The sequence below is a fragment of the Phaenicophaeus curvirostris genome, chromosome 17 (assembly GCF_032191515.1).
Source record: "Phaenicophaeus curvirostris isolate KB17595 chromosome 17, BPBGC_Pcur_1.0, whole genome shotgun sequence".
Classification (NCBI taxonomy): Eukaryota; Metazoa; Chordata; class Aves; order Cuculiformes; family Cuculidae; genus Phaenicophaeus; species Phaenicophaeus curvirostris.
In genome coordinates this window covers 11,959,741-12,031,829 of record NC_091408.1, presented here as the reverse complement: position 1 = coordinate 12,031,829, position 72,089 = coordinate 11,959,741, and the positions used below count along the sequence as shown (strand labels likewise).

The 72,089-nt window shown below is 37.7% G+C and overlaps 1 protein-coding gene across 7 annotated transcripts; it reads left to right on the top strand.

The window, feature by feature from the left end:
* The first annotated feature begins 22,367 nt into the window (after nt 1-22,367).
* Nucleotides 22,368-71,636, top strand: SFSWAP (splicing factor SWAP). Of its 7 annotated transcripts, none has more exons than XM_069871178.1 (19): nt 22,372-22,801; nt 25,296-25,465; nt 25,987-26,124; nt 29,210-29,295; nt 33,364-33,589; nt 34,031-34,146; nt 35,012-35,147; nt 37,726-37,963; nt 38,198-38,329; nt 38,682-38,775; nt 41,054-41,231; nt 43,773-44,006; nt 45,495-45,685; nt 56,615-56,880; nt 63,120-63,262; nt 64,604-64,729; nt 68,356-68,526; nt 69,104-69,176; nt 71,222-71,636. In XM_069871178.1, the coding sequence occupies exons 1-19, from the start codon at nt 22,539-22,541 to the stop codon at nt 71,238-71,240; spliced, it is 3,000 nt and encodes a 999-aa protein (XP_069727279.1). In that variant the 5' UTR covers nt 22,372-22,538; the 3' UTR covers nt 71,241-71,636. The 7 variants fall into 7 exon arrangements, with proteins under 7 accessions (XP_069727285.1, XP_069727279.1, XP_069727278.1 ...); XM_069871177.1 differs by having other exon boundaries at nt 22,374-22,801; nt 63,120-63,275; XM_069871182.1 differs by having other exon boundaries at nt 22,677-22,801; nt 24,782-25,418; nt 63,120-63,275.
* The last annotated feature ends 453 nt before the right edge of the window (nt 71,637-72,089 follow it).

The following is a 72,089-nucleotide window of genomic DNA, read 5'->3' as shown; positions in this document are numbered from 1 at the left end:
GTAGATGCAGGGTATGCCTTTAGATGGAATCCAGTGGAAAAGCATTCCAGTGCAGTAGGGTAGGACAGTGTTTATACTCCAATTCACCTCTCAGCCTACTTCACGATAGCTTCTCTCTGTAAGGTAAAGCTTATAAAGTCTTTTGAATATATAACTGCTAAGTATCACAATAACATTTTTAGTGGACCTAATCTATTTTCCTCACCACAGCAAAGAAAAAACAGAGTGTCTCAGCTGCTATATTCTCCCTTCCATGTTTTCACAAGCCCATTACATTTTTTTTCATTTTTAGAAGCATCATCTGGCATAGGGCACAAAGAGTGAGCCATCAAAACTGAACCATAGCGATTATAACACAAATGCTTCTCCGAAGCTGAAAGCATTAATCACTCCTGCAAATAAAGGACTATTTTCTAACACTTTTATCTGAGCTCAGACAAAACACTTGTAAAATAGCCCTTTGTTTGCACCTCAAACTGAAGGGCAAAATGTTATTGTGGGCGTGCATGCTGTCATCTAGAAACATGTAATGAACCTCTACGGGGACAGGCACCTTCCTGATTCTGCTGTTTTTCACAAGGCACTCTGCAATATCAACCAGCTCACCTGTTTTCTCAACTGCTCTTACTTTTTAAATTGTGGCTTTTAAGGCTACAGTCCTAGGAGGAGACAGAAGGCAACATTGCTGGGCTGCAGCATAGTCATGTCACAGTTCATTACAGTACAAAACAGGCAAGTGAGAAGGACATTACAAATACAGCCTAACCAAGAGCAGATGAAGGTATAAATCCAACCCATCTCTTTCATATATCAAAGATCCAAGAAACAAACAGAGGTTTAGGGGGAATAAGGACTCCAGATATAGGGATCCTAATATTTATTTGTTGATCTTGCTATTTTTGTTCAGTTATTCAAGGGATGTCATTCAAGAGGGTTGGGGGTTGTTTTTTGACTTGGAGAAATTCATTTATGCTGCACTCAAATATTATGTCCTCCCTTTTGCTGTTGAAAATCCTCTGCACTTTGCCCAAGAATAAGCTATGAAGCCAAAGGGTGGCAAAATAGGACATTTACAGAAACAAAGCTACAAAAGCTAATGCTGCAAAACTTACATGTTTTTTTTTTATGCCGATCTTTTTTATTTGAGGATTGTATACAGATGGGAACACCTCAGATGAGAATTCCTCTGTATATAAGACAGGCACCTAAAATTAGAGCAGGTCTACCACAGAAAAGTTTAAATGCCTAAAGAAATTTCAATTTTGTACGTATTTTTGTAAGCCTGTGTCTGTTCAACAGCTCTCCCCTCTGCAGCTAGCAACAGGCTTGGCACAAATCTAGCTAAATGAAGTTACTATAAGGCAGGGAAATAAATATTTTTAAAATTCACTTAATTTCTGTATATATTTTAAGATTTCACTGTCAGGTCTCAACAGACTTGTTTCCAGAATGCTGACAAGCAAAACAACTTGTATTGATTTGCAGTGTTCACCTTCCATATGACATCACTGACAGCTTCATTACATGGGATGCTGATTTTTTTTCCATGTAGTCACACTTAATGAGATTAAATATATTTTGCGTTTTCAAACCATTTATTTGGAAGGAATTGTGATTGGATTGTCATCACACCAAGGTTATCTAACCTAATATACAGTAGATAAAATACCCTAAGCACTTTTGAAAGAGAGGTCATCAGCTGATGTTATTTATAAAGTGAATTACTCAAGTAATTTTTGTGAGATATTAAAGAAGCATTTTATTTGCAGTCCTATGCCATGTGAGTTATCCAGAGGTACTTTGTGTATTTATAGTACACACACTTAAGACAACTCATTTCCTATTTGGAATCAGAATTCAGATCCCACTTAAGTCAATGGGAATTTTGCCATCAACTTTAATGAAATCAGGATGTGGTTCTTACTATGTATTAAGTCAGCTTCAAACTACTCAAAAATACGGGCATGAATTGCTACTGACTTCTGCCCCTGTTGGAGAACTGGTAATACAATCATCAGACTGGAAGTGTAAAAGCAGCAACAGAGACTACAATTGTGAAAGAGGGTTAGAGAAGCACCATAGAAATACTGTGATATCCATGTAATGGTGTTAATGTGCATGTGTTTCCAGATTAATCCATCTTCTCTAATTTAAACCATTTAATATGTAACCCACAGGCACAGAATAATATTTTCTTGTACATAAACACGTTGCTATAATCAGCATGTTTTCAGGCAATTCATACATAAGAAATGTCACTGTTACATGAATGTATAATGCCTACAGAGAAACAGATTACTTCTATTGCAAAAGCTTTTCTTTAAAATGATATAGAATTCTGTACCTCAACTGTACTTCAAGTAACAACATCTTTTCCTGATCCACCACATAAAAAAATTATGCAGATTTCTACAAGTCCTCTGTTTCTGTAATGCTTATGATCAAGAGTTCAATGTGATCATAATTGGCTGACTGGCAGACCATAAAAGAAGCACAAATAAAGCATCATGCCAAAGAAAAAATCCATAGCTAGTAAGCAACACAATGTTTGTTAACAGTTGCCTCCTCCAAAAGGACTCCCACCCACCGGCAGGTGCTTTAATTTCCAAGAAGTTGTGTATAGTTGATGCAGACTCAGACTAACTTTCTCATTTCATTCTGTTTCACGTAACTCAAGCATTTCAATGATGCTTACTTGCTAGATAGTCTCCTTCAGCTCATCCTCCTACAGGCACGTAATATTGACCAAACAAGTGTTTATCGTGCATCTGTAACAAACTTTATTTAAGCAAACTTAATAGATGTTGTTGGCCTAAGCAGGAGAGGACACTGCAGTCACATGCTGTAAATTCCACCCACATTGATCACATCTACAGACGGGACTGGCCTCATTCCTCTGAAAATTTAATAGTGTCACTGTGAGAACTTCTTTATACAAGCGTCTAATGAAAGAAAGACTTTCCTTAGTTGAGGAAACTCTATCTTAACAATAATGTGTTTTTTACTGTCCAGCTGTCAATAATTCTAAAGAATCATCTGCTTCCAGTCTCTTCCAGTACTATTGGCTTGAAGGCTTGCATTTCATTTTCCATCTAGTGTTTATTGAGGACAAGAGGTGATAATGGATGCAAAACTCACGCTTCAAAGGGCTTCCTTTTTAGGGATCAAAAAATGGGAAGATACCGATTTATACAATGACTCTTTCTGAACTTCTGTGTGCACCTCTCTCCTCTTCCTATAAAAGGGCTGCTGTTGTGTGGCACAAGGACATCAAAGTCATCTCTACCACCAGCCAATTTTGTCATACAATAAAAGTGGGATAGATAAGGACCACAGCACCAATAAATAAAGCCATAGCAATGGTTGGAAGGGATTATAATCTATTAAAGTACACTTGAGTATCAAGGAATTACAAGCACTTCTAGGGAGCTAAGGTCCCTCCTCTGCCTTGTCCAGGTGGATCAGTGCAGAAAGAAATTTGGCCAAAGAGCTTTGCACAGTACAGGCAGTGCTCAATAACTTCCATTATTTTATCTTGTAATCAGCCCAATTTGAAATCTCCAGTTAGCACAGATACTTTTAAAAAAAAAAAACCTATGCCATCAGAGTTTTCTATCTTTACTGTCTGCTTCTTCACAAGCACCTATTGGCAATTAAAGCAGTACAATTACAGAAAATTAATGGCCTATTTTTCACCATAATCTATTTAGCAGAATAGAATACAAATTCATACTATTACTGGGAGAAGTCTCAGACTGCCTACGAAGTCAGGGCTGTTCAGGTACTAGAACTGAACTGAAAGAAGAAGTAGGAGAGAGGAAAGGACTTCACTAGTGACGTGCTGAAACCCCCAAACTGGAAAATGTTTTAGATGATAGATAAATAAAACTACAGATGTGAGTACACTGCAAAAAAAGCCTCTGCTGAAACCTTGGAAAGCCAGAGATATTCCTCAAGAAAGCCTATAAAGCTATCCTTCAGCCACGTGTACCTCCAGAAGCCACCATGTCGCACTGATCGGTTCCAAATAGGTTCCAAATTGGTTCCAAATAGCAGCGATGGCGCAAGTAGCTGAAGTGATCAGACTTCAGACCTCTGGTCCTGTGATTTAGTCACAGATTATGCTATCTTTGTAGTTGCAATACGGAAGCATCTGTACGGCTCCGTAGCAGTATAGTCTAATGTTCTATTTCTGCAGAAGAAGAACTCTCTTCACTTGCCGAGTCACTAATAGCAAGCAGGTAGGACTTAGCCAAGATAACATATTTGCATTTTTGTACTTTCAGGGTACAATCAGAATTCTCTGTACAAAGCAAGGCTTAATCCCCACAAGTTGTGCAGTATCAATGAAACAAACCTTAAAAGAAAATTAGACTAGACATAAGGAGGAATTTCTTCACCATGAGGGTGGTGAGGCCCTGGCCCAGGTTGCCCAGGGAAGCTGTGGCTGCCCCATCCCTGGAGGGGTTCAAGGCCTGGTTGGATGGGCCTCGGGCAGCCTGATCCAGTGGGAGGTGTCCCTGCCCATGGCAGGGGTGGAACTGGATGATCTTTAAGGTCCCTGCTGGCCCAAACTATGATTCTATGATGATACACTTCCACTGTTGGGAAATTAGGATTGTACAGCAGATTGCAACACGTTCATTTGTGGCCCAAACCATTTGTTTTTCCTATATGAAGAACAAAACAGCACACAACCAAAGACACATCTGGCCATGCAGTAAGGCTGCTACTATCTATCACTTAAACAGATGAGAAAAGTTGCCAGTAAGCACTGCCAACTGCTGCTCTAACAAATGATATTTCTCTCAACAGAAAGCCAGCACCATGTGCTGATTTCTAGTAAATGTGCCATTCTTTCCCTGTGCTATCAGCACTGAAGACAATAACAAGTAGCTCAGAGCACAAGGACGCATTTTTATGAAAACAGAACAATGGGTGTTGGCACAGCACCTTATCTGCTGTGTGGGAGCATAGACACATTTTAATTGTCCCAGCGGACACCCTAAGACTCTTTATATTTATACTGTTGTTTCTTGAGCACAGCTCTGAGAATGAAGACCAATGAATTGTCAGTGAATAGTGCAGCAATATATTTGACACATCTGGATCTATGCCCATGTAATCAAAGACTGTGAAGAGGTAGCAGAGGTTAAGCACTGTTGCAGAGGTGAGTCGTATGTATATGCTGAATCAATCCGAACACAGAATCAGCAGGAGTTAAGAGTTGAGCAAATGCTCTGGTTCACAGATAAATCTGTAAAAATTCCTTATGCATCCTCTGAATGCCTGCCGTTCAATTACTAGCACGTGTAAAGGGAAAAGGACTCTCTAGGACAGTAGGATCCCTCTTCATCATTAACGGCTGATGGGGAAATCCTGTTTTGGAGACTGCATTAGCTTACACAAGTGTGAAGCTGCAATGTTCCCATCTCCCATCATGTTCAAGATGTTTTCACAGCAGGTTATTAGCCTGGTAGCTGTACTAACACCATTTCTGCATGATGTGCAATACGTACATTGCTCAGCCTCCTCAAAATGCTCTTCAATTAGCATTTTCCACATGCACAATACTATCCTGGGGCCCATCATGACTTTCCATTCACATGTTACGGAAGTCTTATGCAATTCTTCATTCAGAATGAATGTCTGCCTAACACCACAAGTCCTTAACTCCACTCCCAGCCCCCTTGGAGGCAGTTGCATGCTGTCCTGACCAGCTACTCAGAAGCTCTAATCAAATGGCTTTATGGAAAAGTATCACTCTTAGACCTAGTGCAATTATTTACATTCAGCTAAAGCTTAATCCATATTTTGCTAAAGTTAATCTTCCAAAAAGATATTTAAACTTAGTTCAAAGGCATTTCAGGGCAGAGAACTATGGATTTATTGCAGTATTTGTGAGGCATGTCTAATCTTTTTTAATTGGCATATGTCTGGCTTCAGCTTCCACGTGCTGATTCTTACAAAAATGTGATTTAGCATCCAACACGTCTTTTCCTATGAAAGTACTACTTCATTGTAATTGAAACCTCTCTCAATCTCTTTAATAACTACATGCATTAAAAAGTGAAAAGCCCAGCCCGCTTCCAGTTACACTCGTAACCTTGGCTATGCACATTTCCAAACCATCCTCCTGCCCCAAATTTGGATCATACAAGTACATTTTGTTTTGCTTTAATTGTGTCAAACAACAAGGTTTCAGCTGGTGCTCAGAAGCATTCACTCCAATCTTCCTACAGTTAGTGATAGGAGATAAAAGGGATAAAACTAACTGAGGAGTGTCTTATCGACTGGATCCTGCCTAGAGCAATAGTTATCTTTACAGATCATGACAGGGCTGGTGCTGTTGGGCAGCATTTACCACGCTGGCAGGCATGGATAGAAATTTCAGGGAAACTTTCAGTTCTTTTTGTATATTTAAGAGTGCCTGGAGACAAAGACAGAGCAGTGTCAAAATAGCTACTGATTACTTTACTCGTTTTTGTTGACAAATATCTGGGGTGAATAAGAGCTCATTAAATCTATTTTGAAGAGGGATTTTTTTGTGCTACAAATTCCCATGCAGAGAGGGGGACAGAACACTACTGACCACCTGCCAGTCAAGTCACAAGCAGCAGTTCCCAGTGTCAGCACACATAAATCCATTTAAGTCTCCAAGCTCTTTATTGTGGGCTTGTGTTGAATCTTTGCCTCACGACCAATGCCTCTGTAGCCAGCTGACACTAAAAAGGAGACATTTAGAAAGACAAGGAAGAATAATTTTCAGATACTGCATTGAAAAGGGAATATTCCTCAAAATCAGGAGCTTTTTACATCACATTGTCAAGAAATTCTGCCTTTTTAGTTAAAGCTTTTCTATTGCTCAAATACAAACAAGCATTTAATTACAGGACAGTTCTAAAATAACACATAAAGAAGAAACTTTGATGAAATTCAGTTCTATTCATCCAAAATCAGAAGAGGTGATGACCACCTAGTAAAGTACTGCTTCTTAGTTGAGAACTCGTACATAGCGTTTTAAGATTCCCTGAGCAGAAAAGTGTATGTGCAATATGAAAGTATCATCATGAAAATATTTGCTATAAAAATGTAAATTTGTTTGAAAACACAGTTGATTTACATTTAATAGAAAAGTCATTAAAAAAATGAAGTAACTAATTAGAGGGACATGTTTTGTTTGGGACCTACCCAAATAGCTAACAGATCTGGGCAGAGAAACACAGGATTCTTTAAGTGAACAGTAAAATGCTGGAAATTAAGTTACTTTCTGGTATTTTTTGTGCATTTCTTGGGCTGATTTTGGAGGGGGGTTTTTCGTTGTTTTTTTTTTCCTTTGAGGGGTGGGGTTTTGTCTGGTTTGGGGGGTTTTGGGACTTTAAAAAAATAAAACCTTTTGGTGCAATCCTGACCAACTTTGTCCATTACCTTACAGAGCTGATTGCACAAAATGCGATGCTTTTAAAACCAAAGCATGGTCCAGGGAAGCTTGATCAAAGAGGTGCGTTTCCAGCCCTCTCCAACATCAATGATTAGCCAACAGTCAAGGCAAACTAATTCAACCACCTAAGTTAGCAGCTTTCTCCACATCTGGAAAAGGAGTAGGTGATTTCAGAAGAATAAGGTTTCAGACAATTCTAGATATCTAAGGACTGAAGAAGAGGCTATGAAGTGCCTCCATAGCCCAGAAATCAAGAAGGAAAAGGACAGAAAACTCTTATTTACTTAGCCTTGTGACACAGAGAAAATGTTTATTTAATAGCTTTCCTCCTTCAACAGTAAAAGCTACAATCACATTCTAGAAAAGTGAATGGGTGCTACTTAAGAGCTTTTTTAAAATAAATAAAAATAATTTCATTGCTAATAATTCAATTATTAATTTAAATAATTTAACAATTCAGTTAAAAAATAACTAATAATAAATTAAAAGTATTTTTTAACAGTTAGAAAGAAATCTAAATAGTAACCAATTCCTTGATACAGAGAAAACCCTCTACTAACAGTATTTTCATTGTAGTGAAGACTAGAATAATGTTACCCTTTGTCAAACAGAAGCTGCAGCTCTTATAAAAGCTGAGGAACTTTCACCTGGGAAACAAATGAAGAAGGGGAGGAGGGGACTTTAATCTTTAATTTTGTCTAGGGCTGTTGCTTTTCTTTTGACAGTGTTTGAGAAACGCATTTGGAGTCTTCTCCAATTGAAAGTGGCCAAATAATTTTCAGACTAGGCTTTTAGCAAAGGCAGCTGAAGAGAAGGACTTTGGTGATCAGATGTAACATGGAAAGTTATCAAAAAAGGACAATAGGTTGAATACTACTTTTAAATAGGTGAGCTTAGTAAACAATTTTGGCCTCTTTTTTTAATCTCTAATTTTAAGTTGAAAACAAAGAATATCTTTTTAATTGCCTTTTTGACAAACGTTAAAATGAAACATACTGTCTTCTTTGGTAAATAATCCCACATAAAGTACCACTAAACTACAGCAACATTTATCTTTAAGGGAAAAAAAAAAATCTGTTAACAGCTGGCAGCTACTGTACACGGCACTTCTATTTCTCTGGAAATTCAGCCAAGTTTTCCTCCTCTCCACACAGGGGATTAAAGCCATCCTGCTAGAAAGCCTGTATTGCCAAACACTTCAGAAGAAACAAACATACTTAGGATTTCTATGCTAAACAGAATATTTACTAAAAGTGAGTATTTGTTTCACATGGGGCATGTAGATAATCAATATGAAAGTTTAAACATTTTTTTCTTATTTAGTTAATTACTGAGCAGTTTCCCAGTGAACTCCAAAAAGGAAGAGGTATCGCATTGCACTAAATACAGTGAAATTTTGAGAAGCATCCTAAAGATTCAAACTTACAGGCTAGTTGTCAGATTCCCTATGTGTTTTCCTCTTCCAAAACAGCTAAATTCTGCCCTTCTTGGGAAAGGGGAGTGAAAATCCCACAGAACAACATGCAACATACATATGAGTATTAATTTAGTTTGGCTGCTAAGAGGCACAAAGGCATAAATAAAGTCTCGTGAATACTGCAACCTGCTGTCTGGAGCAACAGAACTTATGTGCACATTGTACGTGAAAAACAGAGTAGCAGAACTAAACTATGTTTTTTAACACATAGGAAACTATGATAGAGGGTATAGTTTTCTATAGACAGATTTTTCCTTCTGCCATCACTACACTGAACATGAAAACATCAGTGCCACCAATTTTCTGTGTAGTTTGTGCTGTTAGCCACAAACACTGCCCAGCATCAAATTATTCATATGATCCAAGGGCTGGAGCACCTCCCATATGAGGTCAGGCTGAGAGAGTTGGGGTTATTCATCCTGGAGAAGGGAAGGCTCCAAGGAGACCTTATAGCGACCTTCCAGTACCTGAAAGGGCTACAGGAAAGCTGTGGAGGGACCGTTCACAAAGATTTGTGATAGGACTAGGGGCAATGGGTATAAACTGGAGAGGGGCAGATTTAGACTAGACATAAGGAGGAATTTCTTCACCATGAGGGTGATGAGGCCCTGGCCCAGGTTGCCCAGGGAAGCTGTGGCTGCCCCATCCCTGGAGGTGTTCAAGGCCAGGTTGGATGGGCCTTGGGCAGCCTGATCCAGTGGGAGGTGTCCCTGCCCGTGGCAGGGGGTGGGACTGGATGGTCTTTAAGGTCCCTTCCAACCCAAAGTATTCTATGATTCTGTAGGAGATGTAAATGTGCAATATATCCCAATCACGGGACTGCTTTGAGCTGTTCTGTTCTGAAATCACTGAACTCCACTGCCCTTTTCTTAAAGTCAGCCAAAAGGAGTATCATGTAGTTTATCTTCCCTTTACGCAGGAGTGGGGCACTGGCACACAGTAAAGGCTCACAGGAAACTCAAGAGATTTTGCCAATAGGTGCTCTTGGAAACCTTCCAACAGCAAGAATGTATCATACTGCCAGCAAACCATCTTACCATTTTCAGACACCAGATTATAAACTGTGCTTCCTCCCAAACCTAGAGGTATTACAAACTTAAAAACTTTAATGTACAAAAAGTTGCCAGAACATTTCCCATAGTCTGATCTAAACAACTTTTCTGGTAACAAAGATTCAGGCTGAAAACTTATACAGGAGTGGAAAATTCCAGGCTCGATAGTGTTACAGTTTTTGAAGCTGGAAATTGTTTCTCATGATATTTTTTTAGGTAGCTTTAAAAGGAGAACTACCAAGGCCAATTTAATACCTTTTTATTTTCCTAGAATTTTGGCCAGATCTGAAGTTATTTATACTCAGTTATTTGTACTCAGGCTTCTCTCAGCAATACCTCAGTGACACCACAGTCTTTTGCCTAGGGAAGATACCAGGTAAAAATGCCAGATTAATTTTGTAGAAAATAATTAAAGTCCACTCTACAGTCTCACCTTTGCTGGTTCAATACACTGAATCATTTTGGAATATTCTTTTTATTTATTCCAAGTGAGCTTCATAAAAGATACACTTTTATGGGAGCGAGTAGCTTGTACTGGATTTATAGTAAAACACAAATACCAACAACGGAAAGATGTATTTTAAGACTTGTGTTTGTTTGGATTGGTTTTAATAAACTGCTTACAAAGAAAGAGTGTGATTAGATGTAATGTGGAATAGATGTTGGAGAGGAAATGAAAAGATTATAATTTTCTGTGTCTTGTGAAATGATCAGGTCTCAAAGAAAGAATGAATTTGCCAGTCTTCAAAAAGGTGTTTAGAGCAGATTATCACACAGGAGAAAGGCACAGAGTGGAGACATTTCTAGCATTACATTTCTGGCAGCCTGAATTTTAAGTCTCATAACAGAAAAAAGTCTTCCTTTGGGATGACAAAACCTATTTTTTTGCTGAGCATAAACCTTTGAAAAACACTAATAAAATTACCAATAAAAACAACAAAGAAGTGAAATTTGGGGAAGTTACATCAGGAACAGGTTGTTGTGGGGAGAAAGGAAAGTGCTTCTTTGCTAGCCTGCCATGACAGAAGCATCCCAGGAGAAAGTCAGCCTTAAATAATCCTGCTCAGAGTACACATTTGGGAGAATTTCGTGTGGTCGGATCCTGTCTAATGGCAAAACTCTGTGCAGTGGTTTCTCAGATAAAGTATTTTTACAGACAGCTATCCACTCGAGAACACAATGGTATTTGCTTCTTGCAGTTTTGAAACGCTGCATTAGGGCTTCTCAAGCTTCTTACTGCAGTAACAGTGCCCACAGAAAACAAGAACACCACTGACCTGCTCCAAGTGAGTATTTCTGATATGGCTGAAAGTCTGAGTGTCTTTTATAAGTATTTTTTCTTCTTCCAAACAACTCAGCATTAACGAGGAAGGAACAAGACAGTCACCTACAGATTTTCTGTAGCTGCAGGGAAGAACATTGCAAACAAAGCACTCCATTCCTAGAACACATTCCAACACCACACTGACATTTTGCATATATGGATAGGCCAGTAACTAATTAATGTAGTATGATCCAGAAACAAAGACAGCAGGTTGTCAGGAGTCTCCCAGAAAATAAAAAAAAACAAAAAACAAGAAGCATCTGTGCCCTGCTGCAGTACAAACATGATCCCATTCCATCTCTGTTAAATCATGTAGCTTTTCTGAGCACAGTACATTTGGGTTCCTTCAGCTTTGTTAGGAAGATGCTAGGTCTGACAGCATTAAGGCCTTTTTCCAGTGTGAGTTCACTGATGTCTGAGTACAAAATGCAGAGTTTACCTTTGGAGTTGTTCTAAGATTTCTCTAATCCTGATGTCCAGTTTACACAATTTGATATAAACTTACATCTGAGACATCTATTCCACTGTCAAAGTTCTACCACAAAGGCTTTCAAAGCTTTTTAGTCAGTCTTTATGTTTTAAAAGAAAATATTTTCTAAGTCTTTAGCTTAATGTTTGCATCGTGCTTGAAGTTTGCATCTAGTAGTCGTGTGTGATAAATTTTCACAAGTCAATTGCAGGCGATTATTAATACATTGGAATCCCTGGCAGCCTTCCTCTAGCACTCCTTGTCAAGGCCCTTTAAATCTGGTTTCAGATTATGAGGCAAGACCAGAAATTCAAGGAGGTAAACGTGCTTTTCATTCTCCTGTTGCTACCAAGGCAGTCACACCCTCGCATACCTGCAAGGCGCACACTCATACCTGCAATTTACAATTAGAAGCTTTTCACTGATCTACTTGATGGCAGAAGAGTACAAATGTGCCTCATATAGCTATATCATTGTCTGTCTTGCTTAATGAAATACTACTAGTCTTCTGAAGATTGTCATCTCATCTACTGATAAGCATGAGTTCACAGGGAACACAGCAGGGAAAGAGTAACAAACTGCACTGAAAAGATGGGAAAAAATGAGGACCCTTCAGCAATGGCAGCTTCCTGCATGACCGCAATTTAAGAAGTTTTGATAACAAAGAGCAATGCAACCCAAGCCAAAATACTGGAGAACAAATGGAACAGTGGCTACAGAGGAAATCTTAAAAATGAACAAAATCCCCATTTTAGTTTCCCAGCAGCATAGTCCCCACCATCTACCCATTACCACCTGCATCCCTAAAGGGCAGACAGACCCTCCTGAAATTATTGGGATCATGTAATCCTCACACAGAGTATGTGGCAGCTGAAGATATATATGGATCTACAGGATCATTCAAATTGGAAGAGACCTCAGGAGGCCATCAGTCAACCGTACTGTTTGAAGCAGAGCTGCTATGAAGCCTGACCAGGTTACTCAAGGCTTATGCCAAATGCTTGGGCTGGGCATTGTATGTCTTTCAGATTTTTTTATTTGAAGATACTCCCCAAAAAACTGAATTTATGAAAACTGCATGAAGCGCAGCTTGAAGAAATCAACTTGTCTGTAAAGTGCCCTGGAAAATAAGTTTGCTATGAAACACCAACCCGAAGCTTCACAGAGGAGCTCATAACTCCAGATTTTAGGCATCATTGTGTATGGCTGATTCTATTTTTCCTTGCTTTCATCATTTGGACAAAGATATCAAGTAGTTTCACAATATAGTGTGTTATGTGCATAATTAACATTCTCATTTATGTTCACATGTTATTGTTGTCCATTCCTGTATCAAAATATTGGTACTTATTTCATAAATAAGATCTATAAGACATTAATTCTATTTCCCAAGACACATCAAACACCTAAGTGATGTTATTGCTTTATTTTCCTTTGAAACATGAACCAGCTGTCTGATCTAATATTTCAAATCCTTAAGTTCTTAAACAGAAGCCACCGAGGTATTGAGCATAAATTGCTTTTACTGGAAGGAACTTGAGGAATGACTGACTGCTGAGCAGTAGTTATTTCCTTTCCATGTTAACATATTTTGGTGTGCTCTCCTTCAGTGTGAGACCTGTTTAACACAAGATACAACCAAGATTGTGCAGATCAGCACAGAATCAATACAATGATAATTACCTAGCTTTTCTGGCTCTGTTTCATAGCAGTAGAAACCCTTGGACTTACTGAAGAAGTTAACACAAAATGATCTTTAACACATCTATTGCTTCTAAAGTTTTGCTTTGACCCATCAGACTATTCACAAACCACAATGCCAGTATAATCAAGTTATTCTGAGATATGATTTAATGTCTTCAGCATGAGTGTACTATTATGCATGAATGCATAAAGATTTAGGATTGCAAACAGTAGCAAGCCAAGAAGGAATTGTTACTCTAAGTCTCATCCTACAACTGGATCAGGACAGGCACACAGACATGCCTGAGTAGCTGTACTGATACACAGATATTTTAGCTGCGAAGAGGTGGATACGAAGTTCCTTGTATTTGAAGTTTTCCTATATTATAAAGCCTACAGCAATAGGAAAAACATCACAGGTCTTGGATTGCTTGCATGCTGAGATTCCACCTTATCACACTGATCAATATTGTCTCCCTACTGTGTGTGTTTTCCTCTTCTGTCAAAACTGCACACAGCACAGAAATGGCAAATAAATCTCGTCTATGTGTCTTTACTAATCATAGCAGATTTTATTAACTTACTCAGCACTATGAAGCATTTGTTTTGGCTTCTCCTGTACAGGCAAGTCATGTTAACTGAAATGCTTTATGCAGTTCAGACATTCAACCTAAGAAAACTATAACCATTGCATTAGGCAGAGAGGTATCATGAAGGATCAAGAGATCTTAAAGCAGTTTGCTTCCAGACTTGGTAGCTCAAGTTTTTCCCCTCAGAACAATAAAGCTCTGAGCACACAGAACTATATATTACAAGAAGCAGCATCAAAAACAAAGAAGCTGTGGGAACTGACTTCAATAGAGGAAGGCACAACTCTGAAAAAAAAAATCAATATATTTTAGAATAATAAATTATAATAGAAGATGTCTCTTTCATGACTTAATTAGCGCTTTCTACTCAGATGTGTCTCAGATTGAAGTATTTCAAATAAAGCACCGGATTCAAGTACAAGCCTTTAGAGGTATATTTTCCAACCTCATCCACCTTCAGAAATGGATGTTATCTCAATCACGTCTAACAGACGCAAAGGTATTCAAGCACACTTCAATGAACAGTGGCACTGAGGGGCTGTTTTCATTTTAGATTCAAGCCTTAGATACTGCCACCGTGGGAACACTAACCATTTATACCCAGCAGGTCAATCATGAAGGTAAAACAACTCCACTCTCTTCCCATATTCCTCACTTGATCCCAGCCAAAGTGTGAATGAGAAAGACAACAGTTTTGCAAGGGATGCTGCTGAGGTGCACTGGAGTAAAAACACATGAAGGAAGCAGCAAATTACATATGACTCTACACTGCCTGATTGGAAGACACAGTGTGTAGCACCCTCCAAAAGCACCAACTTTTGAGTATGAAACACTTGACATTGCTGAGACATTTGTAAGTCAAACATCAAAAACTGAAAAAGGAACTTAAGGACCTCTCATCCAAGAAAATATGAAGCCTTAGTGTCAAGAATTAACTTGATTTGATTACTCAAACTGGCAATATCAATATGAAGGCACTTCAGCCTTCTTATCTGGCATTTCTCTGAATTGTGCAGCCCTACAAAAGACAGTGTTGCTGGAAGTCTTTTCACAATAGTCAGTTTCTCGATGCACAGAGCCATAAGCAACAGCATGCAGTCTATTGTCCTACTGTGCCACCCGGCACTGGGTTGATGTGTCTATCAGTGACTGCTTTCACACTCCTGACAAGCTATTACTCAGCAACCTAACTGACGGATTAACTGTAGCCTGCTTTGATTTGTAGGCTGTCGACCCAAAAGTTACCATTTTTTTAAAGTTATGTTCTAACTCAAAGAAGTATTTATTTCAGGAAGCATTTTTCAAATGTTTTGGACCTACAAATTTTGCTGCAGTAATATCTAATTAAAAAAAGCATGCATGAAATATCACAATTCCAGCAACCACTTATTAAGGACCTCACAAAAGCAAACTTTTACTCCTAAATCCATAGATTACATCATTTCATGTACACTATCAAGGGCTTGACAGCAACATTTCCACCTACACACTTGTCCATGTACCAGTTGTTCTTGCAGCCCAGGCAGACTCCATCACCAATTCTGAATGTAAACCTTTCAGAAGACAAGTTTTCACCTCTTCAGCCACAAAGGTTCAAGTATGTTGTTTTCTATTTCACAACAATCAACATTACAGCTCAATCTAGTAAAACTTTATTTTCCATCAAACCTGAGAAAATCATAATTGTATTCACAGCTCACATCCTACAATATGGACTGCACATTCTACTTTCCATTGTGGATCAACAAAAGCCCCAGTGATGTGAAAGGCAGTCTAGCTAGCAGATGACACACTGCACAAATGGATTAATAGAACTAAGAAACTGCTATTTGTGAACATTCACAGGAATTGGAAAGTAATTGTGAAGCAAACAAAAACTAAAAATCAAAACTAAAAGACAGTAAAGCATACTCCATCTGTTCACAAACAGTATGCCAACAAAGGGGCTGAAAACATTTTGGTGGTTTATTTTACCTTTTTACACATTCTCACACCTGTTCTTATGGATTAGAAGAACCAATGAACTAAGTTTATTGACATTCAACTACCAGTATTAAAAACAAAACAAGATCGCCACTTTGAAACTTTCCAACATGTTCTCTTGAATGCCTAAACTTTGATAAAAATTTTAAAAATTGCACATAAAATGAAAATCTGCAATCAACACTCTGTAGAACAGAAGATCATACAACATTAAAGAAGCTAATAAACAATACAGATTGCTGCTGCTTCACCTTTTTTCCTCTAGGAATGAGTACCAGTCTACCCAGCCCAGACCTTTAGACATCATTTCCACACAGGAGTGAAGTATTGATTTCTCTAAAGCACACAGAAGGCCAGGAGTGCTTCAGCATCATTTGAGAAAAGTCTCAAAAAAGTAGAGGCTGCTGAACAATGTTCACTTAATTTGCAAAATAACCCCAGCTGTCAGAGCCATGAAGACTCTGAGCCTTTCCCTAGCTTTTATGTTCATGTTATCATCTAAAATGACATTAATAATCCATATTTCCTTGTTGTTGTTAGTAGTAAATATGGCATCGCAATCCATTAAAGCTAATGAATCTGTCTTGGTTTGCTTTAACACGCTACTATCATAAATAAATAACAGTGGCTGTAATACAGGGTTACACAAGGACAGACTTTGACCTTTTGATATCTGTATATTCCCAATGATGTATTGTACAAAAAAAACCCAGAAAGTATTTGATTTTTTTGTGTATCAAATAGGGCTCTCTTCAAGCAGCAGATCAATGATCATAAAGGTTTAGTTTGCAGTGCTGTCATACTGTTAGACAAACGGTACCACTCATAGGAAAAATAAATCTATTTTCTCTGTGCAGTAAGCCTGTTCAGCTACGACCTCCACTTCTTTTACAGAGAGGATTCCCCTTAATAAAGAGGAGATTAAATAAAATTAGCCAGACTGCAACACAGGGTTGGCTGCTTTGTTGCGGAAAGAATTTGATATAAAATCTTGCTGCCATAAGATAGATCCACTATCAGCTCTGAGAGTTGCCTTTAAAACACTTCATCGCTGTCTACAAAGTTGCAGTTCACTTTGATTACTTTTATCTGGACCACAAAATAGTACTTAAAAAACAAAACCAAAACAATGTAATCTACTATGCAGTGATGTTATGCTTGGCAAACAAAACCACAGCACACTCCTTATGGAACTTGTGTCATGGGTTTCCGCAGTAACAGCAAATCTACGATAAAAGCTGAATGTAATGAACTGGTTAATTATAAACCAATTATACTTTAAGATTATTTCATTTTCTCTATGAATCTTCTGTACAGTAACAGAAATTACTGAAATGTTAACTGAAATGTTTCACAAACACTTCAAAAAATGAATTGTAAGAAAATAAATGTACTGCTATAAGAGAATTCAAGAGCAAACTCAACATACATTGTTAGTGCTACAAGCTTTAATTCACCCTTCTCAAGAACAAAGCAATAAAATGTCTTCTAATATATAGCAGTGAAGATGGTTTTGAATAAAGAAAAGAGAAAGCAAAAGGAAGGGAAAGGGGAGAAGTTTTGTGTATTGTTTTCTGTTTATACTGAAGTGCATCTTTGCTTCTTACAACCACCCTCAAGAAAGAAGTTTTCTGGACTAAAGACAGTAACCAAATACATTAGTCATAGCAATTGGCAGTCTGTGAAATACACACATGCACAAAACCTCAAAATGAAGGGGAAAAAAACCCTAGCAAAGGATACACGGCGGCTGTGTAACTTGCCAGAATAAGAAAGGTACTCAATAGATAAAAACAGAGTAGTAAAAAGAAGAGGGGGGGGCGGGTTTGCATGATTTTTCTAGAGGTAAATGGAATTTTTATACGATTCATACAACAGATAACTCACTCTCTGGATATAAAGTGAGCAACTAAGCTTTGAATTATAGCAAGCTTATAATTAAAAAGAGCTGGAACTCCTTAACCACTACTCTGCACCCTGTCATTAATGCAGCCAGTTACACACTACGGTCATTAACATACACATAAGTTGTTTACCTACCTACTGGTATACAGCAATTCAGTATTTAAAATGTGATTCCAATTCAATTGGGTTGGAATTACTGTATGTTTTATATGTGGATGCTAGAGTAATGGCAGAAGTAACAATAAAACCTGCTCAGAAAGTCATGATAATTCAGAGAATTTCTTCTTCAAGAGAACAATTGTGTACCATTTTAGTGTTCATGGAAACCTCACAGGTTCTGAGCATCCTTCCCTACAGAACACAGCAGCTCTTTTGTTACAAGATACCACTGAGAGAGAGTAAAGCAGTGTGACAGCAGCACGGGTTCATGCCAAGTGCCATAATGAACAAATGATGACCAGGAAAAACAACTTACATCTTGGCTCCAGCCTGACTAAGCAGAGCATTTTCTACAAAAATAACAAATTTACTTCAATAATTTGAGAGTGCCAATGTCCAGATTAATATAGTGATAGCTTTGTATTTTTACTATAAAAACATCACGCTTGTGTTGATAAAGAAAATCCTTTTTGGTAGCTCTCCCATATACAGTCTTATACCCTTATAACCAATATAGAAGATCACAAGCCTGTTCTTTGAATTTATACCAAATACCATTCTCAAATTATAACTTCTTAAATACTGAAAGAATGCATGTGTTTCTGTACAGAACTGCTTATCCATCCTGAGCTTTGTTTTCTGCAGTCTCTAACTCCAGAGCTTCAGACTTTTTATCTCCCGTGTGCTTGGAATAACTTTTGATGCATTCATTAGGTACACTGAAAATTACTTGATATTGCCGATATGTGATATAAATAGTATTTTTCTTTAACATCAGCACAACATACTTCTCTTTCAAAGCTACTTCAGAACTAAAAAGTAACGTTATTATACACTGTTAGCTAAAGATATACTGCAAAACAGTACTATATGACTATGCTTCCATTAAGGTAGAGAGAAAAAAAAAACCAGACTGGTACCAGCCTAGGAAAAAAACCCTTGGTTTTACTTGCTTTATTCTTGTTTTCTTAACTATAGCAAAATGGAAATAGAAAATTTGAGAGGGAGAGAGATTAATTCTGTAAATTTTTCCTGTTACAGGCAGCCTCGCTTCACCACAATCAGGAAAGAGAGACTAATCAAGGGTCTGAATGAGATAACATGGGCATCCTACCATATAAATCCTTTAAACCAGAAGCCTATAATAATTTCAGAGTATTTTTTCTTATTAGTGATATAAAAGTTGGATGTGTCTTTAAATGGGGTAAAAAAATCACACATATTATGATTAGCACAAAGTTTCCTTCCAAGTGATGACATGCTATAAAAAGCACCAAAAAAAAAGGAAATAAGGTTCACTTTTCTGCACTTACTGAGAAAAAAAGGAAGGAATGGGTAGTTTTTTATTGCAATGCAAATTCATAATGCACTATGGCATGCTTTGTTAAATAATTCAAAGATACTTGTATGTAGCCTGTTCACATTTCTTCTTTTCCTCAATTACTCAATAGTCTGAAAGTAACCGTCGTGCTGTAGCCCTGTTCTTTCAGAAATCTTTCTCAACCTCTCCCCTGTTTGTAGACTAAATGCACAAATAGCCTAGAACTTTACACACTGTAATAAACAGCAACATGCTGCCCAAGGCCTCGGGTTTCATTTTGTCCTTTCTCAAAAATAGACACATTTTTCCCCCTTTTCTGTTTCTTTACATTATTTTCAAACCACCAAACCAACACAAAGTAGTTTTTAAAGCCTTATCCCTTCCTGTTCTTAATAATTCAGTAGCAACATTATCAACACCTGGTGCTTTATTGTTCCTGGGTGTTCTGATCACCTCCTGGTTCTTCTACAAACAGCTCAGCTGGAAAATTGCTGTTTGTTTGCCATTTCCATTTCAGTATTAAAAAGATCATTAAAATATTCCCTCCATATTTTTATAATTGCATTCTTTGTAACTAAGTTTTCCAATTTTGTCCTTTATCTGGGTTATGTATCCTTCAAATCCTCATCTCCAATGCTGATATGCCAGTAAAATGGTCTGAAGCTTTCTTATTACACCATCACTTCAACTGCACATTTTTGTGCTATACTGCCTTTTTGCTAAATCATCCACATCACCAAAGAGTTATAGAAAGCACAAAAATCCTTGCCATATACCGATGTTCAATTGCTTTCTTATACTTACCATGAAAAACTTGTTTTTTTTCTTGGAGTTCTGTTGTTTTCTCCTGCTCTTTACTCCAAATTTTCCCCAGCTGGTAGAAAATTGTTGCACAACATTCACACGTGTTTCTACCCATCTCCTTGGTGTTCAGGTCTGTATTTTGTTTCTCAAAGGTGAGTTTACACTTAGAACTTCTTCCTTCATCAAAACAACTCAGTCATTGTTTGTATAAGACAGTAAGATAGGTCTGAAGTCTGTACTTTCCACAGATTTGTTCACTGATAGCTTTGAAGGGCACCTCCCATACGAAGACAGGCTGAGAGAGTTGGGATTGTTCAGCCTGGAGAAGAGAAGGCTCCAAGGAGATCTTATAATGACCTTCGAGCACCTGAAGGGGCTACAAGAAAGCTACAAGTGATAGGATGAGGGGCAATGGGTATAAACTGGAGAGGGGCAGATTTAGACTAGACATAAGGAGGAATTTATTCACTATGAGGGTGGGGAGGCTCTGGCCCAGGTTGCCCAGGGAAGCTGTGGCTGCCTCATCCCTGGAGGTGTTCAAGGCCAGGTTGGATGGGCCTTGGGCAGCTTGATCTGGTGGGAGGTGTCCCTGCCCATGGCAGGGGTGGAACTAGATGATCTTTAAGGTCTCTTCCAACCCAAACTATTCCATGATTCTGTGATTCTAAGTATCAGATAATTACTGGCAACTTCCACATATTCATTGTGAAGGATACTGATGTTATTGTTAATTGATTTCTAACGGTCTTTTCCAAGACATAGAATGGCACGTGGTACCACACATGCATCAGATCTACCTAGAAGCAGCATTACACGGTTTACTCAGATTATGCAGTTCACTTTGAAAGACATAGTGGAAACCCCACATATCGCTGTTTTCAGTTTCACGACTCAAGATGAGCAAAGAAGCTTCTAAGGGCGTTTCTAGATTTCTCCTTCATTAAGTTGACACAGTGGCAGCTATTTAACACCAACCCAACCCATTCACCTCTTCCCCAGTGCTGTCACAGTGCTTTTCTCGCACTATCGAACTCATTTCACTCCCTTTCGTACAACAATGCCCACAAGCTGTTCACCCAGGAAAACCCCAGCAGCTCTGCCTCTCTGGATATCCAGAATCCCTCCAACAAAGGCTACGGATTAACTCTCTTTGTGAGCTGCAAAACAGAGGGCGCATCCTTATTTTAACAAAACATAGAATCATAGAATAACCAAGTTGGAAAAGACCCACCGGATCATCGAGTCCAACCATTCCTATCAAACACTAAACCATTCTCCTTAGCACCTCATCCACCCGTGCCTTAAACACCTCCAGGGAAGGTGAATCAAACCCCTCCCTGGGCAGCCTCTGCCACTGCCCAATGACCCTTTCTGTGAAGAATTTTTTCCTGATGTCCAGCCTAAACCTCCCCTGGCGGAGCTTGAGGCCATTCCCTCTCGTCCTGTCCCCTGTCCCTTGGAGGAAGAGGCCAGCTCCCTCCTCTCCACAACCTCCTTTCAGGTAGTTGTAGAGAGAAACATACCCAAACGACCTCTTCATTACAACTTCTGGAAGCACAATGAAAATAATAACCCTGAGGTAGGCAATATGGGACGTTAATGCAGGTTTTTCGCATAAATAGTCTAATATATGCGGGTTTTTTTTTTTCCTGAGAGGCCTTCCCCAGCAGCACAGCCCTCTGCCTCCCTCCCCACGCCCCTCCCCGCCCCCAGAGGAGCGGTCGAGGCCACGCCCCCTTCTCACAGACCACGCCCCTCTCATGATAAGCCACGCCCCCTCCGACCAGCACGCGTTACTCACTGATAAGCCACGCCCCTTCCTCGCCAAGACCACGCCCCCATGCTAGAAGTCCCGCCTCTTTCCTCACGCTGTCCCTAAAAAGGCCACGCCCCCTCCTGGAAGCCACGCCCCCCTCTGGCTCAGGCCGTTCACCTATAGGCCACGCCCCTCCCAGGAGCAGCCCGGGCCCCGCCCCCGCCGCTCCTCACTGTCTGTTTCCGCACTTTCGTCACAGCTGTGGCGTCACAATCCTCGGCCGGTGCCGCCGAACGCCGCGTTGCCCTGCGGGTTGCACAGAGACTCACCGCTCCGCGCTTCCCTCCGATTTCACGCTCGGGCTGCCCAGAACGTGCCGGTAGCGAATCTGTCTCCCGCCAGGAGCCCCCGCGCCGCGAGCGGAAGCGGAAGGGTCGCCATTTTGTTTCGGGTGATGGCGACTGTGGTGCTCTGGAGCTGGGGAGTTTAGTGCGGGCCCGGCCTTCTGGGGGACTCGCTCCTCGGACAGTCGTTGTTACTGCGAGTTTCCTCCTCCTCGCTGCATCTCCTGGTGATGTACGGAGGGGCCGGAGGTTCTCGACGGACCGCAGAAGAAGCAGGCCCACCGCCCCTGATGTTGTTGTCAGGCGGGGCAGCGGTCCCCGGGCCCCCCGGAGGAGGTGGAGGAGGAGGAGGTGGAGGTGGGAATAGCCGTGTGGAGCTGCTGGTGTTCGGCTATGCCTGCAAGCTGTTCCGAGATGATGAGAAGGCTCAGTACCAGGAGCAGGGGCGACACCTTATTCCTTGGATGGGAGACCCCAAGATCATGATCGATAGGTCGGTGTAACACAACCCCCAGACTGCTGCGAGATCTTCTGTTATAGCCTCTGTCTGTTCCTCCCCTTATGCTGTGGGCAAATGAGGGCGGGGGATGAGCGAAGGGTTCGCTCTAGCAGACGTTTGGGCATCTTCCCTGACAGAGCTGGAGGGCAGCTCCTGGCAGAATGCGTCGAGTGCTGCCTTCGTAAGACTGAAGGGCTGCCACCCGGCAGCAGGAACTTGGGGTTCCCTGTGTCCACAGCGTTGGGAGCTGCCTCTTTATCTGGCAGTTGCTGTGTGTTGGGTCTTTCTGCCCTGCTTGCTTTGGAGGGTTTGCAGAGTGGAGTGGAGGGTGGGTATCAGCTGTTCCTTTTCAGGGCAAACTACAGACATAATCTTTTCGTACCTGGAAACCAAGGGAACATTATTGCATGGGAAGATATATTAGGCACTTTTTGTGTTCTCTAAGTGAGAAAGGTGTAGTGTAGGGTGTGTGAAGGTACTTGCCTACCTTGAAGGAGATGGGAATTTCTTACTTCTTCTCCATAATCTGACTGCAGGCTGTTGCTGGGATACCTCAGTAGCAATTCTTGGCCTAATTGCATTTTCCTTGTGCCATGATTCACTACATTGGGCAGCATGGCTTTAATTTTGGCTGCTTGCCTTTTGAAATTTATGTCCAAAATGGTTTTCTTTTGTTGTTTTCAGTAGGTACAGATTCACAGCCAGAGATAATAATACCTTGAAGAGAATAAAATTTGTTTTGATTTTTTGTGGGGAGTGAGGGTGGTGGTTGAGGGTGTCTCTAAGTTGTTATGGCAGTGCAGGGTGGGATTTAGAAACACATTTATTCAGAATTAGTTTTCTGAGTATTTTCTTGGAGAGAGAGATTGAAAATGGGAGGTCAAGTTGGGTGCATTTGAGTGGAGCACAGTGTGAATTGTGGCTGACCTTGAAAAGCTCAGTGGGAAAGATGGAAGGATTTGGGTTTGACAAAGATTACATGACATACTATAGATATTTGTTCCCTCAATTTCATCATTGTTTTGGTGCTGTACGTGTTTTTTCTTGTTCTGATTTTGCAACTGTATTTGGCTTAGAAGAAAAATCAGTAAAGGAAGGTCTTCTCATTTCCTTCCATAAGACTGGTGAAAAAAAGATGACCCTGCACAATTTGGAATTTACACCACCAGTTATGTTTGAAATTAATCTGTTAAATTTGAATAAACACAAAGACATGAAAAAACAACTATATACGTTTATACCTATGTTTAATTTCAGAATTACTTCAGAATAGAAGTGTTACGATGAGCACTTCTAATCCAGATCACTTTTGTGGCAGACTTCATTAGAGATTTAAGCCAATCTTGTGGTCCTGTGCAACAGTAACGCAATTTACTATTGTTACAGAAGTTGTTGGGAGCAAAAACTAAGTATGTGCATGTATGTACGTGTAGTACCAAAAAATCCAGCTAACTTACATTTGTAAGTGGAGGTAGCTTACAACTACTAATCTTATAAACTCCTTTGGAAGCTTAGATTCTTTTTATCTCCAGCAGCAGCAGGAAGTCTTCCTTTTCACCATTTTGAGAAAAGCACATTGCTATGAGAAGACATGGGCTGAAGGTGGCCTGTGGGCAGAGCTTGATTAACCAGACCCACGTGTTTCATTAACTTTTTGCTATAAGAATATTTACTTTCTTTGTTTTTGGTCTAGCAAGTTGGCACAAGTCAAGAGTTGTGTGTGGGAAGACACCTCAGCGGAGTCGACTTTACTGTCACTTTACTTCTCAATCAGTTTCTCTTACTGATGCATAAACATTATCCCAATGCAGAGCTTTTCCTGCAAAAAAAAAATTGTTTCTGCTTAGTAGAAAGGAACTTTACATCATTGATCTTTGCCGTTTTTACGGTGAACCTCCTTAAATTGCATGTATATGTTACTGTTCCTATGTATGTGTGTCTCTCTATCACATAACCCAGAACTTATTTCCTCAGCCAAATGGCTAGGGGCCGAGCCTAGCCATGATTTTACCTCCAATGGACGCAAGTTTCTATGGTGAAGATATCTCCTGAGAGTTCGGGACTAGCAGAAAGAAGCGAGGAAATTTCGACCGTTTGGTTCTTACGGATAGGTATTTATGTATTCGGGTTTGTGTGAATGTAAGCTATTTGACTTTCCAGAAAAAACGTATTTTGCAAGTGACATTGATTGGTTGGTTGAAGCACGTACGGTAAGAGCTGTTAAGGAAATGGATCCCACTTAAACTATTAAATGATACCTTTGCCTTTAATTGTAATAATTTATTAGTTTCTCTGAGAGGAATTTAGACTTTAATCAAATTTTCAATAGTTGGTGACAAATGATTAGCAAAATTAAACGTAACTTCTAAAAGGAAATATGCTTTAACATATAAGTATTTTTTTTTCATTTTTAATGGGTAAGTATTTAAGTAGACGCATAAACCTAAGCCCTAAGTTTTTTGCATTGACCAGCGGTTTCATCTTGCAGGTACGATGGGCGTGGTCACCTACATGACCTTTCTGAATACGATGCTGAATATTCCACATGGAACAGAGATTATCAATTATCTGAAGAGGAAGCTAGAATAGAAGCCCTCTGTGATGAAGAGAGGTATTTAGCCTTGCATACGGACTTGCTTGAGGAGGAGGCGAGGCAAGGTATTGCTCAAGGAAACTTCCTGAGTTTAGCACATGTTTAAATAAATAATTATGAAATTAACTTTACTCCTAATTTTATACTCTCTTTTTCTGATGTTATCTTGACAGTACCCAGTGGATTCGAAAAACAGGAGTCTTTGCGTATGTGAGAGGACCTCAGGATAGTTTAAATATAGAGCCACACAGAAATTGCACAGATTCTGAGGGCAGACTGGGATTTCAGACCCCCAAAAAACAAAATAAACACATTCTGCGTCTTTCTTAGTGTTGTATAAATTAAATTCTGTGCTTTTGTATGCATAATTCTATTAGAATGTTTTAACCTACAGCCTTTATCTCTTCAGGAAGAAATAAATGGTCAGCATATGTATATGCTGCATTTTCTATTCAATTTTTAATGAAAGTTAAAATGATTCGGTGAAACCTTCTCATTTAAGAAGTAAAGTAAGAAATATTTTTTATTTTTAAGAAAGTGGCTTTTAAATACATTCTAATGATTGGTAATTGCATTTTTCTTCAAGAGGAGGAATATAAAAGACTGAGTGAAGCTTTGGCAGAGGATGGTACCTACAATGCAGTGGGATTCAGTTATGGCAGTGATTATTATGACCCTTCAGAACCCACTGAAGAGGAGGAGCATCAGCCTGCAAAACAAAGAGGTGAGGGGTAAAACCAGCAATGGTTAATTGACAAGAAGAACGTACCAACTTTGTCTTTCTTTTGCAGCTGACAGTTGAAAATACATTTCATTAAAATGCCTGTGAAAAATCTCAAAACAGTTCAGCAAGATCTTTATGGAGATGTGCTATTAAGTTTGTGCAGACTTCGCTGTTGATGTATCTAAATGCTTCCTACTGTGGCGCAGTCAATGCTGCAGTATTCGGGATAGGAAATTTAATACTGCTCTCTTGGAGATTCTTATTCAGAAAAAAATCTAGTAATTCATCACATGCTGCCTGCTACCAATATACTTCTTGGTCAAGAAGGAAAGTATTATTACAAACAAAATTATAATTAGCCAGAATATCTCTTTTTTTATAGTTTATATTTTGTCTTCTTAATTATAAATTAATCTCTTCAACATGGTGTGCCCCTCTCCATGATTCTAAAAGATACAGAGTTCAAGTTCTGATGTTTCCATCTCTCATTACAGTAACCTTGCATTTTTAACATGAAGTCTTAAGAAAGTTTTCAAGTGTCTCTTAGCTATGTCTTATTAAAGTGAGGACTGTTTAATTAGTGGTCAGCTTGTCTTACTGTTTATTGGTGGGTTACCATGCTCTGAGATGTGCCTTTTTCACCTGGGTGTGTGCTACAGTGAGGATGATTTTGGACAAAATGGATTTTGGTGGATTTTGCTGCGGTGTGGGGGAGGTTGTGTTAGAGCAGTGTCCAAGTTACTTGAATTCTACCAAGCGTTTCTCCTGTACTCAGTACTGATGCCAAATTAAGTTGTCTGTTTCTGGGGTTTATTTTGTTTGTTTCGTTCCCATTTGTCTGATAGATTCTATCAGGAAATAGCAGTTTCCAAGTTCTCTTTGCATGCAGTTTGGAGTGTTTCTTATTGTAGGGTTGTTTTGCATGTTGTGTGGATCTGTGATTATATACAGAAAAAGCAGGGATGATCGAGAGGAGCATGTTTGCATTTTGGCTCCCCCGTCTTTCTCTAATGTATAGCAAATAAAAAATTGAATGTCCTCTCTGTTGATCACTAAAAAGGGAAACTGTGGAACCTTACAGGCTGCCTGTATTTTAGGAGGCCTGTGCAAAACTGTGTGAAAATGTGCCATAGTATTATGGAATCTACTTTTGATCAAGTGTATAAGAAATAAATAAAAATTCCAGTGTCATTTGGTAAGAGAGCTGTTGTGAGTTCAGGTTGTCTGGATTGCTCTACTTGATTTTTTTTTTCCTGGACTGATGAGATATCTAGAATAATGGATTTCAGTTTTAATGAAGTCATATTTTTAGGAGTAATGTTAAAATGTCATGACTTAGTCATTGGCAAAGAGAGATTGAACTACCTGTTTTTTCAACAAGTTAATATTTAGTTAATTAATTTTTGATGCAGTATAGAAGATTACTAAGCTATTACAAAATCTTGCCATGTAATGTGGGAATTCTCAGTGCTGCTGACAAGAAGTAGGAGATCATCATAGAAGATGATTAGAACACTGTCTCAGTTGTGAACTTTCTTGCTAAACTCTCCTATGTTCAAAAAAATTTTTAGTAATGATGAGTAAGAAAGGGGCATTCTCCAGTAATACTTGTAGCACTTGGAGGCAGGGGGAAAGTACTTGAAGCAAAAGTGAGTTAGAAACATCAGCGTCATGTTTTGCTGTAGTTGAACTGTACAGACTTTTAATAGATTGCTATATGGTAAAAATGTCCAATAATACAGGACTATAAATACTTAAAATTCATTTTTTATAAATCATAGTAGAATAAAGTCCAATATTGGAAGATGCAGATAACATTAATGTGAATTACAGGCTGTAGTTCTGGGAACACTTCAGGTGTTAGTTGGAGCTGCTGCCAGAAGAAACAGTCCTGTTCTGCTTTGTCTGCTCCTGCTTCCTCCTTAACCTTGGTGCTAAAATTTCCATGTGCCTTTGTGGAGCCAAACTATTTGAGTTCATTTAGAACTGAAAAAAAAAACCAACCTGTCAGACAGCAACAAAGAAATTAACTCTTTTTTGTATGGCTAGAGCTTGTATACAGTAATTCCTATGGCATCTCCTGCACGATTCGGCTGTTCTGCTGTCTGTATCCATAGTTCCTAGAGTAGGGTTTTCATGCAGTTGGTGCCATCTGATTTGTTAGCATAAAACTGGAATACATTTTCTCTTAAACCTAAGAGAATAGATAATATTAAGAAGTAAACCTTCCACTTACAATTACGAAAATCTATAAAGCAAAAATTTTTTCAGAGGAGTGTTTCGGTGTACCAGGTACCAAGATATCATATAGATTGTCCTTTATAAAGCAATAACTATTTTAGATGTGGTAAATTTGTTAAATATTAGGATATCTTAAACTTGATTTAAAAGATACCATACCAGCTTTAGACTGAACTCACAGCTGAACAGCAACGTTTATTTTAATCAGTTATTAAGGCAACTACTGGTTTAGCTCTGCAGGTGATGAAAGTGGATTATAACCTCCCTATTACATTCCTGTACAACTTTCATTAGGGCTAGGAAGCTGATGAAGGTACTTAGGTCTGTTTGTGTAGGCTGCAGTAGTTGATTAATGGGGAACTGAATTCAGTTAGACTAGGTGAATGGGTCTTATCAGCTTTAGAATTATTGGATATCTGTAATATTTTAATCATTGTTGGGAAAGGGTTCACCCGGTACATTGAAAATTATTCACCTTATTTTTGCATGGTTTTCTTGTAAAAACAAAAAGTAATGTTTGTTAAAATGAATTATAGAATGTTTCTGTCTGATACATTTGTCTTCAGTTATGTAGTTACGGCTGAGGTTTGTAGGGTTTCATTCTTCCAAATGTCTCTACTAAGACATAATATATGTAGTGTTAAATAAACTACACACAACACCAGGGAGGGGAACTGTATCTAAATTTAATGTAACTTAATTTAACCAGCAAATTCTAGTTATAGGTGAATTTGAGAAATTCCTGAATTGCACATCGCTTAGACAGACTTTATTTTAATATTTTTTTGTTTGGGTACTTCTATATGTTTTGTCCTATAGTATTTTATTCTGTCATTTTTCATAGAAACTGCTCAGACAGAAAATGTAGAAGAAAATGAAGAACCTTTTGTTGCCCCTCCAGGACTGAATGTACCTTCTGATGTGGAACTGGTATGTATGTACATTTAATGCAACCTACATTTGTGTCAATTTCCAAGGAGTTTATGGTGCTTTACTGATTTATTTTTTTCCTCATTAACTTGAGTGTGGTGCATTTTGGATTATTCTAAAATAGTAGCTTAATTTCAGGTGTTCTTTCTTGAATTCTTGAGTTCCAGCAACTCTCTTGGATCTTCTCTTCACACTGAAATTATTGTAGTGCCTGTGCTAAGTGCATTTAGTATCACTTGTGATATTATTTTAGATAATGTAGGAGAAAAGCAGATTTTCTTGGAGTGAGTACTTATTGAGGTGGTTGATATTCCAAATGTAAATGACTTTTTTAACCAAAAGATTTCTTATTTTCAAGATTTTTTTTTTTCTGGATTCTTGCAAGTCCCAGTCTGAAGGGGGTAGGAAGTGGTCAGATATAAAGGGTGTGTTTAAAACTAATCTATTGAAGAAGACAATCAATAGTTTTTTCCTAGCAAATTCAGAAATACTTGAAAGTATTAGCCTATAGAAGCTCTTTCCTTCATGTGGTGTTACCAGAAATTGCCACATAGAAAACTTTAAGCTTAATTGAAACTTGTGGATTTTTCCTAAGAGATCTGAAGGTTACCTGCTTGAGTACAATTGTAACCATGAGTATTCTGAATTGTTTCAACTTTCATAAGAGATAGTAGGAAGTCAGATAATACTATTTCTCGTCTACTGTGATCGTGAATATGTTAATTTACATTTGAGTTGCTGTCTCAACTTTATAACCCTAGCCAGTAAAGATTCAAAGCACTCTTTGAGATTAGCTAATAGTGAATGCAGGGTATTTGTTTAAGAGTGTTTTTCTACTTCATTAGCTTTTAATTGGAAATTTTTATCCTGTTCTGGTTTTTGTATGAAATATGAGCTATTTAACAAATCCACTGTGCAATGTTACTTATTCTAATTTTACTTCCTCTACTTTTCTTTACAATCTCATGATACATTTCATTAGTGAAATGCTTACAAACCTACTTCTAGGATTTTTATACATTATTGCCTTTAAATTATGAGTTGTGCTTTAGTCTTAGAATAAGAATGTTGAGTTCTCAGTGAGAACTGCTTATTTAGCAGCTCTTTGGATGCTGTTTCGTAAAAGTAACTGCTAGTGAAAGTGGTTTTGCTGATTTAGATAGCTGCTTTGCTTGAATTTTCTTCTGAATCTTAAGGCATATTTTACCTGCAAGTTGCCAAATGCAACGTGGAGCTTGCTGAAGTGATTTCTTAGTCAGATATTAATCTCTGGTATATTCAGATGAAAAGAAAGCAAATGTGGTTGTATTTGGTTTTTTATTTTAAAAAAATCAAACCTAAATTTCTAGACTCTTGAAACAACTTATACTTGACCTTGAATCAAGAGTTGATTTTTTGTTTTGTAACCTTTGATTTGTTGTCGTTCTAGTAAAGTCATTATGTTTCACTGTTTTATGTATTTATTCCTTACTTTTTTAATTCATTTGCTGTGAAGGACAAAATCCTGGTAAATTATTGATGTGGTTTTGCAGACATGTTTATAAAATACTTCGCACTCTCCCCTGTTCTTATTTAAAAAAATCGGAGATGTATCATAAAATACTCTACCATTATGTCAGTCCACAAGTGACTGGAAAAGTTGTACAGATGCATTGCTGCTTTATGGAAATGGCTGAGTGGTATTCTAGGTCTCTCCTGGAGTTCACTGCTAATTAATATTCATCAAAAGACATGTATAGTTACAGCATTTGTTGATGATGATGACAGGGAGGACTCCTGGAAATTTTGTATCATTTTCAAGAGAAAACTGTACTGCTTGCAGATAAGAAAAACTGACAATCAGCTTGCTAGCTTGACGAGTTTATTCACAATCTGCAAGGTGAAGTTCAGTAAGGACAGGTATAAAATAATTCCTGTAGTACAGAGCAGTCCTAAGTGCAGGTGTTAACTGAAGAACAAGTAGTTAGGCAGCAGTGCTGCAAAAGAGATCCAGAGGCTTTAGTGAACTGTTGGACATTGAGCGTATGGCAACTCCAACTGCAGCAGTAATGTTATTCTGGAATAGAAGTATTGTGTCGAGGATGCAGGAGGTCTTCTACTACTTAAGGCTATTAATGTCAGGGTTACGAGCAAGAGAAGTGTTCCTGACCCTCACATTTTAAGAACTGCGTGGATGCTATGGAAGTGGGCTTTAAGAGGGTATTATCAGTTACACTTACAAGGAAAGATTGAAAACTGCTATGTCTTCTCCAGATGAGAATACTGAGAGGCAACATAAGACTCAGTTATTTTCCAAGCTTGTCAGAGATTGGAAAGATAGTTGCTTAACTGGTAGTGAGGGAGACTCACTCATGAAACATTCAAATTTAAGATTGGAACAGAATTTATGGCTAGATAATAGACAATAGCACTTGCATCATCTGTATTTTTTCAGAAGGGTTTTTTCCTCTGCTTTGGCAAGTACACTTACTTTCAGGAATTTAAAGTTCTCAGCTTAAATGTCTTAGTGTTTTTATTAAATGTAATAGCAAACTAGAATATGTCCTATGATCTCTGCATCTCTGCCATTTAATGGCTTTTGCTTTAAAATTTCTTAGCTTTTGTAGATCAGTGGCATTAGTGCTCTCAAATGTCAATTAAAAACGTATTTACATCAATATCCATGGTGCCCATTTTCTATAGCATGTATTGGTATCAGCTTTAAATTCAAGACCAGATAGTAATTTCAGATACAATTGTTTTTGAGCTTCCTTGCTGATTTTAAGCTTTGTTTATGGATCTCTGTGCCTTATGCAGAAATACAAAATGCTCAAGAACTGCAGAAATAGAGAAACTTGATGGATGAATGAATAGTGAAACTGGCTGTGCACAAATTGTTCTCATTTTATTGAGAACTTCATTGTCTGTAATTAAAATAATCTTTGGTAGTGTTTTAGAGGGACAAGTAAAACTTGAAACAACTAATTAATTATTTTCCATGTTGAACTTGTTGTAGTAAAGGATTCAATTGACTGAATATAATTTCTGAAAATGTGCTGTGCAGTCCGCATTTGGACTTTTTCCCTAAACAGCACCATCTCATATGCTTCCAGTCTTCTGAAAAAGGTTTTCTGAGGTTTGCAACATAATTCTGTATCTGGACCAATGCAAATGCAAAGTTAAAATGAATCCTTAATGTGATACTTCAGTCTTTATAGGCACAGAGAGTATGTGTTTCTACAATTTGTTAAACACAAGACAAAACAGAGCTATCGGAGTATGAAATTAAACACAGTGAATGATGAAGTTCATTCATACTTTAAATATATTCTTGTTCTCAGTTCTTGGGTTTGGTATGTCAGGGCTCCTGACATGAGATTCCAGCAGTGGAAATCCATGGATACTGCTTAACATTATTAATTTTCTTTTTTTTTCTGTTGCTAAAGTGTTCAATGACTTTTTACGGGAATGTAACAGCACATAGGAATTGCAATTCTTTTTTCAATACAGCACATGCCTTCCAAGCAAGTGCACAGTAGAATCTTTTCTAGTTAGGGAGCAATGTTTCCACATTCAGTAATAATAGAATGAAGCACATCTGTTGGGAAGACCATGCATGTTGTCTTCAGAGCTCCTTGAGGTATTGTGTAGCAGGACCACTTGAAGTTGGCACTGCTATGTCAAGAAACACATCTGCCTCCTGTCTCATGCCAGCAGAAGTGTCTGTATGCCTATGGGAAGTACCTGGCTTAAAAGAGTTGATTTTTTACTACATGTAACTGTGAAAAAGGTGAAACTCAACCAGGATCTGTTCCCCTCTTCAGTCTGGTATGCAATGACAAACAGTTGTGCTGATAGGAAGGGAGGGTCTTGCAAAAGGAAATGAATGAGTAGCTAGGGAATATTTAGACTGGTGTTTTTCAGCGTAGGTCTGATTTCACTAGCTGAAAGTGATTATGAAACCAAATTGCTAGAGAAAGCTGAGAAGAGGGGCAGGGAACTACTGCTCTTTCAAATTCCCTCTGGAGTTTTAGCACACTTTACGAGCTGCTTATGAAAATACAAATATGTGTTATTTTACTCCCACAGCCACCAACAGCAAAGATGCATGCGATTATAGAACGGACTGCAAATTTTGTCTGCAAGCAGGGAGCACAGTTCGAGATTATGCTAAAAGCCAAGCAAGCACGCAACTCCCAGTTTGACTTCTTGCGATTTGATCACTACCTCAATCCCTACTACAAATTCATTCAGAAGGCTATGAAAGAGGGACGATACGCTGCTCCTTCTGAAAGTAAAGCAGACGAGAAAAAACGTAAGTTGTTGCTTGTCAAATGGATGCCTTCAGGGTGTGAAGCCCTGAAACATCCACTGTCGTTTTCTGTAAATTAGCAACATCTTTTTGGTGTGCTGCAATGGCAGTGTTGTTCTCTTGCAACGAAGACTGATGTGACGATTCAAAGTTTTGCTTAAATCGGAGTATGTTCTTAAAAGAAAAGAAGGTTTTTCAGATATAAGAGCTGCTACTATCTTGGAGCTTTTAGAAACTCTAGTCTAATGGAAAGTTGGTCTGTGTGCTTAGGTTTTAGTTTTATTTATGGCTAGCAGTATTCTTCTCATGTCTGTTTTTTCTGTGAATAAGCAGATTTATGAAAACAGTGGTTTCTTAAGAATGCTTGCTTGTCCTGTACCTTCTTTTTCTCACAATACAAATCATAGCAAACACAAATAAAATTCCAACATTGCTTTTATTTAGACTCAAGAGTCAAATCTGAGGAAGATGATGATGATGACGACGACGATGATGGAAATTATCTGCATCCAAGCCTCTTTGCATCAAAAAAATGCAGTAGGCTGGAAGAGCTCATGAAGGTAACTGACCCTACTAAAATTTACTTTGTACCTTGTAAAGCATCTGATTCCTGGGCATAAAAATTCTAATATGCAGATATGAAGATCTTTTGTTAACAAAAATCTTACTATTTTTTTTCCCTATATCTTAGTAACTTGTCTATTTTGGTAAACTTTCAAGTTACCTTTTCTCCAGTACCTAAATTGTAATTTATCCAGTTATAAAGAATTATATATCTGTTTCTGATGCCCTCTGGTATTGAGGGCATTGCTCAAGGATTTATCCCTCAGAACCTGAACTGAAGCTGAAATGATTAAGATGTTTAATGCCTACTGTATCTAAGCTGAGGGGGAATGTTCTCTTTTTAGGTTTGGTAGATAAAATGTTGACAGGAAGTAATGGTTCCAGTGAATAATATTTCAGCAGAACTAATAATACTCATTAAATCTAAATTTTGCTGGATGTGTTAGATATTTTTATTTTCTGAGTTTGGTCAGTGATGGAATATTGGGAATGACGATAGTTGTGCACGTTTGAGGCTTTCAGAGGAATGGCAGTGGTGCTGATAGTCAGATGAGTTAGGTTCCGTGTCTTATCCTAGCCTTGGCAGTAAGTGACCAAGAGTGAAACCCACTTCCCACCCCTCTCCCTGCCATGTCATGGATTTCTGATCACACTGAAGTATTTTTGGGTCTTTTTTCCCACAAATATAAAAAAAAGAAATGGATTCTGATGTGAGAGCTACAAAAATTACTTCAGTGTTTGCACAATAGTATTGATGTCAATTAACTTAGATAAATTTGTTTTCCAAATTAGGCTGATGCTATTATGCTTTAAATGCATACTTTAGATTTTAATCTCTTTCTGTTATCAAAATTTTTGCAGCCCTTGAAGGTAGTAGACCCTGATCATCCACTTGCAGCACTGGTGCGCAAAGCGCAATCAGATAACAATTCATCTACACCACAGTCAACAGATGGGGCAGCTGTACAGACATCACAAACAGAATATTCTTCTGATTGTAAGTGCATTACGATTAGGCAGCTGGTGGCATAACTTGATAAATTCTGTGTGGATGCTGGTGGGAAGAAAATAAATTAGCCTCATACGTGATCGTTCGTAACTAATACTTACTCGTTTTCAGTCTCCTCAATCTTTGAAGGTGCATCCTTCCACTGGGTATCTGTTGAATTATTAGTTGCTTAGGAAAAACAGAAATGGGGAGGGGGGGCAGGCACGCAGGAGGGCAAATCTTTGGTCTGTGAGTATGGTTAGCAGTGCACCGTTAATGGGTGTTTTTGATAACTTCCTTCAGTTTCTACTAATGAAGCCTAATGAATGCCTTCGCTATTGAATATAAAACTGTCCTGTGAAGGAATTCATGACATGTTCCATAAAACAAAACTTGGAAAATACAGACGATAAATCTGCTTTGAACAATTTAGATGAAATGTCTTAACACTAAGGAAAATCTGCAAAGGTAGAATCATGTAAATTGAAGGATCCCACTGAAGTTATAAAACCAGATCTTAGTATAGTATTCTGTTCAAAAGTTGTAAGTATTTTACAGTAGATAAATAAGTCTTTTATTAGACAGTCAAATTCTATAATCTTTAATTATTTTACCTTTTATTCTATGCACTGTTCTGCGTAGAAAATAAAATTCAGGAATATGCAAGGTTCAGAGTTTAAAATTGATCTTTTAAATTATATTTTTCATTACAGTAGCTGAGAGGGAGCTACAAGAGGCCATTTTTTATTCTATTTTAATTTTTTCTCAAAAGCAATAATGTATTTTAAATTATAAGCAAGCAATGTGGAAAGTTACCTGCTCAAATACTTTTGCTGTGCCTGATATTAAAATACCACGACTTTTTCCTATCTCCAAATTATTGTTACATCTTTAATCTTAGATTTTTCTTGAACCATTTCAGATAAATGGAACTACTGTCTGGTACATAACCTCTTTCAAGAATCAATTTTGCTATAAGTTTTTTAGCAACGTTATCTTAAGTTCTATGGTTGTATCTCGTGTCTGTTATCTTTGATGTCGCTTAATACAGGCCATAGATAAAGCTCCTGCAAATTTTGTAAACTCTGATACTCAAAAAGGTGAAGTCAAACTTAATTGGATTTATGTGCCTCTAATTCTGTTCAGGATTCTGAAAGTTCTTAAGTAATGTAACTTATCCTTTCACTTATGGGATCTAACTATTTGATAGTACTGAGATAGAATAAAACTTACATTGCAGCTTTCACTACGTCAGGGTTTCACAATTACTTGTAGGTAATAAGTAGTCCTACTTCAAAGCGATCGTGGTGATGGAGTTCTTGGTTTTTTTAGTAATGTTGCAAAGAAGCATCACTATAATAATCTAAGTAGATTTTGATGCATTGTAGGTTCAGAACCATCCAGATGATTACAGGTGTTGTCAGAATGTTATATGGAGAGGAATATGTATGGAAGTGACTTTTATTTAAAACTGTATCTTAAGAGAAGCTTAATGAAACGGAAATAAGATTTCTGAGAACAAATGGAAAATTACTGGTTATTTCAAGAAAAGCTAAAATGAGAATAACTGCCTCTGTAAGAATAACGCTTGTCAGTTTTCTGATTATTTTCATGTCAGGCTTCAATCTGAATGTGTATGATGCAAACTTGGAGGTTAGAATTCAGTTACAATACAAGTGTAAGTTCACAACTCCTCTCCCTGCATTTAAAACTTAGCAGATCTTTATTCTGCTCTCCTTGATAACTTATTCTTTGACAGAAGTGCCTACTGCCACACAGGAACATTTATGAAACTTTTAAGAGGGTAATTCATTATAATTTAATGTGTTGGTTAAAGTTTGCCTCCAGAAATGTAAACTCTTACTCTAAATCCTTCAAAATATTTTACCTGAATACTCTCTGTATTATATGTCTGTCTGCAGAAAATATGTAGATTTACGTAATGTAACTGCTATTTAAAGTGTTAACCTGATTAAAGATTTATAAAACACTGTCCTTAAAGAAAGCAGGCCATAAGCCTTTGCGCTGTCAAGAAGTATTTCAAGTTCGAGAAGCCTCTAGTGTGAAAAATTTGCTGAAATTAGTTATTTATTGTATTGGTGTTAAATTGCAAAATCCCTCTATTTTTTGAGGCTTTGATGAGTATACATATATAGCACAATAGTGGTTTTATATATATATATACACACACATATATATATCAGTATTAGTGGTTGAATTTCTTCATGTTAGTTTTGAATATATGCACATTTCTTAATGCATACATAGCTTTAACTGAGTTAAACTGCCAGAGGTGAATTAGAGTAGGAAGAATATAGTCCTCCACTGGTTTACTTCTTTTTCCATACCTATTTGGCTTCCAGCTGACCTTCAGTAATTTTTGTTTGTGTCTTAAACTACATAGTTCTTATTCGTCCTAAGTGTGTTAGTATGAGCATTCTTTTTCTCTTAGATATCATTTCGTAGTGTGTTGTGTAAATCTGGATTCTTAATGTGTTTGTACCGATGCGATAATGTTGGAGTCTTTTTTTTTTTAATTGTGTGGTTTTCTTCTAATTAGAACATTTTTCCTTATGTCTTTTTACAGCAACTGTGGCAGCAATGTATTATAGTTACTATATGCTACCTGATGGAACCTATTGCCTCGCGCCTCCACCTCCAGGAATAGATGTTGCCACCTACTACAGCGCGTTGCCTGCAGGGGTGACAGTATCAAGCACTACAGGGGTAGCAACAGTATCTCCACCCCCTGGTACTACACCTCCCCCTCCCCCAGACACAACCGAGAGCAGCAGTGGGTTGACCTCAACCACAACATCCACAAGGTACGACGTACAAGTTTGCTTGTTGCCTGGGGGGAGTCACCATCCTGCACTTCAATATGAGGTCTTTAACGGTTCTGTTATTGGCAATTCCTCTGCAACATTTGCCACTGTTTACATTTTAACTGCATAATAAGCTCAGAGAGCAAACCTCTATGTAAATGTTTTCTGTTAAAATTAGTGACTGCAATGTGTTTATGTTATATTTTTAAAAACAATGCATTTTTATGTTTTCAGCGCAATTGCTCCAGTGGTTGCCATTATACCTCCACCCCCAGATATCCAACCTGTTATTGATAAGCTAGCTGAGTATGTTGCTAGGAATGGAATAAAATTTGAATCTAGTGTTCGTGCCAAGAATGATCTCAGGTAAGAGAAAATGTTATTTTAACTTTGTTTTAAAAGTTGAGGTTTTAATTTTTAAACGTATTATCAGGATGTGCGGATCATGTACTGTCATTTTTTTTTAATGGAAATTTAGGGACCTACTTAAAGGTAATGCCAAAGCAGTACTGGCCAAATCCTCAAAATAACCAACCTAAAAAAAATAACTCTAGAAAGCATGCTCTGAATATATATCCTCTGGAGGCTTAGACATAAAGTTACAGTGCTTGCAAATGTCAAATAGCATCCCAGCTGCTAGAGAAAATTAGATGGCAAAGGATTCTAGGTGTTTACTGTGGTCATGTGCATTTTCATATATTTTGTTTTCTTTTCACAGATTTGAGTTCCTTCAACCATGGCACCAGTATAATGCTTATTATGAATTTAAAAAACAGTTCTTCCTTCAGAAAGAGAGTAGTGACAACCGTCAGGTATGTGTTCTTGTATGTACATATATTAAAAGTGCACTGTAAGTGAGAAAATGACTTGCTTATCTTTTGTTGCCATGAGATGCTTTAAAAATGGAGCTCTGAATTTTGGAGATATTGTTCAGCAAAGGACGTCAGTGCTTTTTTTGTTGTTGTTGCTTTTTAGTTTTTTTGTAGGATTTAAATAAAGATATGTGAGGTGATGTGATATTTAATTCTTGATTTTTAGTATAAGCAGACACTTACTGTAGTTGTAATACAAGATGGCAACCTGAAAATCTTTCTACTTTCCGTACAAGGGAATATGTGCTTTGTGGAACTTTAGAGCTTTGTAGGATTGGGATTAGTGTTCTGTTGTCATAAAGGTTGGGTATAGCTTTTGAACAAACATACCTTCTCTGTGCCTTGTTATTTGTAGAGCAGTAGCTAAACTACTTTTCTGACGTGCTTTTTTCGGAGAGAGGCTTTGTAAAAGAGTCATCCTGTCATGATTGACTGAAACAATACTGGAACTTTCAAAGTCTCGCATCTATTTCCTGCTTGCTTTGCTTCTTCTGATCCATGTTATTACAAAATGATACGCAGATTTGGCACCCTTGTGTTTATTCTCATGTTAGCTAATCTCACTAGGTTATTCTCTTACTGAAAAGAAAATTGCAAATAGTATCAGAATACATGATCTGATGTTAACTTTTCATGGGAAAGAGCTATTTTTTTTTTAGGCCCTATGTCATTTGCCATCTCAAGGCTTAGATTGGGGAGCCTTTAACTGAAGAAGGTAGGCCTGTGGGTAAACTCCTCAAAATCGCTTTGTGGAAAATGAAGACATTCAATACTACTTGCTGTTTGAAACATTTGTGTCTAGTGTTTTGTTTTAATAATGAAAAATGTTTTGAAAACACTTTTTCAAGATAAGCTGTGGTAACTATGATCCTATTTAGTTGATAAATGCAAGATTCTGTACCACTATGCTGACTGTTACTCTAGAATTTCTTATTTGCAAACTAGTGGGTTGAATTCATAATACTTATGTAATTAATGAGGATTTGTTAACATTTATTTTAGAGGAAAATTGTACACTAACTGAAGTGCAATAATAAAGTATGCATTTTATGTGTTCGGATGAGTACAGCTAAGAAGCAAGCAGAAACTCGTTTAAGTCCCTTGGGGTCACGTAGCAATGCATATTTTCCTGCTGCATGGTTTTGTAGATAATGCCATTCTCTTTAACTTTTGAGAATAATTATTTCAATATTATCTTTATGCTTTAGTAATGCACGCATAGGTAACTAATGCAATTGATTGTTCTCCTTTTGGCCATTAAAGTTAATAAGAGATTGTAGTACTGGCTTCAGTAAATACAGGATGAAATCCTTGATTTCCTTATGCTTTTCCCCTCCGAGGATTTTCAGAAATTAGTTCTGTTAGTCGGGGAATGGCTGCAGGGAGCAACGAAAGGATCTTTTCGATACCTGATGTTTCAGCATTAAGTATACTGAACAGCAGCCAGTGGAAATCAACCAACCTATTTATTGAGAAGCTCATTTAAATGTTAAATTACTTAATATCATCCCCTGACTCACCATGTAAATATTCTTAATGTTCTACATTATCCATCTTAAAATTTTTATACTATGAGTTTAGAGGTCTTCTTCAATGGTTCAGTCATGCAATAGTAGAACCAGTAATTCTTTACTCTTTTGAAAATTTCAGGACATCTGTACTTTATCAGTTTAATGACACAGAAAACATTGATGGGCCAAATGTTCTTCAGCAAAGTGCTGGAAGAAATCAAGCACTTTAACCTGTGTTAATCCCTGTAAAACTTGATTTTGTAAAGAATGTATCATGCAATTCTGCACTAGGAAAGCTGTTAATTGTGGTGGTGTGAACTAGCTTTAATGGATTCTGTCCTGGACCCTGGAGATCGAGACCTAAAGGAATATACTTCGGAAAAAAAGTGAATGCATTTAGGGCCTCGTTTTAAAATAGTAACTTTTAGAACCATTATTGGCAAAAGTGTACCAGCTAAAGAACATTTTTTTTTGCTGTAAAACAACACATTCTTACTGTAGGCTTCTAGTTTTTGCAGCTTGTGTTTACATGAAGCAGTGTGTTATTTATAAGAAGTAGACTTTTGATCATGAGTGTTTATTGATGTAAAATCAGCTGTTGATAATACGATTTTTGAAATGGCTGTCAAAATTGCAGCTCCACAGACAGTGTGTTAATTCTTTCATGAACCACCCAGTTCCTAAGCTTGCATGTTTCTTTTGAAAAGGGAGTATCTTCATCTGAAGATGTTCCAGCAGATACTGCTGGTGATACACCAAGTGAGATGCAATTTGCAGACGAACATGCACCTGAAGATGCATCCGAGCCAAGTGCTAAGGGAGTTACAGGAACTAAAAAGGATGTTCCTCCTTCTAAAATCGTCAGTGATGGTAAATTGGTCAAAGGTATGTTCGCATGATTTGTTGGGTGTGAAAATAAGTGTTGGCATCTGCTTAAGCAGGGAAAAAAACAAGTGAGGGGAGAGTCAGGGGAAAAGTGGAGGAAAGAATTACATCATGCAGAAAATATTTTCATTGGAAGCATCAAAAAAGGACTGAAATAAGTAATTTCATTGCTTTCATATTTCTTTCTTATCGTACTGTCAGGTATTTATGGTCCAACAGATGAAATTGTTTTATTTCATTTTTGTGCGAAGTCGAAGGCTTTCATTGGTAACCCCAGTAGAATCTTATTTTTGTCATTTTAAATTTGACAGTCCAAGCTCTGTGCAAGAAAGAAGTTGTTCCTTCTGAATAAAAGCAGTAGTCTTATTTGAAACCATAGATATGGAGGAAGTACACAAGACTTATTACTCAGTTGCTCAGTTTTCCTGTGTTAGTCATTAGTCAACCTGGAAAAAAAGATCCTTTTCATGTCAAAGCAGAATGTTTTTCCTCTTGCAGTCACAACAGCAGAGGGACAAAATGCGAGGATCTCTTAGAAGCCAGTCAAAGTCAGCTAACACACTATTAATGTCCTGAGTTGGGGAAGTGATTTTTTGTTTTTCTACCCGAGAACTGGTTTCCTGGCCTATCAGGAAAAGAGATGTTAAAATTTCTTGGTTTTAATAAAAACAAGACACACAAATCTCTTAAGTAGAATTGAAAGCCACTGGGGGAAAAAAAATAAATAAAAAAATGGGAAAAACAGTCTTGATAGGTTCTGCCTTCTTGCCCTTTCAGTGGCTTTCTGAGTTACTGATAAGTTTATCTGCTCCCTGTGGTCTCCTGGAATTCTCTCTTCTAGCTCCTTACTGCAGTTTCTTTCTCTCCATGGGCTGCAAGCTCCAAGTTCTTGCCATGGTTGGCTGTCCATATTCTGCAGTTTCTCCTCTGGACAGGTTGAATAGCTTTCCCCTGTATTTAAAGATGCTCTATTAAGATAATGTAATATACAACAGAAAATTATATCATTTCTTCTTGTTCTGCTGTTAATAAATGGCAGCCAGGAGCCAGTGCTTTAATAATAATAATCTGCTCAAATTCAGATGATGGAATGTAACCAGTGAGTCGTTTTATGACAATCCTATTCCTATAAACTCATTTTCGTTTCCTCTAATACAGTACAAATTCCACTTTCTTCTAACCTAAATACAGTAGTTGGCTACAAGACAGACATAACAACCGCGCTGCATTTTTCTTCTGCATATGAGGTGGCAAAACCCATTTTAGGATTTGTTTTGTCATTGAAAAAGTTAGAAAATCACTGTTATAATAGGTCTTCTCTTGGAATTCTCAAGTTCTTTATTTCTGACCCAGTTTCCTTTCCCCAGAATTACAAGATGCAAAACTTACATTTTATAAATCTTGGTATGTAATTTAATTATTGTATTTAAATTTCCCTAACTGAAATCTTACAGGATATATATGCAAAAGACGTCCTGAGTAAGACAGATGTTTCAGCAGAACATATGATAGTAGGTTGGTGTGCTTGAGATATGTGAGAAATTCCATTCTTTATTCTCAGAAGTTGCACTTTGGATAAATGTTTTAGAGATTAATTCTGTGGGGGTATTTCTTTTCAGTAAATGGTTCTTAAAAGGCATCCAAGGAGAATGCTGTGACGCAGAAGGATTTGTTCAGATTTTAACATACTAATGTATTAGTTGTGCTTAATATTTTTTGAAGATCCATTAGTACAACCTAGCTTTAAATGGTCTCCAGTTTCCTTTTTATTGTGATAGTCCACGTTTTTTACATGTATTCTTTTTCCTTGGAGCGTGCTGGCATGAGTGTGTGTGTCCTTCTATGTTGCTGTACTAGGGGCTGCGTGAAAGGAAAGTTGACCACCAATCTTGCTACAGCAAGACTAGCTAAGACATTTGGGGAAGAGTATTTAGCTTTGGCGTTTGTACCTCCTGTAATGAAATGTTGTTAATTCCCCGAAGTAATTAATTTTCGTATGGATGGAAATAAGTCTTTAGATACTGTTCTGTGAACCTGCCAAATGCTATTGTTGTGCAAACCATTGATATGGTGTGAAGGAAACATAAGGGACTGTATCATACTGTGGCGTGTCAGATAGGAGCCTGAGCAGTGTTTTCATCTTTAGCCATGGGAGTGTAGATTGTTCATCTGGGGAAAGAAGTAGTACTGAAACTAAGGTTTATGTGGGACAGAGTGTGAAATTCTTTATCTCGCCTTAGGAAATGTAATTCCTGAATTGGTTTAGAGTACCTTTCTTTTTCCCTGCTGCCCCTGAAGTATTAGAAAAAGACTTTGAGATAGATCTTTATGTGGCAAATGAGGTTTCCAACATTTGGTGTTTTAAGACAAAAAAAAACCAAAAATGGTGTTGTCCTTTCCCCCAAAGTGATTAGCATAACGTAAGGGTGGTACAAGTCTCTTTCTGGTAGAGTGTGCATGAGTAATTGATAAAGTCAAGATATGCGACCTACTTTCTAGGGTAATCTAATGATGTGTAAAATCTTACCTATTCATTCACAGCATCGTTTGCTCCAATAAGCTTTGCGATCAAGGCCAAAGAAAATGACCTTCTTCCTTTGGAGAAAAACCGTGTTAAATTAGATGATGACAGTGATGAGGAGGGAGAAGAGGGCAAGGAAGGCCAAGAAAATGCTAATAGTGCTTCAAATCATACTCCAGCGGTTACTGTTCCTTGTACTGCTACTGAAGAGAAAAAGCCTCAGCTTACACAGGAGGAGTTGGAAGCTAAGCAAGGTATCCCATGTTACACTGAAAACCAAATGAAATATTGAGTGCTTCAGGCAAACTACAAAACTGTCATGTGAATAAGTATGGCATTTTAAGTATTTCAGACTTCACTGTGTGGTGTTAACAGGAATCAGAATTCTTTTCCCACGATTTCCTACTTCTTCCTAAGAATGAAATCTTCATTGAATGCTCAGCCAAAATCAAACATACTCGGCAGTTCAGTGCTTTGCCCAATCCATAATATTTCTGAATTATATTTTATTTTTCCATTAAAACCTCTAAGTAAAACACTAAACTTCTATTTTCCAGACTGCATTTTTTAAAAAGCCCAGAAAAAGGCATGTCTATTTCTCATTTTCTTTGGAGAGTAATAAAATGCTTCAAGCTGTTTTTCAGCTGTAGCACTCCCATATAGACTAATACAGCCTTTTTGATGTTTTGTTGCTCTTACAGTGCAATACCATTAAGTCTTTCTTTATGTGGGCTTTTCCTGTTACTGTGTTTATGAATGTTAGGGCAGAAGGGTATGCTGTGTGGATTTGAATGAAATGATCTCTTAAAGGGATCAAATTTCCCCCACTCCTCCCCAAGACCGCTTCACAGCAGAGGTTGTTTAATGAAGTCGAGATGCTGTCAGTGTTTACCAGCTTAAAAATTTAGCATTTGTCTTAGGAGTGTGCCACAAGAATTTAGTTTTACGTTTTCAAAATATTTCTTTTCTCCTAAGTAGCAGTTCCTTTCTAAATTTGTGGTGGTGGTATGTATCTAAATAAGATATGACATACTTTGTATGATAATAAAAGTGGAGTGCAAAGCATTTAGATAAAGTTATGTGTTGGAAAACTGTGCAGTTGAACCAAAAACTAGTAGTCTTGCACGTGCACAGAATGCAAAAGTGGAAGATGGAAAAAGTTAGACAGAATATCCATTAAGTGCATAGTTAAATAAATCTGCTTATTCTCTTTCTGTAATAACATAACAATAACTGTTGATTGTAACAATGGTGAAGCAGTTTCTGAAAATTGGTGGAGCAGTCCTTTGCGTAAACATTTTAAGATGTGTGTTGATAAGGCTGGAAAATAAGGTGAAGAGCAGATTTGTGGAAAGAGCAAAATGGAGAGTTTGCATTGCTTTAACAAGTACAAGAAAAAGCTTCTGAATTTACTGGGTTTTTAAGTACCTTTTGCAAATAGAAAAAGACAGTGTCCTGAATTTTCAGGGTTGGATTTTTATGTTGTTTTCTTTAAGCTTCAGATTTTTTTACTTCACTTTTGCTGACTGCTTTTCACCAAGCAAATATCTATAAATTCCGGTGCTTGGAATTTCATAATTTCAAGGTGATATGTCATTATGAATGGATGTATTGGAAGGGTTTGAGAATGATTGGAGGGGACTAGTTGGTTGTTTTTGTTGAGCGCATGTGTTTGTTTCAAGGAAACCTCGGTTCCTCAAGCGTGGCTCATTATAAACGTAATGCTTAATTGTGTTTCATAGCAAAGCAGAAACTAGAGGATAGATTAGCAGCTGCGGCAAGAGAGAAGCTTGCACAGGCCTCCAAAGAATCAAAAGAAAAGCAGCTACAAGCAGAGCGCAAAAGGAAAGCTGCACTATTCTTGCAGACCCTGAAAAACCCTCTGGCAGAGGCAGAAACTGAGAAAATTGAAGAGAATTCCTTCACTAATGAGGTAAGCAGGAAATGAATTTGTTTACTGTAGAGTTAAGAGAAAACTTATGTTATAGGGCGTGAGTCTTGACAGTATGTCATGAAGTTGAGATGGAAGTTTTTCTAAGTGGAGAGAAATTTGAATTTTAAACACTGTTAATCTTTTTCAGTTATCTTGCGTATGTCCTTCATCTGTCATTAAAGAAATGGTAGAGAAATACGATGCATAATTCAGAGGTCAGTTAGCCACTTACTTAAAGGAAAATGATCTTTAGAAGTTTAACTCTGTACTACAGGTCCATGAATTAGAATGTTTACCTTTCAAGTGTATTTTGTTATCTTTTGTGATGTTTACTTATTGAATGTATATATTGATATGAGTTGACATCTTCAAGTTCAGAAATATTTCACAGGCAACTGAGACTCATTTGGTACCTGTTCTGCTGGTTTTTGTTGTTTGATTTTTATTGGTTTAGCTGACATGAAACTAAGGCAAATAGTTAGTGAACTGATCTATGTGATTTAAGATTTCTAGCCGGGATATCCTTAACTGAGAAAACATACAGGTGTGGGAGAAGAGTAGGCTGTACTGACTGGTTTTCATCATCTTCATGCTAGTTGAGTATTTAATGTAAACTCTTTAAAAGCTTAGAATTCTGGGGGGTTTTTTTCTCTCTCTTTAGGCCCAAGTTTAGTATGGGAGTTAGAAATTATTATGTTTTCTTATAAGGACATGATTTTAGAAATAAAGCTCAGTTTACAGATAGTGACACAAGATTAAAACAAATATACATATGCATGTTATTCTCTGGGTGTAGTCAATGACAGAAAACTCACTATGAAATGATTGAAGAGGGAACTGGAAGTCAGCCCACTGCCTGGGCCTCCTTGAATATGAAATGACCATGAAATGACCATATGAAATGAATATGGCATTGTGTTTGTTCAGTGAAATCTCTTTTTTTGGAGAATAGAAGCAAGTATCTTTCTGTAATTTGGAGTATGGGTATTCCTGCACTTTGAAAGAACAGTTTTTAATAGTTGCGTTAGAAATTTAAACCCTCTGCTTCTGTCTAGAAGACTACTAGGAAATAGCCTTATAGCAGAGGCAGATTGCTTGCTTGCTTTCTTCTGCCTTGTAATTTTCTTGTCCGTTTGTGCTCATTCTCATTGTTTCGATTATCAGCCACAATGGATAATACATGCGCAATGTCAGTTTGAGGGCTTTCAGAAGCTCTCTTTAGGGTAGGTCGTCATGATACTGCACTCCCAGGCCAAAGAGTAACCTGGATATTGATGATGACTTAATATTAGGTTTTAGGAACACAGAAAAGTTATTAATAAGTTCCCTTGCCATTTGGCTGATTGGACTGTTGCTTCCAAAAGGAAGTGAAAAGCTGTTTTCTCATAGCCATACATTGGATTACTAGACTTTGTCACAAAGAGGAAAAAGAGGATTTATCATGCAGATGTAGCTGCTAATCAGTTAGTTGACATTATCTTATGTTGCAAACAGAACCAGTCAAGTCTGTTGATGAGTAATTATAATAAAGATCCCTTTTTGGGTAGAAATTCTAGACATCAGTTTTGTAAAACTTAGAATTTTTGAATACACAAGGTTAAAGAGGGATCTTAGGCCAAAAGACTTTAGTAATGCAGCTTGAGTAATGAAATACAAAACCAAACTCTAAAAGCCTGTATTGGTCACAGTCACGCTTGCTTTTTTTTTCCCTACTAATAAACAGAGAATACTGTTTAAAATAGCTAAAAAATAATGTGTTTCACATAAACCCTTTATGATTTCAATAAAATAGCTACAATTTTAAAAGCCTAAATGCGGGATTTGAATTAATTAGATAGAAAAGTCCTTCAAGTATTGATTTGTTCATGCATCGTAGCACTATCCTGAAGCTTTTCTCTCCGTCTTCAGGTTTTGGCAGCAGAGCTGTGATCTCTACTGAAGAGTCACTTTCTGATTTACTGTGTATTTTCTATTCAAGTTCCTAATTGCTTAACTTCATCCACAGAGGAGAATAGGCTATTTTCCTGCTTGGTTTCTGTTCTTTCTTTCTTGTTTTCCTCTTGTTCTAGCGGAGACATTTCACTGAGCTGTTCTCTCTTTCTGCCAGTACAGTGCTTGTCCTAGTTTAAGTAGTGATAATTTTACTTCCAGGGCTGTCACTCATTTTTGTTCAGCCTAAGCATCATTTTACCATGAGCGCATCCCAGTCCAGTGTGATCGGATGCAATCTTGCTAAAAGACAGAGGAGTCGGTTTCCAGCACCTCCAACAAGTTCAGACAATCTCTTTTTTAATGGAAGAAAACCTGCCAAAATGCATTTTCAACAAAGTCTCCTTAGACTTATATCTTCACTGAAATAGCTGTAAACGGCTGTGGACAAAGTAGGAATGGGATTTGGTGTGGACTGTTGTTTCCTGAAACTTAACCTAAATAGGGTAGAAATTTAGGCAGCTTAGGATGTTATTGCGGGGTCCTACACAAGCCTGTGTTTGTCTACAGATGCTGCAGTTAGACCTTCAGTGCACCTTGCAAACACAAACATTGTTGGGAAGCAGAACCTCTGTTTCCTCGTTTTGGAATTATAGTGCTTCCAGAAAAGCCATAACACTCTCTTGGTTGCACTAATCAAGAGCTTGATCTCTAGATACTGATAGAAATTTGCAGATATTGACTGTGACAGGCTGGTTACAAGAACAAATGGCATGGCTTTCCATTGTTTCCTTTCCCATGGGAAGAATTCCATTATATAACAAATAAATCATTGTGCAGTTCTTAATTTTTCCAAATAAACTGTGAATTACACCTCAAAACATACTCAAGAGATCAGACAATCGGAAGGTGCATGCCTGTATTTTAGGTGATGTGTGCAGAGTAGCAGATGTGTGAATTGAGTGTGGTTGTATCCCAAAAGAGATCCTGGTTGGGATTCTCATTGCTACTGCTAATAGATTTTCCCTGACTGGCACAAGTGTTTGGTATTTTTTTCCAGTTGTATACCGAACAGTGAATGCAAAGAGACAATGACAGTGCAAAATTTCCCAGATTTGCAGTTCTGCTGTCCTTAAGGGCTTTGTCAAGGACATAAGCTAATGTTCTTCAGATATTTTCCTCTAAGACAATGCCTGAAATAACCAGTAACTTGAGGAACAGCTGAGTCTCTCAGAAGAGCAGATCTGTCATCACTGACATCTGAACTTACTGAAGTTCTAAGCTGAACTTAGTAAAAAGCAAGTGAGTTTATCAACCAAAAACACACCCTAATCCCACTATCCAGTAAACTGATCTGCTAAAAGCTTTTTTCCTTTTCCTATATATGCGCAGTCTCGGAGAAGGTATCTCTCTTTCTCGCCCAAATAATATCCAGTCTATTTAAGAATTCTAAAGAAGCAGTTTTGCTGCTTCTTAGCAATAGAAACTGTTTGGAGATGTTTTCTTCATAAAAAGAGGGGTTTTAGAATTTCAGAAATACATTTAAATGTTACTTATGTGACCTTGCTTTTTAGAATAACTTGTATTGGGAATGCTAGTACTGTGTTAACAAATGGTCTAAAATACCATTCTGTCTCTGAAAACAACTTTCCTCCTATAACTAAAGTTTTCTTATTGATGTGCTTATATATCTTTATGTAAATATATGCATATGGATTTTTTTGCATATCAAAGTTTATTTTGAAACACACAGGTTTTTCAAGCTGCTGTCTTTCTGTTTGCTATATTTGAACAAGCTTCCATCTACATTTGTTGCAGTATATAATCTGCCTTTTGCTCTACTTTCCTGGTTTACCTATTCATAACAGCCCATTTGATTCAAGAATCTTTTTGGAAAAAGATAAGGGAAATCATGTTGTGGATTTGCTAACCTCTGATAATCCAGGAAACTGCATCATAATATCTAAATCAGTATATAGATAAATACATAGCACAAGGTGGGGGGGTTGGGGTTTTTCTTTTTAAGTTTTTCAGTTGTGTTTCAGGTACAAAAAAATACATTTAAAAACACTCTTTGCAGAAGAAATAAGTCGTAACTACGGTGGTTGTAATTTAAAAAAACAGTGCATTAAAAAAATCAAAAGAGAGAGATAGGTAAAATTACTTTTGTAGTTTGGCCTATGGAAATAATTGGGGAAATTGCAGAAAACAATTAACATCCAGCAAAAATATTACTTGAAGTATTTCATCCCGTTTTGGGGAAAGGAGCAGCCAATGAGGAGCCCAGAAAGCAAAGGTTGATACGCAAGTTAAAAGATTGGAATCATTTTTGTAGTTTCAAATGTGAGTAAAAGTACGGAGTAATGTATAATGAAGCATGAAAAGGAGTTGAAAATGTCCATGGGACATGCGTAATTCCCATGAGACTACCCCTACCTAAAAACTGTATAAAACTAGCAATGCTATTTATGTGTATACGCAGTGTACATTTGGCTGAAAACCTGCTTATCAGACTGTGTAGAAATGCATTAAGTGAGCAAAGCTTTTTTGACCTCTGTCAGCTTTTCCTGATATCTAGTATTTCTTGAAAGAAAGGCTAGCACTGAATACATATGATACCTTTGAACAAAATTGATTCCACTAACTGCCTGTAAAGGACAGTTGCTACCACAGAACATAGCACTTTTTAAGCTTTTTTGGCTTCAGCTGAATCTTAAAAATAGTCAGACGTATACTTTCGATAGCTGAGTTATTCTTTTTTTATATAATTTCCTGTTTTTCCTTCAAGTTAAATCAAGCAAGAGGAACAAAAGTCTGAGAAATGGGCTAGAGCAATGAAGCGGCACAGCTTTTGCAAAATGGCTCTTCACCATTCTTGCACACGTACAACAGTACAATTTTGCATCCTATTTCCTCCAGCCAGTACTTGGAAAACATGTAGCTTGGCTGCTTCCAAAACTGATCAGTTACCAGGATTGTTGGACCTAGTGAAGTCTTTGCCATTTTTAAGGACGGGGTAAACAGTTACTGGGTGCTGTCTCGCTGCTAGTGCTGACGTATGTAATTCACACAGTTTTTGTAACAAGAAAACGAGCCAAATGGCACATCTGTTTCAGCTGAGAGAAGCTGCAACCATTCTAAAGCAAATGTAGTTCTTTCGCCTACAGTAGCAACCAACACCTTGTTGGAGTACGCCAGGTTATGTGGAGTGCTGCATTGAAGTGTCTTTTTATTTGTAATCAAATAAAGAAACGTATCTCATTATAGTCATTTAATTGATAAAGTGTCTCTCAGAATCTACCAGTGCTGGTGATACCTCACAACAAAAGAAGGGGCCAGTGGTTGTGGCTGCCTACACAAGGTAGGCATGATGTGTTTGACTTCTTCAAAGTAGTCACTTGATGTAGCGAGAAGTGCTCTGCAAGTGTGGTACAGCCTGGTTTTTGTCTATAGGACGTGATTTAACTAATACTGTGTCTGATGGGTCTGTAATACGTGTCTGATGGGTCTGTAATACAGATTATTCTGCTAATCTCTCACATTATGTCATATTTCAAAAATGCCTTAGGGGGATGATGGAATTTTAATATGCATGTAGAAGACATTTGGTTATACCCAAACTGTTACCTGAACCATAGCATCTGATTTAAACAAGGAGAGAAATCCACAGTTATAATGCTGCAAAAACAGCCTGGCACAAGATTTGAAAGTAACTCTATTTTAGTGACTCGTCCCAAATGTCATCTGCTGTAGTGCCTCTGAATATAAAGATTCTATAGCACAAAGCAAAACTTAACTTCTTTCGGCTCTTTCATCTTCCCTGTTTTGAAGCCATCTTTTATCGTTTGTTTCTTTAGATGGCTTGTCCTTACTTTTGTTCCGTATGTAACAACTGTTATTTTTAATGTGGAAGGTAGTCTGTTTAGGAGTGAAATAGTGTGCCATGTTTAAAACAAGGCACTATTTTAAGTTTTGCCAGACATAACAGGATTGTCCACAACTGTAGATAGTCTGTGTCTTTAACTCTTACTGCTGTAGTTGATCTTACTTTTTTAACATTGGACTGTTTGTAGATATTAGAATCATAGAATAGTTTGGGTTGGGGCCTTAAAGATCATCCAGTTCCACCCCCTGCCATGGGCAGGGTCACCTCCCACTGGATCAGGCTGCCCAAGCCCCATCCAACCTGGCCTTGAACTCCTCCAGGGATGGGGCAGCCACAGCTTCCCTGGGCAGCCTGGACCAGGGCCTCACTTCTCTCATGGTGAAGAAATTCCTCCTTATGTCCAGTCTAAATCTGTCCCTCTCCAGTTTATACCCATTGCCCCTCATCCTATCACTACAGACCTTTGTGAACAGTCCCTCCCCAGCTTTCTGGTAGCCCCTTCAGGTACTGGAAAGTTGCTCTAAGGTCTCCTCAGAGCCTTCTCTTCTCTAGGCTGAACAACCCCAACTCTCTCAGTGTGTCCTCATATGGGAGGTGCTCCAGCCCCCTGATCATCCTTGTAACCTCCTCTGAGCCCATTCCAACAGCTCCATATCTTTCTTATGTTGAGGATTCCAGAATCGGACAGAATACTCCAGATGAGGCCTTACAAGAGAGGAAGAGAGGGGCAGAATCACCTCCCTCATACTGCTGGCCATGCTTGTTTTGATGCAGCAGATATTAGCAGATCTTACCATGTGCCTCTTTGGAATAATAATGGAACATAATTTGGAGCATAACATTATGTTTGCATATTATCTTCATGTTAATTTGTGAGCTAAATGTAATTGTGTAATGAAAGCTGTCCAGTAAGTATTTAAAGAAAAAAAATGCACAATATTTCAGAGCCTATAAATTTTCCTCATCTTGCTTCTTCAAAAAGACAGATAAAAATGTAAAAAAAAAGTCACATACTGATGTGGCATTTTGGGGGTGGATAGCTTGCTGGCATTTGGGACTCTTTGGGTTGCAAGAACCCTGCTACCAAAAACTTCGAGAGTTGCAATTCCTCGTGCTATAATACTTTAGTGAATATCTAAATTGAGGGGGAGGTAAATATCAGGAACTACCATCTTAATTAAGATAGGTGAGGGAGCAAAGAATGTTCTGTGGCTTCATTTTTTGATTTCAAAGTACTCAGGATAGAAAGGCATATTGATTCATAAAGCAAACAGATCCACAGCCACTAATTTCTTTATGGTTGGCCCTTAAGAATGCAAAATTCCATCTGTTTTTGAAGAATTTATCATGGTCACTGTGCTATTAGTAGCTGTGTTTCAGTGCAGCAGCTAAACCATGATGAACGTTGAATATTGCGTATTTATTTTTTTTCTAAAGAAAATGTTTTTATCATTTCTGTTTAGTTATTTTGGGCCAATTTATCCTGGCTGGGACTGACAAACTCTCCTGAAAGCAGTAACTGCTCACTTTCATTCTCAGAGCAACCGTACACCTCCATTGGTGGTAGACAATTGGCCAGTAATTCTGGGTCAGGGAATACTTCACCTTATTTGGGGAACCTGCGGTAAAAAAGAAGCAGTGGTAGAAAGGACTCTGGCATTTTTTAGATTTTAATGAAGTGAAATAGAAGAATTGTTCGCAGAAGTGTTCATAGTTCTGCCTTTCTTCACTCTTTCTAATTTTGATCTAACATAGGATTCAAATTACTGCAAAATTCAGCTGTTCAGAACAGAAGAAATACTAGCTAGTTGTAAAAGCGTTAGTAACATTATCGATAATGTTCTTTACCAGTTGATTTTATTTGTACCTGGATCAATGCTAGTGTTCTGTTCTGTTGCAGTAAGCACCTTTGGTTCATTTTTGATGTTGGCTTTGTGTATTGATTAAGTGGTGTAACCTAAAATAACTAATGAGCGTTCTGGCCTTGTGAATACTGCAAATATGCAAATGTCTTGTAATGAACTGCAGTGATCGTTTCTGTTCTCATATAGCTATAAATTCTTACTGATACAGAGCTTTTTTCCTATCCTCTTCTTGCTGAACGATTGGTTGAATCATCTTTGTTTTCCGAAAAGGTATCTCTGAAACATTTTTTTATACTAAGCGCTTACTGTAGAAACCGTTATTGTAGTAGGATTTGCTTCAGTCATGCGAATAAAATGCTGAAGAACAACTCTGCCAGTGAAATTGTCTGACACTAGCATTTAATGAGGGCCAAAAAAAATTGTGCCATTACCCAAAATGGGCAAAGAAGTCAGATTCAATGAATGCTATCTCAGTGTTTGCAGTGTAACTTCTTACAAGAGCTCTCAAAAAATTTAAATCTCTCATCCCTGGAGATGCATAATAAAATGCATCAGGTAACCAGTTCGTTGCGATGCTTTCGACACCATTTTACCAGCCTGCTGGTTTGCAGAGCCTGCTCAGTAAAACAGTGTTCCTGCCTTTTGGAAGTGTTTAGTAATTTCCCAGTGTCGTCCCAGTTCTTGCTTTGATATTTTTTTTTTTCTCCCTGCATTCATGCCTCCAAGTTCTTGTTACCTTACTTTGCCTGGATCAGCTTTCACTAGTCAAAACACAAACCTCTGACAGTTTCTTCCATTTACCAGACACTAAGACAGTTAATTTTTTTCCAAATATTTTTATTCAGCAGCATTACTTATACATCTAGAAATTCCTTTGTGGTCTGCAACTCCTTGGTATTAAGTTCTTTCACTGAGCTCTGTGTTCTGCCCTGGTGGTGAATCAAGTCATTTTGCTGTTGACGTTTTTTCTTGAAGGCAACTAGAGTTGCTATTGAAGGAATGAGCACATTTGTTGACGGTCTGTAGTGATGTTGCAACCTGACAACTGTCGTCTGAGCTCCTGGTCACAGCAGTGTGTGGTGTAGGTTTGGATGGGTAGGTGACTTCTGCCTTTATTAGCTGTTGTCTTGCACTCCAGAACCTACGTATTCACAAGGGGGTAGCTATAGTTAGTCCTGTGTGGCTTCCCAAACGTGGTTCTTTAATAACCTGACCCAGTGGTGTCTGGATCCCCAGCCAACCAGCCTGCAGCTGTGCTTTTCTCAGAGATAGCTGGGCAGTGCTGTCACTCTTCAATGTAAGATCCTGAAAGTCAAGGAGTGTTTCAGCATCCTGTGCTTTTGGCGGCTGCACAGGGGTGCCTGGCACTGTGGGGTTCTTCACTCCAATTGCCTCTCCGTGTGAGCTGAATGTAAACGTATCCTTCATTTATTAACGTTCTTTTTGGCAGTGGTATGATAGCTTGTGGTTTATGGGGCCTAATGAACTTGGACACTGAAAACCGTTGTTTTTTCCTTTCCTCTGTTTTCCTCTTCTTACTTTGCCTACAGCTGTTTCGTTACAGGCTATTAGAGGTGTCACTTCAAGGCGAACTGGTCTATTACGTATTCAGTAGTGTTCAAAGCAAACTAAGATACTGTATAAAGAGATGAATAACATTGTCAAGGAACAAAAGCCAGCTTCGGGGGTCTCTTAGGAATCTGAAGCTTTAGGAATCTTTAGGAAATTGAAGAATTAGTTGTCCACAGTTACACATGGATTTTGTGGTGTTAGTGACGTTGGAAATGGGCCTCTGATAAACCAGTCACTCAAACAGTCATGCTATAAAATGTTTATAATCCTTGAAACAAACTATTTTCCTACTGCTCTATTGCTGTATTTGTAATAATTGTGATAGCAGTTATCAGTTAAAGCTCAGAAAATTATCATGGCTCTCTAACTTGAAGCAAAACTGAATTTCCGATTATTCAAATGGGGTCTGTTATTGCCTTGACATATGCACAGTAGGAAGAAGGGTAAAAAGAAAGGCAAAGATCACCTCTAATTTGGTTATTTGAGGTTTTAATGTATTACTTTTCATTCTGGTCATGGTAAGCATCCTTGTATCAAATGATGACAGCGTCAGACCAGGTGGATCAGAAATTGTGATAGATGGAAACTGATTTCTTCAGTTGCCTTGAAATGGCAGCTGGGGGAATGACAGGTTTTGAAATGAGGAGCATATCTGTAGTGTCTGACTTGAATTGTTCTAAACAAGGAATTGAGCAGAATTCTCTCAGATACCAGCTAGTAATTTGAAAAATTTTTTGAGTATGGTGTGTTTTGCCTGACTGACTGCAGTCAAAATTACTCACTGAGCATGAATTGTGCATGGACCTGCTTTATCTTTGAGATTAATAACTTGTGATCTTTCCAGCACTTTGGATGAGAAACATTTATTTCACAAAGTACAGAAATAATTTATATTGGTGATAATTACTTTCGCTGTTTTTCTGGATGTTGTAATCTAAACAGTACAGTTCAGGGATGAAAGTGATGCTGAAACTTTGAATGTCAGTAGTTCCTGATTGTATTTTCAGGTTTATTCCCTTTTAAATAAAAGGGATAAATAGATGAAAAGATGATAGAAGAAATGCGTTCTAAAAATAGATACTAAAAACTAAAGATAAAAACTTCATAAGTATGTCCTAGTTACGCTGACAATCTTAGCATGTGTGGCCCTACTTGTGTATGTATCTTTGAGGAACCATATAAGCTCCATTAAATACTACTAGATGCATGTTTTTGAAGATGTCAGCCCTAGTTACACACACTTTACATAATCCTGATGCAGCACCATGAGGTTTTAAGGCATTTGTGGGAGGTTAGATTGTTATTGATTTAACAATGACTTTATTGAGATGGATGTAGTTCTCGCACACTTTCATGAGTCAAAAAATGTAAAGTGATAGTTATCATTTTGCTGGCTGTTGTATTAGTTATCCAGCATTTGTGGAAAAAAAAAACAATAAACAAAAACCAAACAACTATATTTCATATTGGCAAGACTATCAAACAGGATATTTTAAGTTTCCTTGCCAAAATATGCATTCATGTGGCATGCACCGGAGGAATAGATGTAGTCTTCTGTTTAGTATAAAGGACTAGGGATGCTTACGCATTGTCCGCACTTACAGGTCTTTCTCAGATTAATATTTTGCATGCAACATTGGAAACTGAACACTGTTCTTTCTTTACTTATGATTTCAGAGCGTCAGTAGTATACCATGTCCTGTGACTGCAGTCAGAACTTTACCTGTCTTAGAAGTTAAACAAGCAGAAAGACCTTCAAGCAAAAGCAAAGATCCTCCTAGGGATGAAGAAAAGGAAAAGAAAAGAAAAAAACACAAGAAAAGATCTCGGTCAAGATCTCGATCACCATTCAAGTATCATTCATCATCTAAGTCCAGATCTAGATCACATTCAAAAGCAAAGCACTCGCTTCCCACTGCCTATAGAACTGTCAGGCATTCAAGGTGGGTTTGGAAACAAAATGTGTCTTTTAGAGTTCTCTGTGGGCTAACACTTAAAACATTTTTGCAATTCTTCCATTATATAAATGTCTTTGTACCCATTACAAAGACTCTAGTGATCTTGAAGACAGTAAATACCATCGAATGTGGAAGATCTTTGAAAACAGTTGTAATGAAGTAATGATTAATTAATTTCTAACTACATACTGCAAAATTTGTACCAGTAAATGCTTTTTTCGCTCAGGTCTATGAAATACCTACCAGAAATATGTAGAAATGTGATTACAGCAGGAATTGAACTTGCTAATAAGTCTGTTGCTGGAGTAAAGTAACCAGACGATAGTAAGATAAGAAATAGAGGGTAGAGAACCTCTATTCGTTCACACTTACCCTCAACTGTGGTTGAACAGCAAAGCTCAGAAGGAAAGCAAGCAGCTGAGAAGTAGTTGCAAAAATATGGATGAATAGCAGAAAAGATGTGACAAGAATGCAAGAAGGGTGCAAACAGCGTTTATGGGGAAGGGAGACCATAGAATGTAGTCCAGTGTATGTTTAATCATTAATGATATTAAATTCACAGTATTAGTTATCCAACTATAAGATGATATGTGTTGTGTTATATTACTACTGTAATACCTTTAACATTTCCTGTCCATAAAATTTATCATATCGGAATGCCCTGCCACATAGCATGTTTTGTGGTCAATAGCAAGGGCTTATTCTTGAGGTTGCATTCTTTGGGTCACGGAACAGTGATCCGGAATTTTGGATACAGAACAGTGTTTAAGGCACTTGTACTTCATACAGATTGTGCATATAAATACTATCACAGCTGTGTATGTATGTGATGCATGCAGAAACATTCCTTCATCCTTGTGGCCATGCCTATGACATATGCTTCTTCCTGAAAAACAGCTTCTAGCCCTTTATGGCGGTGTGACAAAACCTCTCATCTTATTTTCCTTGTGCGTTTTTTGTTTAAGAGTGTCAAACTACACTAACATGAGTAAGTGTTAACATGTTACAACTTGGTATTTTATACTAGATCTCCAACTTTAAACACACTACTTTGCTGATGACATCTCTGCTATTCAGGGATGCAAGGAGTTAAATGAACATAACTTGGCCTGAGGTGATCAGTCTGACATGCTGCTTATTTGACTGCCTTTGGCAGCAGGCGCTCCTGATGCGCTGTGTTATAAGGCACATTCCAAAATACTGTGTGCCATTCCTTTTACGTGCTTACCAGAGTGCAAAGGGAATGATGCTGAATGAAGCTTTTCTTGCTTAAGAAGTGAATGCAAGTCTTCTAAGAGTTGAGGCTATCTTGGGGAAAAGTCCTCCAGTCTCTTCCTTTCAACTCCCTGCCAAGCCATATCTTCACTTCAACATCCCATGTCATTTCATCCAAGCTATGTTGCATATAATTATCTGTGATCTTACTGGTGTATGGTAAAAACAAGGAGAAACATAGAATCATGGAATAGTTAGGGTTGGAAGAGACTTGAAGAATCATCTAGTTCCAAACCCCTGGAATGGGCAAGGACGTCCCACTATATCAGGTTACCCAAGGCCCCAACATCACAGTAGTGGTTAAAAAAAAAAAATATTCTTCTATGATACCTTGAAAAGGACGATCAGTCATCTGAGAAGATCTTTACCACTATTTGGGTATGCTCGTCAGTACATAATAACGTAGATAATCCTGCATGTTGCGTGAGCTTGCGTTGGGCAGTAACCTGATTAAGGTAACGTTCAAGTTCAGTTTGATATATACAGAGATACGTCTTTAGTGGCTTCAGGGAGGGTAAGATACCTGGTCCTTTATAGAGGCTTCCACCAGCTGGTCTGTGTTTGGTTACACTGGTGAAAAATCTGCCCTATACATTGTGGATGTCTCATGCTTTGGGGTACATGGTGTTTTGGTGGCCATAGTTCAGCGGGTAGACTAATTACACAGGAGTCACTTAGAATAGTTGATCTACTGGAGCTAATCTTTCTTGCCGTCTTCAGCGTGCCTCGTGGCACAAATCACGTAAAAGCTGTAATATCGTGAATGAACACAACACCTGACTAAATCTGGTTGCATATTTCCTAGATCAGCCTGAGAAGTCCAGTAAGCTTGATACGTGCTAGCTCAATTTTAAAATTGCCTCAGAACCACACCACCTCTTGCACTGAAATCATTCTGCCTATGATAAACCTTGACAGAAGTTAGAGCTGAATGGGAAAGGGCTTTCCATTCAGCCTTTTTGTTCTGCGAGTACCAGTTTAAAGGTCTCTGGAGGATTTCTCTCTTATTCAGAAACCCATCCTTGCTGGGAGTTTAAGTCAGCAGCATCAGTGCTGAGTGGATGCCCATTCATTCTAAGCTTTTTGCAGGCCATACGGTTTGCTTTTAGTGGCATTGCTAAAACAGTTGGGAGACCTGTAAGAAATCTGAATGTGCCTTCCTCTCTATAGCATTTCACAAGGATGTGGCTAAATATAAACTTCTCTCCAAAGACCTCGTGTAATTCAACTGTAGTGATCACTTTCCTCCTGCATCTGATACTTCATATAGTGACTGTGTAGGTTTACTTCAATGTAATGAGTAAATACAAGCAAGTCCTCTGTGGGATGCATCAAGTGTCTCCTCACCTGGAAGATGATATTGTTCTGTTTGGCCTCAGCTAGAGTACTGTCTGGTTTTGTGCGTCCTTTAGGAAGAACTAGACCAGCGGGAGGAAGTTTTTAGGGAATCATCAAAAATGTTCAGAATTTTAAAAAAGAGTGAATTGTAATGACTGAGAAGACTGAAGGGAGATTAAGTGAGTCTTCATATACGCCAAAAAAAGAGGGAATAAAACATTCTTCAATCCTTCGGGTTTGGACAATAAATAATGGATTTAAATTAATAACTGAGAGACTAGAAAGCTTTTCATACTGTCTCAGTGGTAAAGGTGGTTAATACAGCTTGTGAATGCTCCATTGTGGGAAATTTCTGTCTCAAGAACTATAGTTTGGAGAATATTAGTCTTATTTCTCCAGATCTTTTCTAGCCCTGCTTTTCTAATTAGGGTCCTCGTGGTCTCTCACTGTACAAGAAATGGTGATGGTTGAACATTTGCTTTATTGAAGGTGTTTGCTATGCCTTAACGTACACTCTGTATTTCCAAAATTAAAGCTCTTGCTTCTGAAACCAGAAAATCAAGAGTGGGAGGCTGATGGGCTGGTGGGAGGCAGACAGACACTGATGGGTTTTGTCTCTCAAATGTTTAGGCAAAATATTGTCGTCTCAACAAATCCCAAAACAAGGCAAATGTTGTTACCTAGCTAGAAGATATGACTGGTTTGCTTTCTTTTATTTATTTATCTATTTATTGAGCATTGATCCAGGGAAAATTATTCCCATTTTTTTGTATTGTCTCATTCAAAACGTGGCATCTTTCAAATCACTTTGCTCCTCAGTTTTCCCAGTCCTTCACTTAAAACATTTCTTCCCTAGTTTCCCAAAACATTGGATGTCCCAGCTTACTGCTGAATGGTTATGTAGAGAGTCATACCCCTTGGGAAAACGTGACCTATTTGTAGAGGTTAATGTGTTTGTCTTGTATTAGTATATGGTGCTTAGAGTTAGTCTTTATTGTATGGAAATCAATGTTAAATTATACTGGAACGTCTCTATTTTGAGTAATTGTGCTTTATTAGGATGTCTCAGTCTAATGTTACGTGTTTTAGATTTTGTTGCTTTATTTTATTCTGTCCAAATATATATTCTAATCTACAAATTTCAGTATAAAGTGTTTATTGGTGTTTTATTTACTTCAAGAGTAGACTGAAAAAAAGCTGGAACTTTCTTTTTCTGTACTGACGACCACTCCAGTTCCTATTAATCAAATACTTCAGAATAACAAACAGGATTTTTTATTAATAAATAAGCTTTCATGACTGTCTCAGAGAGTAGCTCATTAGCTTTGAAGTAACTGCACAGTGAAAATAAGTATTTTGGATTTGAAGCTATTTAAACTATTATATTTAAATTAACTGTGACAGCCAGAAGAGGAGCTATACTTACTTCATAATTTTTCATTAGACTATATTGCGTTCAGATGATAATGAATTGTGCTTCCTAAATTGTAATAGTGACCACTCAACACATGCCCTGTAATTGGGGAACAGTCTTAATGCCTTAGATTGTGTGAGGTTTCCATATAGACATTAGTTGAGCTTCTGTTTAAAAACACTTTGAGTAGTTACTATTTAATGGTCTAAGTTGTTTCAAAAAGTGAGGTTAAAAATCACTGTTAGGATATAACTTACTGTGACAAGTTAATAGGGAGTGAGGTGAGGGAAGTGGAGTTAAACATAGGAATTTGCAGTAACTTTCTTTGCTGTTTATTCATTGTACTCTCCAAGCACCTGCTTTTTGGTTTCTTGGTGTTTGGGGATTTTTTTTCCAAAATGCATATTGTGCTTAGAAATTCTACAAATGAACTTCACACTACACTTCTCTGTATACCATTTTCTATCACTTTATGATTTATTTTTGTATTGTTAGAGACCTAGAGGCTCTGCTTCGTTTATAAATAGTTTTTGGTGGCAAGATAGAATTTTTCTGCTGTTGTTTTTTGTTTAATATTTTCTAATGCATCCTCAGCAGTCTTAAGGTTTAAAACTGCTATTCAAATAACATCAAGTTGATTCAAAGCATGTTTTGGATTTTCATTTTTCAGGGTAGCACAACCAAACCTCTTTAACAGGAACAAGTTTAAATTTTGTAGCTGTGTAAGGAACCCAGATGTATTGGCTTAATTGTGGCATGTGGTGTGCTAACAGCAGTTCTCTCTATAAAGTGCATGCTATTTTCCAGACCAATATTTCTGTACCAAAATGAGTCCCATAAAGCTTCTGGCAACGTGCAGTTTTAATTCTAGACCAACATGAGAGATGAAAGTTAAACAAAAGTGGTAGAAACAGTAGACCATGTCCAAAAGTGCTGTCAGGTATTTCAGCATGGCTTGCTTTGGAGCTGTAAGTCCCAAAGAGTGATTTAGTTATTACAGGTAAGTACTTAATGTCAGAGATGGGACACATTTGTTCAATCTGTCTTGAAAAACAAACAGCCTTTTGTACCTTTCAGTCATCTCTAGTAAATGCTTCATCATTTTCTTTATTGTAACTGACTGCAAAGCTCCATTAAAAAGGCTGACGTTAGATGTACCAGAGTGGTGCTCCCTAAGGAGATGTCAGTTGTCGGTCGCTGGAGTTCTCCATGTGCGGTTCCAGCGAAGAGTTAGGTGTTGCAGCTGGGGGGCAGGAGGTGTAAAGAAAGACAATGTTCATCTGAATCTTGTTTTCCACCAACAGACCTTTGTGTTAGACCATGGCGTTAGCTGGTGCAGCATTTGTACATGTGAGTGTGCTTTGTGTACGTATTGGAGGAGAGGAGGGGAAGCAGAGCCACTTACGTACTGAGTGAATTGGTTAGATGAAATTTGGATGTTTGTTTTGAAAAAGAGTAGTGATGGCAAGCCTCAGCTTCTCTTTGATGTTGATTCGTTGTCTTTATACTGTCTAGTAGTAGAGTGTTACTAAGTCATATAATTTATCCAGTTAATAAGTTATAAACTGTAATTAGTGGTGGCATACTTCTATTATCCAGAAGTTTGGATAGAGTACACCTCTGTGTGTGTTTGTGTGAGACTCTTTACCTCAGTGTTAGAAATCTAAGAGACTTGGATGTAGCTTTTCTTTGTAAAAAAATTTTGGTTTTTTTTTTTCTCCTTCCAAACTGATTTTCTTATTGCTGAGGCAGTGTGTGTTCACATAGTTTGAATTCATGTTTTATGAGGAGGCATGCCAAGCATCGTAACCCTTTGAACTGTTGGGACCCTACCAAAGACTGGTGCTGTTCACTTTAAAGGAATAGAGTGCCTTTTGAAGTAACAGTCTAATGAAAGTGATAATCGATGTATTGCAGTAAAACTGTTAAGCTGTTTTTAATAGTTTGAAGCTAATGGCCAAAGTGCTTAACATTTGGTGATTGGAAGAATGTTGTAGAACCGCAAACGTCAGTTCATGAAAATTAAGCTAATGCCTTTTTCTTTCTGATTGTTTGGACTTTTTTAGGCTGGTCCATATAGGCATGTTTCACTAAAGTTCAGCTTTTGGTTAAGGGACTGAGCCTTTTCAGGATTCTAGTTAATACCAAAACTAGCAGATTTTATTCTGAATGTGAAGTGTGTGCCTCCGTATCACAGACTCACAGCATCCACAGGGACACTGAGCATGGAGCGGAGTCTGAGCAGCTCATCAATGGCAGCAGCAACAGAGCGGGAAAATTATCAGGCAACTTCGACAACGAAAAGATTTGACTGCTGGAGCTCTTTTGAGGGAAATCCTGGTAAAATGTCAAGGTGTCTGACTGACCTCAAACTTTTTAATCTGTTGGGTTTTTTTCCTTTTTTAATCCTTCTGAATGGCCTGGTAAAGATCAGATTTCTAAGTGACAAAGCAGTTAATTTGCAGCACTTAACTGCCATTGTGATTACTTTTTTTTCATTTTCAGTTGATCTCTTTTGTTGGAGGTGTAGAAGAAATGGCTCAGGAGTGTATGTGTATATGTTTTTTATATATGGTGTGAGTCTCCAGAAGATGAGTGGTTTCACAAAAGACTTATCTTTCAGTCACTGCAAATTGGATATTTTCAAGAACATGAATGTTTGGTATACATGGAATGATATACCTCTAGTAAATAAATACATTAGGCTTTAAAATAAATAAAAAATAGAAGTAAAATTATTAGGACTATATATTTTACTGAGAACAAACTGAATTGTTACTATCGGGAATTTTGGGCAAATTTGGGGTTTGGTTTTTATTTTTGCTTTTTTTCTAAGCTAGATCCCTGGATTGTCCCCTTCTCCATCTTTCCCCTCCCTTCCATCTCTGGGGACTTTTCTCATTCCATTTATTTTGTTTAAGAGGTACTCAGGTTTGACTGGCACATCCACGTTATCTCAAATCATAAAGAAAAAGATTTAAGCTCTTAAGTTGATCTCTGATCTTAACTGGGCATGCTTTCTTTTTTCCCCCTCTTGGTCTCTTTCTCTCTCGCACTTTTCTAGGAAAAAATATCTCAAGTTGAAGTGCTAGGGCCAAACAATGCCAATCGCGGGTTGTTGGTCACTTGCACAGGTGAACATATTGGCTGAGCTAGGTTTATTCTGCAGCATCAGGGACAAAATTTCCTGGACTTGTCAGTGTTGAAGATTCGCTGAAAACAAAAACTTGTACTTATCTTTGTGATGCAGCAGTTCTAAAAACATACCACTAATTTGAGAAGACAGGGTCAGGCCTGACAATTCCAGGCTTCAAGCCAAATTGGACTTATGCATACCAAGTGTTAGTTAACTGTTGCCGCAAAAGGTGACTGGACTAAAATAAAACTTCCCTGGCCCCTACTATAGAAGTTGACATTATCACAGGGTGCGAAAAAATAATTGCATTTCTTCCTTCCCTGATGGGAGTGAAGAGCAATGGATAACTGCATCCTAAATGTCTTGGATGGGTAAGAAATTTGTATGCAGCTGACAAGTCTTGGAGACTAAATACCCCATGTTGGTATAAAACAGTCTTTTGAAAGATGTTATAGATGTGTTTGATGTCAGCACAATTCCACTGAAATAAAAGTCATGAAATAAGTAGCAAGAAGCAAACTTCTGGATGTGTTTTTCCTGCTCAGGTCACGATCAAGGTCGCCAAGGAGAAGGGCTCACACACCAGAAAGACGGAGAGATGAAAGAAGCGTTCCGACAGCATATCGCATTAGTAACAGTCCTGGAAATAGTAGGAAGCGCCCACGTTCCAAGTAAGTATACCCGGTCCTGGAGGAAGCTATGTCCTGGTATCATAATGTCCTGGCAGACTTTAAGCATTGCCTGATATGTTGTATACCATCTAGGTAGAACTTAAGTTTTTTGTGTTCTGGGGCTTTATTTTAATAGACAAATACTACTGCGGAGTGAAAAAAACAATAGAAGTGCTGTTCTTTGCCTCTCTTCTTGGATATGTTTGAACACGAAATATACAACCAAATCAGTAAAAGTTCATATTCTCCTATCTCCTAGCTGTAAGAGTTCAGATTTTATTTGGACATTAGCATTTCCTTTTTTCTGGGGTCGTTTTCTCATGTTCTGCTTGTGCAAGCTATATGACCTCTGCACAAAGGCCATATACTGGTGTTATGTTATTCCTACTGGTATTCCTTGTCGTTTCATCATCTCTGCACAAATAAGGGGAAACTCCTGTTTAGCAAACAGTATCCTTTACATTCTGCAGTTATTTTACTGGCTGAGTGAAATGTGAATCAAGGGGTGGCATTTTTTGAGAGCACCTTGCATACAGTCTCTTTGAAGCTGTTGCAATGGCATAGCAACCAGTGTTTCAACTCACCAGTTGCAGAAGAAAAATATCTGCAAGGTGTGTGCCCAGGTGGCTTTGAAATATTTTGTGTCTAATGTTTTGTGGCATGTTGTCTTCAACCTGCAAGGAAGTACAATTTTTTTGTTCTCATATACGTATATCTAAAGGGTACTCAAAACCCAACGCACTGAAGTTACTAAACTGAGCATGCAGAATTCTTCTCTTTATTGGTGAAAATTATCATTAAACTGTTTCTCCATATCTCTCGTGGAATAAGCAGAGAGATCACTTTCAACTTTGATTATTAAAAAAATTTGACTATTTCTTAAGATAATTTTCCATCACTTGACAGCCTCTAATTAATTGATGTATGGTGTGTGTAATTGAGAACTTCATCAGTATACATCCACTGCTTCAGTTTTTCACATTCATCAACTTGAGATAATAGAGGCTTCTGTGGAATTCAACATGCAAATTTGGTTAAGCAGAAAATACACTGAAGCATATAATGTTTTTCTTCCTATGAACACCCGCAAGAATTTGTTCATGGCCTCGTGCTATCTTTAAGGCAGTGTTAGTTAATGTGTCTGCTGCTTGACCATTCACCACTTTAAGCTATAAATTATTTTTAGAGTTATCCCACTTCAAGTGGTAAATTATGATGACAATTGTGAAACAAACTAGATTCTTCTTTAAGCAATATTGTCTGTATAGGTGGAAATTGTAAACTTTGGTTAGACATCAAGCAGGAAAATGGAATGCTATGCATTAAAATACTGCTGTAGTGCAAAAAAAATTAGACGGAAGAAAGAATGTTGTAGTTAAATGTAGATGAAGATTTTTTGCAGCTCTAATTGCAGAAAGCCTGCTGTTTCAGCCCTGTTAGGACTGACATTTTAAATTTTCAAGTAAAAAAGTAGATGCTGTGATGGACCAATTTACATCTTCGGTTACTGGGTAGATTTTTGCAGTGGTGTAACGGAAGCAAGGTTCAAGTTCAAGGTCTGTTAAAAGCTATTTAGTTTCATTTGGCTTTCTAATGTAAAGTGTATATTTTATAATACATATTTTGCCTGATAGCTGAGGGCAGGTTTCAGTCTTAAATGGCAGCAGGCAGCTGAGTGGTTTTCATTAATCATAGTTACACTAAGAAGTAGGCAAGCTTTAGGATCCAGTACTGTCCAAGGATGGAAAACTAGAATTAATAAATAGTGCAATGTTTTAAACTTGATTGTGGCATAAATCTGATATCAGTCATGATGCTGAATAGCTAGCATTGCTTGTAAATTTTTAGGCATATTTCCAGAAGAAAATATATAAGAATTGTGCTTTACTTTCTCTAGTTTGGGAGTTGCTGGCTCACTGCTTGTAGATTTGTTCTGTGTACTTCAGAACAAATATAAAAGTTGGGGTTTTTTCTGCTTATCCTGTGCCTCAGTTGCCATCATAGTCACTTTAAAAAGAAGCCTAAAGTAAATGAGGGTTCTAATCTGACAGCAGTGAATTAACTTTCCACAGAGAATAAGCATAGTTCTTTTATGCTATCTTGTGTACCTTGAAAAATACTTTAAAATAAGCCTAGTTTTAGCAAATGGACTGTTCTAAAACCGGAAAAATGATAGGCATATTCATTCAGCTCTTCTGATGTTTGTTCATCATACTCTGAGATGAAAAACATGGCAAAAGCTTACAGTAATATATTCTTCTTGCATGTTAAATATTTGCTGAAACTTTCAAGAGTTAAGTAGGAAATGCGTTTACAGCTTGATTACATTATGATGTTTTAAGAAACTGCAGAATTACAATGCATGATTAGCCAGTCAAGGAATAACCAACTTTGTAACTGATGTCTTTTTGTATAGTCGTGAAAATATCGGAGGCCAATAGAGCTGTGGCGTTTTTCTCTGCCACTGAATGATTATTTATGCAAGAAAAGTGCTTTGCAACTTTAAGTCTTGAATGTCGAATTCTATATAAAAATCAGATATCTGTATGGTAATTTCAAAGCATCAGAGGTGTGTGGGTTTTATATGAGAGTTTAATATGCTATGGTATAACTGCTTTTAAAGTAGCAAATTCCTAAGAAAATCAAAATAAAGAACCAGCTAGATGTTCTGGAAGCTTCAACACTACTCTTCCATATAGACTTCTGCCAAGGAATGCTGGAGAGATGCCTGCAGTGTGGTATCACCTGACTCTAATTAAGGCATTACTCTAGTAATTTTAATTACAGTAATACCAATACTGGACTGAAAATCATACAGACATAAATTCATAATCATCTATGAAGATTTTGATAGTTCCGTCTCTAGTGTTTTACTAATTGAGTTCTCTATGAGCTTAATACTGCATATGAAGAGGCTAACTCCTTTTTTTCTTTCTGTCAAGAAAGAACACAGTCAGGTATGCAGAAGTCCTTTGTTCCAGCTGTTATAGTGACAAGACAAACATTTGTGTATCTAATTTCCAAGTCAGAAATGTTTTTTGCACTTCAGACTTGTTGCTGCGTCTAGGTTTCTTTGAGTGACATGCAAGAGCTTGTTTTCCTGTTGAGCCTGCTGTTTGTGATGTTGTATATTAGATCAGAAGGAAAGGAGTAACTTTCATTGCAAAAGCGAACAAACAAATCATGGATTTGCCTTGTGGATCTTTTGCATCAGTTTGATTCTTTGGCTTGTTCATTTATGAGCCAAGAAAATTGTAAGAGATCTCAACTCTTACATTTGTCATTATATTCTAAGCATCCAGCGTTGTTTGGGAAGGAACTTCCCTCTAGCAAAGTTATTGTGCACATCTCCAATGTAAGACTTTTCACTGACATCCTTCAGGTTGTCTAATACTGACCAGTAATTCCTGTGGACCCATGAAGCTGTTAAAAAGAGCTTCTGAGAAAGTATGTTGCATAACCATAGAAGTGCAGTATTGGGATGAGCCTCTAGTACTTGCTGAATGTATGAGAAGTATCCTGTGGAAGAGGGCTACGTAAGCTCTTAGAAGTGTGAAAAGTAACTTTGACTGAGTTAGCGTAATATTGCTTTAAATATTCTTCAATATAATATTTCCTTCTTGCAGAAGTCCCCATGAAAAGAAGAAGAAGAGGCGGTCTAGATCACGTACCAAGTCCAGAGCAAGGTCTCCTTCACCATCCACATCACCAGGCAAACCATCCACACACAAAAATTCTGTACATTCAACTAGTGTCTCTCCTGTGGAGAGTAGGGAATCCAGCCAGGAACGCTCCAGGTAACACACTGTTTTACTGTAATATTTCAATGCTGGTGTCTCTCGACTATGAGTGTGTCTTTTGACCTAAGTTGTGTGGTAAGGAGCAATGTGTGTGTGTAATTGGTACACATTAAGAGCAGAAGACACTTGGAGGACAGCAGTACTTGTGTCAGTCTGAAGACTTTGAATCTCTGTTGCCTACTGGAGTGAATATCTCAAGACACTCTTAGAGTAAAATTGGTGCAGAAAATTTCTGAGTTAGAAAGTGGAAACTCTTGCTAAATGGGATAATTCTCTGAAGAATTTTAATAGAGTGCTGGGTTTGAATATTAATGTGTGTGCACAATTAATAATTAAATTATTTCTACAGAATACAAGAAAGTCCTGTTAAATATTCCTTGGCTGTTATTCAGATTTCTGTCAGTTGTATGAGTGACTCTTCTGACTGAAACTTATCGTGGCTTCTAGTTGAATGAGAGAACTGTTTGCTAGCATATTAGAGACTTGTGCAATAAAACCCCAAATCATCACGGTCAGTGAAATGTATTTTTAAAGCATTTACTATGAATTTCTAATTCTAATTTCATTTTTTTAGGGGAGTTTCTCAGGAAAAAGATGGCCAAATCTCTTCAGCAATTGTGTCTTCAGTGCAGAGTAAAATCACTCAGGTACAAATAAACAAATTCAGAGTATGCCGCCTAATTAAGCTGAGGGAGGCTGAACTGGGACAGCATGTCCATCTTGTTATTCTTAATCTGTTTGCTACAAGAAAAACAATTCTGTTGCTTCTCTAGTTACTGTCCTTTCAAGTTTAATCAAGCCTCTAAAGCCCCAGCTCAATTCATTCTGCTGCAGTGCATGCCCTGTTATGATATGAAGTCTGCGTTATGCTGTAATGCCCCTGTTACCAGTAGCAGGTATTACTGAGAGCCCACCTTACCATTTAGTGCTCTTAACAAGTTTTGTGGAATAAAGAAGGAAGGAGAAATACCTTGGCAAATGCCAAGTTTGTAGTGTTGGCACTAGAAGAAAAATATGTCCTATTGCAAACTGAAGTAAGTGTAGGGTTTGCATTAAGTGGTATCTTAACTCACTTATACTCTTGTTGCTTTTTGTGTCTCTCAGCTGTTGATGTTATGATTTCATTGATATATTCAGGTTTACTGAGAATCGTGGCATATCAAGGATGTGCCTCTTATGCTGTGCAATATTCTATGTGCATTCGGTTTCCCTAACACAGTTTAAGATACCCAACCTCTGTCAAAATAATTCCACTTTTTTAAAAGCTACTGCATGATACCACTCTTCAAAAATTTTAATTTCACACTTCCTCTCATAGCCTTCATGCATATTTAACTTTCTTTCAATTGAATATGCCAAGTTTAGAGGAGAAAAGCTCTTAAGTATACTTCGAAAAATTTGCAATATAAATTCAGAGTTGCTTTTTACATTCCCACTTTTTCAATGGATAGATTATTCTCTCCATAAATTAATATTGTTCCAAGGTTTAGTTCCACTAGGGAAATAGCAGTAGATAGGAATTAATACTGGTAGACTAGTGCCTTACATACCTTATTTGATCTGTTTTCGATAAGAAACCCAAAACAAGAATGTTCAAGAAAAAAAGGAACAGCAGGTATAAGCACCAGAGAAAGAAAATGGGGTGTTAACACCATAGCACTTCTTAGGCTACCAAGCAAATGCACGGAAACACCTGCAAAATGAAACTTCTGTGAATCTGCAAGATATTTCTAAACATAGATTAGTTTAGCATCTTTTTATCTCTAAGGGCCCAAAGAAATGTAATTCACCTAATTACTAGCAAGATTATTTTGCTACTAATGTGCTGGCTGACCCTGAGCAATTGAGTGTCTTTTCTTATTCTGATCCTTCCATCTGTAAAGTGCAATAACAATGCTGAATTCCATTATGAAGTGTTTTCAGAGCTTCAGATGAAAAATCCTTTAAAAAAATCCTTTAAAAGAACTAAAGATTTTAATTCATTTATGTTGCATTTGTGAAGAAGTATTTTAAGTAACTTTAATTCATTACTGATACTTCTTATTTTTTGATCATTTTTTGCAACCCTATTATTCAATGCCATTTGCATGCAATTTCATTTCCTTTGGTAATGCTGTTCCCACTGGATACTCGGACAAGACTGAGAGTTGCTATTTGGTGTCACAACAGTCTTAATCTTTCAGTCATTCTGTCATTGTGAAAATACCGCTACTATGTAAATTTTTAGTCCAGGTGTACAGAGCAAACAAAAAAGCCTTCTGTTACAGAGTAGTTATTGGCACTTTCTTCTTGCCACTTCTCTCTTTTTTCATTGTTCTTTTTTTTTTTTAACCCATCAGTGGTTAGCAGTTGTGTGTTCATTACAGTTTTTGTGAAAGTACAGTAATAGTTTCTTCCCATTTCAATTAATATGATTTCTGTGGTTTGTTATATAGGAACTGCTATAAATATTTATGCAGAGCACTTTGTAGCATTGTAGTAAAAATTACCTTCCATGGCTGTCATAGGAACTTGCTCCAAATTATCTCACTCGTGGCTAGGGGCTGTCAGTATCTGATGACCATGAGCCTAAGTAGTCTGTGCGACTGGAGCAGAAGACAACCCCTTCGTGAAGGTTTTTACAATCACAGGCTTTACCTCTGTTCAAAGCCCAGATGCATCTGATCATTTTCCTTTTTTTTTTTTTCTACAGGATCTTATGGCCAAAGTGAGAGCAATGCTTGCAGCTTCCAAAAACATCCAAACTAGTGCCTCCTGAGACCTGTCGAACTGACCGTCAAGAAATTTTGTGAAAAAAACAATATGAAAAAACTGCCTCATCTCAAATGTACAGCTGAGCTTAGCTCACTTGGTTCACAACTCGTCTAATATTACCAGAACTCAAGGAGCTAAAACCTATCTTTCTGTACAGAAGTGTCTCCTTGAACTTTCATTAAACTTTTTCAGCCAGAATATCTTTGGAAAGTTTTTGGGTTTTGTAAATTGATTTTTTGACTAATTCTTCGGTAACATTTTATGATCAGCAGTCCATATGTGTATATTTGTAAATACCTTGTTTCTGTGAAAGAAGTATTACACAATAATAAAGAAGGAAACATCTTTCATTAGCTAGAGTTTTTGTGGAGTCCTTCATTGTTTGTTACAAATGAATTTTCTTTATCTGTAGTACTTTCTGCTTTTTAAAGTAGCAGCTGTCTAGCCTGCCTGAGCAAAACTGAGAAATACATTTTATCTTTCCTCATGCAGAAAACAATCCAAGAAGAATGCTTGGATGTTAGTAGTAGGCAGGTTTTGGACAACAGACGTGACTTTGTCTATCGTTTAGAAAGATCTCTGAGCCTCCATTTGAGGAAATGACCCTTTGAAGTCAATAACTAATGGTCAGTAGCCACCCTGTCTTAACGCGCCTGGTTCTCTCTAGTTATCTACAGAGAAGAGAGTATATTTTTGTGAGCATTCAACACAGACTTCACAGAAACCTGGCATTCTTCTGATTTAACATCTTCCATACGGTTGAGAAAGATGCTCGCTGACTTACCTTTTTCTGACATACCAGTTAA

Bases quoted from the DNA above. Each gene is read 5' to 3' on its own strand.
- SFSWAP (XM_069871177.1), top strand. From the start codon at position 22,539: ATGTACGGAGGGGCCGGAGGTTCTCGACGGACCGCAGAAGAAGCAGGC. The intron at 26,125-29,209 runs GTGAGGGGTAAA...CATTTTTCATAG, and splicing joins TCAGCCTGCAAAACAAAGAG to AAACTGCTCAGACAGAAAAT. The intron at 41,232-43,772 runs GTATGTTCGCAT...ATTCATTCACAG, and splicing joins TGATGGTAAATTGGTCAAAG to CATCGTTTGCTCCAATAAGC.